This window comes from Silene latifolia, chromosome Y (assembly GCF_048544455.1).
Source record: "Silene latifolia isolate original U9 population chromosome Y, ASM4854445v1, whole genome shotgun sequence".
In the NCBI taxonomy this organism is placed as follows: Eukaryota; Viridiplantae; Streptophyta; class Magnoliopsida; order Caryophyllales; family Caryophyllaceae; genus Silene; species Silene latifolia.
This window is the reverse complement of record NC_133538.1, coordinates 479220875-479292963: the sequence shown is the minus strand read 5'-3', so window position 1 is coordinate 479292963 and position 72089 is coordinate 479220875. Positions and strand designations below refer to the sequence as shown.

The window sequence follows — 72089 nt, the reverse complement described above, 5'->3', positions numbered from 1 at the left end:
GTCCTTGAGGTGTTTGCGGACAAAGGTTTGCCAGCCAAGACAAGGAAATGCACCTAAGGCATCTTCGGGATCTGTCCTTGAAAGGTTGCGGACAAAGGCTCGGCAGCCAATGGTAAGGAAATGTACCCGAGGCATCTTCGGGATCTGTCCTTGGAAGGGTTGCGGACAAAGGCTCGCCAGCCAAGACAAGGAAATGTACCCGAGGTGTCTTCGGGATCTGTCCTTGGAAGGTTGCGGACAAAGGCTCGCCAGCCAATGGTAAGGAAATGTACCCGAGGCATCTTCGGGATCTGTCCTTGAGGTGTTTGCGGACAAAGGCTCGCCAGCCAAGACAAGGAAATGTACCCGAGGGGTCTTTGGGATCTGTCCTTGGAAGGTTGCGGACAAAGGCTCGCCAGCCACGGTACAATCGATTAATGGATCAAGGGAATAGCCGCACCAAATGGGCTCGTTTGAACGTAGCAAACTCGTGATGCCGCCGTGAATTTGAATGAGAATAGCCGCGTCAAAAGGGCTTGTCTTGAAAGTAGCGAACTCATGATGCCGCCGTGGAAACGATGAATTTGGATTTTCACTATCACTGTTTTTGGAATGAGCGGGTTCCGCGAGGAAGCCCTCTTTGGTAGTGAATTTGGAATTTTCACTATTTAACCAAGTGACGGTTTATGTCTTTGCCATTGACTTTTGATGGAAATAGTGAATTTGGAATCTTCACTATTGATTGAAGTGACGGTTTATATCTGGCCGTTGACTTTTGATGGAAATAGTGAATTTGGAATCTTCACTCTTGATTGAAGTGACGATTTATGTGCCGCCGTTGACATTTGATGGAAATAGTGAATTTGGAATCTTCACTATTGATGTAAGTGACGGTTTATGTGCCGCCGTTGACATGCGTGGTGAGAATAGTGGAATTCAATTTCCAACTATTATTTTGAGCATGACGGTTTTAATTGCCGTCGCTTAAAATTTGAAGAAATAGCGGTTTTTGAATCTTCGCTATTATTTCTGAAATTGAAGGAAAATGGTGAATTTGATTTCACTATTATTTTTGAAATTGGCGGTTTTGATCGCCGTTTGCTTGAAATTTTTGAAAATAGCGAATTTAAATTTTCACTATTTGCTTTGTCTTGGAGGAAATGACGATTTTCAATATCGTCAATGAAAATCCGAATTTTGTCATGTGGAAATTGGGCTAAAGCCTAAAATTACTGAAAAAAGCAAGTGGACACCTGATTGAGGCGCGAACCATCTTGCGAATCAAAGGGGCTTCCCTTTTTTTCTGTAAAAGATGCGAGTTCAGGCTGCATACCATTCCCATTTTGTCGTCTTCATTTTTCGACACAAACAAACCAAAATCGCCATTGTTGGACCTTCTAGCTTGCTCGAAATCGTGCCATCATCAACAATGTCATCTCAAGGTGTGTATTTCCTCTTGAATCCGTTTAAATTTGTTGATCTTTAGCTTGATTGAATTAGGGCGAATTTTACCCTAAAAAATCGAATTGGGCGTTTTTGATTGAGCCCATTTCGAGTGAAATTGATGCTTACATTAGGTTAGAAACCTGTTTAGGAGTATAGGGGTGCTTTTAGTTTGCATTTTGGTCCCCATTCCCGCTCCCTATGCTCGAAAAACGCGAGTGAGGTGAGATACCGTCTCATTTCGCAATGCCAAGTTTATTTGCTTGGGTAGTGGGTCCCACTAGGTTGCATTGTAGTTGGGAAAGCCCGTATTCCCCATTTATGGACCTTCGTTAGATATTGTGGGCAAAATTGGATTTTTGCCTTTTGTGACGGTCTTATGTTTGACAAAATAAGCGTCTGTTTGGGCTTGAATTGAGTCAGTTTGCCTTGAAATGGACCTTATCGGTAATTTAGGTCACCTTGAGGGGTGATAAAATCACGTTTGCCTTTTTGCGGTCGTTTTTGAATTGTTGTCCGGTTTGGGCTCAAATTAGCGTATAAATTGCCTTTTTGAGCCGTAGAAAAATACCCCATTGTGTCGGGAATGTATTTTGGTTTGTTGGCGGACCTTGTATGGGTCTTGAAATGCCGTTTTTCGTGGTTTTGACTCGTCTTTTGCTTGAAAAGATGGGCGAGTCGTTTTTATTTGTTTGTTGTGAATGGTTTTGTTTGGTTGGATTTTGGGCGGGATTGCCCTTATTTTGCATTGCAGGTTGTTGTTGTTTTTGTTTGGATTTGTCCATTTCATGCCGTCGTAATTCCGAAATTTCGGCTGACGTTTTTTGTTTGTTGTGTTTTTTTATTGCAGGGAATCGTTTGGGACCTATGGGGTCTGTTGTAGAGCCACTGGAGGAGGATGACGATTATGGAGGGGAAGAGACGACCGAAGAGGCTGCCGGATTTGAGGCGGTGGTGGAGGATACTTCCGTAGAGGAGGAGAGGCGGCTGACGTGGCCGGTTTGTCCTTTTCGTTGTGGCTGATAGACATGATGGCTGATGATTGAGGGTCAGCACCGGAGTGGTGCATCGCATCATGGTTCTTGGCCTTCTCATCATCCGAAGTCTGCAAGACACTGTCTTCTTTTTTGTCGTGGAGCAGGAACGAGGTATTACCATAATGGTAATCACCTCTACTTCCGTTGTTGCTCCTTTGTTTCTTGTGTTGCTCTCTTTCTTTTCTGTTTGAGAGGATAGAGAGTGCTTAGTTAGGTAGGTGGCAGATAGCCCCCAGTTCGTTGTCTTAGGCCAGTGTCTATATGATAGACAGTTATTTTAGGCCAGCGTCTGTATGATAGACGGTTGTTTTAGGCCAGTGTCTGTATGATAGACGGTTGTTTTAGGCCAGTGTCTGTATGATAGATGTCTGTACTGAACCCTGTTTGTACGGTCAGTTGTTCGTATCGAACGCGTGTTGATGTATTTTGCGTGAGGCGGTTTGTATATATGTGTTTTTGGATTGTGGTTCATTTTTGTGAATTTTGGCTTTTTGTGTTTCGGAGGAGCGCTGCCGGCTGTTGATTCTCCTTTTGCTCTGCACTAGTTCCTGCATCGTTAGTGTACAAAACAAGCAATAGATAGCACATACGCATAAATGTAAACACGTAAAAGTATTTGATTGAAAACCAAAATTATCCAAGATGACTTGAAGTTAAAATTGAAATTTTGAAAAGAATTTTAAAATTTCCGTGACAAATCGTCACGTTCGGAATTCAAAAGGAATTGATTTGAAAATTTGAGCAATTAACTCGTGTCGTGAATTAAATTGCGCCGAAATTATTGAAATTGACTCAAAAAATTCAAACTCAAACCGTCAGGAAAGAAATTTTAGAAAAGGAGTTTTACGAGTATATTTGATTTATGACTTTTGAGGTCAAGACTCGAATTTGTGAGTTCTTGAATTTTGGAGGAAAATTGACGTCGTGTTATCAATTCTCGATTTTGATTTTTGCCGGAAAATTGCGCAAAGGCGTCAAAATTTTCGGAATTTCGACTGACATGGAAACGATCCATCGCGGATCGGGGCGACTAGCCCTTCCCCCCTTAAAAAAAGAAAGAAAAAGCCGTATGTTTAAAGCTGCGTCATAAAAACCGTGTCGGATTTCGTAAAACGCGAAAACAAGGAAGTGTGAGTGTGAGGAATGGTCGTGATCCCTCGTGGGGTTTAGTTTTCAGTACTTGTCGTTAGGAGCACCTAGACCAAAACACAATTTATAACTTCACAAACAACTCTACAATTAGTAAAGAGGCAAGGAAAGGTCGGATCCCAAGGGGAATTGAGATGAGATTTCTATTGCAACTAGTGGTGTCTAAGGGTGTCACAATTGGGGTTTGAAGTAGAAGATCACTAAACTAAATAACAATGAAAGTAAACAAGCAAGATGGATTAAAAGGGATGTAAACAATTGATAAAAGGCACTAGGGTGTCATGGGGTCATAGGGGATTCATGGGAATTGATCATACAAACATGTTCTCAAATTATAAGCAAGCAATTATTGTGATGGATCGAGTTGGTTTATATCTTACAATCCTAGGAAAGTTTGGGTCCGAATCGATTAGATTGTACAACATCTACAAGTCGACTTAATCTTCCCTACTCAACAATATGCATGGTCTAATGAGACTCGAGTTGGTTTATGTGTTACAAGTCTCATTGAAAAGATAGGTGATGGGTAAAAAATGCAAGGATTCATAGGCTCGCATTTCATCAAATATAACAAGTGCATAAGTTGAGATCACAACAAGCAAGCAAATAAACTATGAAAGCATATTAATTTAAGAATGAATCATTCCCCATGTTGGTTTCCCCTAATTACCCATTAACCCTAGCTAAGGAAACTACTCACTCATTATCATGTTGAACATGCTAGCAAGGTTGTCAATCATACCAACAAAGTGAAATATGATGAATAAATGAAAGTAATTAACAATAATTAAAAAGGGATTAAGAGAACTATACCTACTAATGATTCCAATAATAAAGCAAAGAATAAAAGAAGTATTTGATGCTTGATTGGAAGGTTGTCAATCTCCCAATAATAACCCAAATAATCTTCAATTACCCAAAATAAAGGATGAACAAGAGAGACATTAAGGAAATAAAACTTGTATTAAAACTTGATTAAATGTTGATTACAAGATTAAAGAGAGATTTGAATGATATTAACTACACTAAAGATTGCTAAGAAGAACATGTTCTTCTAAATAGACTAATGAGGTATTTATAGTGGGGATTAGGTACATAAATTAGGGTTTACTAAGGGCTTAAATGACGATTAAGTCCTTGAGGAATCGCCGGTATCTAGGGAGACTCCGGTCTCTTTTTCGCCGGTCTTAGAAAAAGATGTGCATCCTTCCTTGAAGCTTGTTGAAGACGAAATGGAACTGTCTGGGAATCCAGGCGTCTTTAGCACGGGATGGGCGTATTTGGAAGCGTCTGGACGGGCGTCCAGAGGGTGAAGACGGGCGTCTTTGGGTGGTTTTGCCCGGGCGTCTTGCTGCGGACGACGCTCGGATTGTGGGTGAGGGACGGGCGTCTTCAGGGCTATCCGCACGGATTGTCAGGCAGTTTCATTCCTTCTTCTTTTCTTCCTTTTTCTTCATAAAATCCTTGAAGATTTCCTCGAGGATTCAAGGATCTTTTCTCATCATTGCCCATCTACTATAGTATGTACAAAGGCCTTCTAATCTTGTCTCTCCTTGATGCTTGGTCATTGAATTCAATCAATTTAGCCTCATTTTTCCATGAAAATGCAAGGTTTGCACTCCTTTCCTACCAAGGACACAAAACCTCAAAGAATATACAAAACAAAGAACTAAAGACAATAAATAACCCAAATATGCACTAAAAAGCAAGGGAACAAGGCTAATTCGGGGACTAAATATGCTTTAATTATGGTCACATCAAATATCCCCAAACCGAAACTTTGCTCGTCCCGAGTAAAGAGGTGACAAAGACTAGGACCATTATTTAAACTAACCTAATAACATAGCCGATATGAGACAATTAGCGGGTCTCACTCCGCCCCTTCAACTCACAACAAGACAACCATGAGGTAGGATGCCTTCTTGCAAGGCAAGGTCGGTCTTGCCAAAATGGCGACACATCCAAACATTAAGCACACAAAATCAAGTGATGGATGCATCTACAAAAGAATAGCCACTTTCCTCATCTAAGTGGCGGAAATTATCTACAAGGGAAGTAATTAAAGGGTACACACTCCTTCATAGATGCAATTTCTTCAAACTACTAAGCCTAGAAGGATACCAATAAATCACCTCCAAGTTGTGTCAAGCTAGGGTACCTTTGTCCTCAATCGTTAAATGATTTTGTCAAGAATAGACTCCCTATGGTGTTAGAAACACTGGAGGATCGCGGAATTCTCCCTCTTGCCTATACAAGAAGAAGGGTCGTCCCCTCTCTACCATGCACAAAAATGGATACGATGGATAAAGGGATCAATAGATATTTGAGCTTCATTTTGGGAGTTTGCTTTTGTTTTTGTTTTTCCCCCCAATTTCTTGTGGCATTTGACATTTGAGAACACTTTCTTTTGCCATTTCTTTTGATTTTTGGCTTTTCAATACCTGACAACTTTTCAACTTTTTGCATTTCTTTTTGAACATTTTCAAAGTCACCCCATATGTAGTGAGGGTGCCTTATATTTGAAGCATTAGTAGTCTATTTTTGCTCCTCTTTTCATTTGATGCATTTTGCAAACTTTCTTTCACTTTTCATTTCATTGAACTCAAATCAATTTCTTTTTGCGCCCATTCCCTTTGATGATAAAAATGTGGTAGAACATGGATGATGGATGCATGGTTTCAAGGGTCACCTTGGAATAAACGGTAGCCAAGGAGTTACCACACCACAAGGTACTCTTGACTAGGCCTTAATCCATGGGTCAAAGGATACTAGCATGACACATCCTAGGGTGTTTTACAAGCATTCTAATAAGCAAAGTTTTAAGAAGAAAAAGAATCTACTAGGGCCTATATACACTTGTCAATCTTCCCAAGTAGACGGTTTCGCAAAATTTTTCTAACATGCAACTACATGCCATGATGCTTATGCCTGTAAACATCCTAATGCATATGCTTCAACCAACTAGTATGACATATAAACTAAATGCAACTAGCATATAAACATCCTAATGCATATGCTTCTACCAACTAGTATGACATATAAACTAAATGCAAGTCCTAAGTTCACATTGTTATACCGCGTCAATCAAAATAAAGCCACATAGTCATTAACATAAAGAGGAAAAAGGAGATTGGAAAGATCATACCATGCGGTCTTCATGATCCTCATGTCTCGGATGTGGCGTAGTCAATCAATGTGAACAAGGATAAAACAAACACAATATATACAACAATATATACATGACTTCACTACAAAGTAAATGAACTTGTTTTTGGTTTTTTTTCAGATTTTTTCAATTTTTATGGTTTTTCGAAATTTTTTGATTTTTTTTTGGATTTTTGAATAAAAGTTAAGTTAGAATTCTCCATCCCCACACTAATATGGTGTAGATACCCAGTATCTGCTGAGATTCCAACAAACACCCGATGATTATCGGACTACAACATGTTTTGGAATCGCGGCGTTTGATCGACAGTTTGTGTACAACTTTACGTCGGAAAACTTAAAACGATTTCGAAAATAAACATTTCAAAACATTTCAAAAATACCTGGAGTGTTTAATGCACGACGACGGGGTCGCAATGACACTAACTAGAGTCAAAACCGACACCGGACTAAAAACCGACTCAAAAATTCAAATCCCGACTCCAACAACGAGTCAAACCGAGTCAACCACAAAAAACAAACATTTCAAACCTTCTACCTTAAGTTTTCCCAGATTCATGTTGGTCAAGTACCAAACATGTGACTACAAAACCTAGGATAGAACAAATCATGATTGCGTTTGTTGTGAAAGTGACAACACAGCTCGAAGACCCGCAACGTGGCTTGCGCCTCTTTGAGCAGCCTAGGTGGCCACGTCGCTCAAAACTCACACAACCACTCATTCTCCTATAAATACCCCTCAAATGCCAACCATTTTAGAGTTACACGAGTGTCCGCCCCCTCTTTTCTCCCTTAAAATTCTCGACTCGACTTACTAAGTCACAACCCGACGCGTATTTACGACCTACCGATCGTAAACACGAGCCTTACACATTGTTTGGTACCGTCATCGTGTATTAAACCACTTGACCGGCCATTTCGACCACTACACCATCACTAAACTTTTAAAACACTCTTTTACTTACCAAAATGGTTTTAAACCGAGTTTTTTCCGATCAAACGAGTTGTTACACTTACGTCGGTCACTCGCCATAACCAAACATGTAAGTATGAGGTGTAAAAATCCTCTTTTATTATATTTTCATTTTCTTCATGACTCTAACATGCTAAAACATGCATAACATGAACCAAAACATGGGATAAACCAGCCAAAACTGATTTTTGGTCTGAGGCAGAAGCTTCTTAGGTCGCCAACTAGCTCGCGCCTAAATGGGGTATTCAGACCAGAAATCAACCGTGTTTGTTCTCGTCATTTACCTTAATCCATTTTTCATATTTGTAATCGGTGTTCACCATTTCAAGTATTTTCGAACCATTGTTATCTTATTTCACATGTTTTAACCATAAAACATTTTTCACCCTTGGTTCCTCATACCATGACGGTTAAATCCGTGTTTCGGTGATAATATTTGGTTAACGACATTTAGAAGGTATTTTAAAGCCTTTTATTTCATTTCTTTACATTTTCAAACCGACATATTAGTCACCAACACAAAGTCATCCTTGGTTCTACATACCATGCCGAATTTTAACCCGGGTACGATGATGAGTACCGACTAATTACATTCAAATGGACTTAAAACAATTAGTTCATCATCATTTTCAAAACTATTCATGTCAAGTTTGTCAAATCGAACCCGACGCCGAATATTATCAAATAATGATGATTATTCGAGTCTAGTTCTTCAAATCAACAAATGCGGTCTAAACAACCCCTTCAAATCAAACCGGGTTCGAATACCCATTTTCAACACGTTTTATAACGTTTTCTAAAAGGTCCTAACCCGCGCCTAAACAGGCTCTCCATTTCTCATTTTCAAAACTAGAGGGAAGCCCTTTGTATCGCCAGCTGGCTCGCGCCTCATGTAGATGTCTGATACAGGGCCTGATCCCTTCCAGCATTAGTCTAGGACGATCCTGACTCCAGTTAACCCGGATATAGGACGGATCAGATGACTGTTCAAACCATATTTGCCAAATGCCTTACTAAGACAAACGGATCATGTTATGCACCCTAAACCTATTACGGTAAATGGATGTTTAATTTCCGTCTTGCATGCAAATCAACCTTTAATCCGACTCGACATCTTATACTTGATACTTGGATTAAATCAACCGACTTAGAAAGCTCTCACATGTTAGGTTTAAATCATTGGATGCGCATTCATGCATTTAAACCGTTTTATCAATTTTTGCATTCAACCAACCAAGATCGATCAGTAGAGGCCGCTAAACGCGGGCGGGATTGGGTGTCTGATTAAAGGGCTTCCCAGTACGTACCTTCACCTCTTACTCAGAAACTTTGGATAGTGGACGACCTTATCCAGGGCGTACGAGAGTCATTCTAGAGATAGGATGCTTAAGAGGGACGATTTCCTTATCTTTAGTACCTATGTCAAACGCTGCTTTGTGCTTCGATTTGACCGAGGTATAAAGTGGAATTCGATCGGGTTCCAGGCATCCCACAAATGCTTGGTGGCGACTCTAAACATCTCTAATAGTTTCGAGACCCTTACCGAGACGAAACCGACCGATCTAAAACGATCCGGTCGAAAGCATTTTTACGCCGCCGAGCGTGGCCTTAAAAAAAACCGCTGTATGTCCACAGACCGAAGTGGGCTTGCAGGTGGGCCATGTCCACAGATTGGCGACTCCGCTGGGGAAATCTAGGACACTTACGTCTTTGTGATCCCTAGATGGTGAGACGCGAACGAGGTCTTGGTTGGAATGCATTAATTGATATTACGGTCACGGTCGGGTTTCCTTGTCCGGGCCCACAACCTAACCCTTTTCGACCAATTGGCTCGTTTCGTCAGCGTGAGTTTTCTCATCCCCGCGCTTCGAATCCCGATTGAGTCAAGCATACCGTTGACGTCACATATTTCTGTTTCCTCAAAGAGCTTTCATCACTTTCGAGCAAGGCCGTCATAATGACGATTTTCAAACTCAGTTTTTGTATAACCATTTCAAATCACCTTTTTACGCCGTTATAATCGCCGCGTCTAGACTCGGATTTTAACCCGTTTCGCGTCGACAATGACTCTTTCAAAACCCGAGAAAGGCACACACCCTTTTCTCGAAACACTTTCGGGATCCCGAGGACCATGCACCGTCCCCGAGACCTCTTCAAACATTTCAAACTCGATTTTCAAAACATACAATTTTGAATTTCAAAACCGTCTTGGGAAACAACACACTGTTTTCCGAGCCGACTCAAACTCAAACCGTCTTTTGCAAATAAACTTAAGACAAACCCTTTTCAACTGATCCACTTGCGGAGATTTCTATCTTCGGAAGCCGCCCATTTACAAGCGACAAATGAATCTTTTTGAAAATTTCTATTTTCGAAAACTTCAGTCCACCATTCCAATTCCGCCTCGTGTCTATCGAGTCAAAGCAAACGTACTTATGGGTCTTTACTTATGAGTCGTCTCACCACGAGACCCGTCGAATGGCGTCGCGCCGTCATGATTGGACTCGTGTCAAAGGTTCGGTCAAACACCGTCACGTCATAATTCGAGTCAGCACCGAGGGACCACACAGGGTCGCCCCGTCTTGTTGAGTTTGTCTTTGTCTCGTCCACTGTGTTGTCTGCGTTCAGTCTTGGAACCGTGTCGGATTGAGTTGTAATGTGAGCCATTTTTCTGCCTCAGAGCCATGGCCCCGTCTTCAGCTTCATCCAACAACAACAATGATAACAACAGAGATGTCACAACTGATCTGCTAGCCAGCCTGCTTACCGCTCTTAAGGTCACCCTGGATCGCGTCCAGACCCGTATCGACGCCCTGGAAAACAAGGAAACTGGGGAACACAATACCCCACCTCTGACTGAAACTGAGAAGAGGCTGAAACTCTTGGAGGAACAGCTCCTAGCCTGGGGTAACAAAATCCATCTTGAGAACAAGTGAAGGTTCGATCCTGTCGGGGACCAGTTACCCGACAACTTTACCCTGACTGATGTACCTAAGTTCAAGGGAGTGGAGGACCCACTCAACCATATCCGTGCTTTCAAGGACTACATGGCCATTAAGTGGGTCAAACAGGAGCTCTTTACCCGGATCTTCCCATCCTCTTTGGAGCCGATTCCTCGCCAATGGTACTACTCTTTGGACCTGAAAAATCTTACTACTTGGGATGAGATCGCAGTTGAGTTTGCCAAGCAGTATGCCGACAACGTCGAAATCCAGGCCAACACCCGCACTCTCGAGGTGTTAACCCAAAACGACAAGGAGGGGTTCACTGAGTTCCTAACCCGTTGGAGGAGGGTGAGTACTTAATTGGTCAGTAAGCCGAGTGAATCAACTCTGGTGGAAAATTTTCAACAATCTCTGCCCGGTTTATGCCAACCTACTGAGGTATCAGAATATCAATACTTTTCAAGATCTGCAGATTCTGGGGACGCGTATTGAGGACGACCTCCGAAAGGGTGTCTTAGCCAAGACTACTGGCAGGGGTTACCAGGATCCACCTCAACCGGATCTCGCCCTTACGGTCAGACAAACAAGATTGATGAGGTTAACCTCGTCGAACCATCAGCTAAGAAAACTGAGCGCCCCCAAAGAGTGTTCACCAACATAGGGTCGACTTATGCAAGTGCCCCAAAAACGCTCATGGACCAAGGGAAGCTACAACCGATCGGACCCACCCCGGATCCGACCGACGCCAAGAAGTCCCGATTCTGGAACCCCAATGCCTACTGTCAGTATCATCGAGGGAAAGGGCATGATACCGAAAATTGCTTCAAACTCAAGCACCTCATTCAAGACATGATTGAGAAGGGAGATTTGCCTATACCCCCACCAACTAAGCCGAACAACAAGACGAATCCTTTGGGAATTCACGCCATTTCTGATGATGAGCCGACCCTAGACTCCTCTCACCTCATCTTGCCGATTGACGACGAGGTGAAGGTTTAGGAAAAGGATCCTTCAGACGGAGTGTTTATGTTTAGTGCTGCCGCTATGCTCACTATGTTTCAACAAGTTGAAGAGGCCATAATCAGCCTCTCTGAAAGAATCACCCGACTCGACGACGCTTACCGTCGACTCATCTTCAATCCCCCAACACCGCGCCCAAGGGAGAATTCCCCAAGCATTCAGAACTACCTACCCCAGGATGGATTTCTCCCACGACCATTCTGGCATAGACCTCATGAAAATCACCTTCAAAATAACTACCCTCAAAATAACTACCCCCATAATAATCACCCTCACAAAAACCATCCTCACAAAAATATCCCTCACAAGAACTACCCACCGAGGAATACCCCTCCAAGGTATCCTCGAGACTCTGAAATTAACGGCATATGGAGGGATGATGTTGAGGATGTTTATATCCTCCCAGGGAAGGAGAAGCGGACGAAAGAAATCGGACATCTCACCCGGTCCGGACGTCCCTATCAAAATCCGAACAATTCAACGGTCGTTCCAACAACGAATGACCAAATCGTCCCAGAGGTGGACACTCAACCAAAGGCCCCCGAGAACTCAATCCTGAAACAGCTCCAGAAAGCAAAAGCCGAAATCTCAATTTGGCAACTGATCGCAACGTCTTTTGAGGACCGACAGGCCTTGGGAAAATTGACCGTGCCCTCCACCTCTTCCCCAGAAGAAATAGTGGCACACATGACGAGAGACGCCCCTGATCTGAGTAACCCGGTCGTCTTCTCCGACGAGGACATCCCTCCGTTCGGAGCCAACCATAACCTAGCCTTGTACATTACCGTACAATGCCTCCAGAAAAATATACCAATGGTCCTCGTGGATGACGGTTCTGCCGTGAATGTCATTCCTCTCAAAACGGCCCAGAGGCTGGGTATCAAGGAATCTGATTTGATCCCAACGAATCAAGGAGTACGCGCCTACGACGGCACTCGTCGCAAGGTCGCTGGGTTAGTCACTTTGATCGTCGCAACTGGACCCTTAGAAAGACAAACCAGTTTTCAAGTGGTCGACATCGACGCGTCCTTCAACATGCTCCTGGGACGTCTCTGGATTCACGCCGTCAAGGCGGTCACATCAACGCTCCACCAGAAGATGAGGGTCCCCTTCAATGGGAAAACAATCACGATTCCTGCTTCCCCAATCAAAGCAGTTATGAGAAGGGGGATAGCCTCCCAAGCCATTGAAGAGGACGACAATGAAATGTGGGGTTTCCAAGACGTAAACGCCATAACTGATGAATCGGCGACCTCTGAGTGTGACCTATTCACCAACCTCACGGTCAACCGTATTATGATGCGTCAGGGTTACTTCCCAGGTTTGCCGCTCAATCCACTAAAGGACCCGTTGCCTCCCTTGAAACAGACTAAGGTCCCCAACATTCCCTTTGGGCTGGGGTACGAACCTACTGACAAAGATATCCGGGGGATGAACATCCTAATCCGAAAACGCAAGAAGCACGGAGTTATGCTCCGTCCCTACCATCTGACTCTCAACGGATACTTTGTCCCCGAGGGAGAGTCCGAGCTCTACCATGGCTTTCCGGAGCCAATCTATGACTCTGTGGTGAAGGCTAGGTACCCGGGAGTGGAAGTCTTCCAGGACTGCTACTTTACCCCCGACAACATCGAAGCTGCATCAACTGAGTCCAAGCCATCACCATGCTTTGACGGACAAGCTGTAACACTCCTCTTTGGGGAAGATAACGTCAAGCACCTTGACTATGAGGACATCATCAACATTGCCCTGAAAGACAATCAATTTGATCCAACCGCCTTGATCTCCGATACTGACCCGGAGTAAGCTACCCAAGGCTGGAGGAAGACCGTCAAGTGGACCGATCGCCAGGGCCGCATTCTCAAGATAACAACTGGAGAAGGCCCTATGTTCAAGGAGGGAAGTGAAGAAGGATCTGAGTCTGAGTCCGAGTCGGAATTAGAGTCTGTCATAGCTCCTAACGCTCCTGATGTCCCGGTCAAGGTCCCCTTCCCGCTGCTTTATCACAAAGTCGTGGCTGATTCAGAGGCTGAGTCTACTAGGGTCACCCCCACTCCCATGAAAGGTGACAACCTGGAGCCTGTTCCGGGGGCCACTTCCTCTGTTGTGTCGCCTCTGACTGACCACGAGATGTCTGTCCTTTCTGAGCTTTTCGCTCGTGTCAACATAATGAACGCTAAGTTTGCTTATGACTCGTCTCAATTTAACTGCAATGCAATTCTGAATGACTATGAGGAATTTGACTTGAGTGACTAACCACCTCACATAGCAAAAGAACTTGACAAACGGGAAACCAGAACCCCCATCATTGAGGAAACCGAACCTATTAACGTAGGAACCGACAATACACCTCAAGAACTTAGGATAGGGACAACCCTGGACCCCTCGGAAAGACAGCATTTCATTGACCTCCTCCACGAATACAAGGACGTGTTCGCCTGGTCTTACAAAGACATGCCTGGGATTGATCGGGAAATTGCAGAGCACCGGATACCCATTAAACCTGGGGCTAAACCTGTGAAACAGAAGCTACGACGGATGCGTCCTGAGTGGGCCCTAAAAATCAAAGAAGAAGTGGACAAGCAGTTCAAGGCTGGGTTCATCAAAGTGTCCGAATACTCGGATTGGGTGGCCAACATTGTTCCTGTACCGAAGAAAGACGGGAGGATTTGGGTTTTTGTCGACTTCAGGGATCTGAACAAGGCAAGTCCTAAAGACGACTCCCCTTTGCCACATGTTGACATTCTGGTGGACAACACCGCCGAGCATGCTCTCCTATCATTCATGGACGGGTATGCCGGGTACAACCAGATTAAAATGGCTGAGGAAGACATGCACAAGACTGCGTTCACTACACAATGGGGTACATACTGCTACATGGTCATGCCTTTCGGCCTCATCAACGCCGGGGCAACCTATCAGAGGACCGCTACCACTCTCCTACATGATATGATGCACAAGGAGGTAGAGGTATATGTCGATGACATAATCGTCAAATAGAAAGAACGGGACGACCACATCAGTGCCCTCCGGAAATTCTTCGCTCGTCTGCGGAAATATAACATGAGACTAAATCCTCAGAAGTGTGCATTCGGGGTCACCTCCGGAAAACTCTTGGGACATGTCGTCAGCAAAAGAGGCATTGAGATTGATCCAACCAAAATCAAAGCCCTTCAACAAATGCCTCGGCCTAGGAACGAGAAGGAGATTCGGGGATTTCTCGGTCAAGTCCAATACATCAGCCGGTTCATTGCCAATCTTACTAGGATTTGTGAACCGATATTCAAGAAGCTTCGTCCCTCCGATCACACCGATTGGGATGACGACTATCAGAAGGCCTTCGACAGGATAAAGGAAATCCTATCCAAACCTCCTGTCCTCATGCCACCTAGACCGGGGATTCCTCTATCCATATACCTAACTGTTACCAACACAGCCATGGGAGCAATTCTAGCACAAACAGTTGGCAACGAAGAGCGAGCCATCTACTACATCATTAAAAAGTTCATTGAGTACGAGACGAAGTATACCCAACTGGAAAAGACATGCCTTGCCCTAGTACGGTCAACAAAGAAGCTGCGGCACTACATGCTCAGCTATACGGTCCACATCTACTCCAAGATGGACCCGGTTAAGTACATCTTCGAAAAAACCGTACTAAACGGAAGGCTGTCTAGATGGACACTGATGCTATCCGAGTTTGATCTCAAGTTCGTACCCCTCAAGGTTATCAAAGGAAGAGCAGTTGCTGATTTCCTGGCAGAAAATCCCGTCAACGAGGATCCAACGACCGACATATGGTCACTTCCTGACGTAGACATCCTTTGTGCCGACTCCGACGCATGAGACCTATACTTCGATGGTGCATCTAATCTGAGAGGCTTCGGGGTAGGAATCCTTCTAATATAACCAGAGGGAGAACATGTTCCGATCTCGGTCAAGCTAGACTTTGCCGTCACCAACAATGCCGCTGAATATGAAGCATGTCTCATCGGCCTACAAGCAGCCATCACACTTGGCATAAAGAGATTGAGGGTCCATGGCAATTCCTCACTCATCATCAACCAGATATCCGGATCATGGAAAACCCAATCTGACAGCTTAGCTCCCTAGTGAGCGAAGATCAGTCAAGAGGCCGAATTCTTCGACCAAGTCGACTACTTCCACCTGCCACGAGAGGAAAATCAATTCGCTGATGCCCTGGTAAAACTTGTCGCGCTCGTCAACATACCTGACGACATGACATCAATGCCCCTATGTGTCGAGAGAAGGAGCGAGCCAGCTCACATTTGTGCTATTATCGACGACGAGGAAAGCCATGATGAATCTTGGTACCAAGCCATCCTCAATTACAAAACCAAAAACGAATTCCCTCCCAACTCTGACCAAAGAGGACAAAGAGCCACCCGTTTACTTGCATCACAATTCGTGATAAACCAAAATCAACTCTACAAAAGAACACCCCAAGGAATTCTTCTCCTTTGCATTGACCATCACAAAGCCAAAAAAGTCATGGGAGAGGTTCACGACGGAGAATGTGGCCCTCACATGAGTGCAATGATGCTTACACGGAAAATCATGCGTCTAGGTTACTACTGGACCACCATGGAAGCCGATTGCCGTAACTACGTCAAACATTGCCACAATTGCCAAATCTTCGCCAACATACAACACATACCACCATCCCTTTTATACACCATGACATCACCCTGGCCATTCTCGACCTGGGGCATCGACATCATCGGGAAAGTCAACCCGATAGGCACCAACGGGCATTGCTTCGTCCTCGTCGCCATCGACTACTTTACCAAATGGGTAGAAGCACAGTCATATGCAGTCTTGACCGCCAAACAAGTGGCCAAGTTCATTCAAATAACATCATCTGCCGATATGGGGTACCCCATGAAATCATCAGCGATCAAGGCTCTCATTTCCGGGCGGAAACTCAAGCTTTGCTGGACAAATACAAGATCAAACGACATCGATCATCCCCCTACGGTCCCCAAACTAACGGAGCGTTGGAGGCAGCGAACAAAACTCTTGTCACCATCATCAAGAAAATGCAAGACAACTACCGCGATTGGCCGAACAAACTCCCATTCGCAATCTGGGGATACCGAACCTCCATTCGAACACAGATAGGCGCCACACCCTTCTACCTAGCATACGGTAGGGAGGCGGTTCAACCGGTAGAATTAGAGGTCCCATCTCTGCGCATGCTACTAGAGAGTCAAGTCCCTGAGGTGGAATGGACCCGTCGAAGGTACAAACAACTCAGTCTTCTAGACGAACGGCGACTCAACGCCTTGCACAACGTCCAGCTATACCAACAACGTATACAACGGGCATTCAACAAGAAGGTTAAACCCAGAAACATCCAGGAGGGCGACTTGGTCCTCAAGTCAGTTCGAGCACCATTACCCGTCGATCCGAGGGGAAAATTCAAACCCAACTGAGCCGGGCCATACCTCGTCAAGAAAATACTTTCGGGGGGCGCAATGAGACTGAGTGACCTAGATGGGGAGGACTTTACAAACCCGACCAACCTAGACCAACTCAAGAAATACTACCCTTGAACCATAGCAACCAACGGCCTAACCTAGTTTTACAGCTAGCAACGACCTCAACCCTTTTCAAGTCAAGTTCCTCAAACGTGTTCTGATTTGAAATTGCATGTTTTATCGAGTCTAAGCTACGGCACCTTGCCCGCTTCAAATGTCCTTTGATCTGTCAAAGGCAATGTCCATTTGCACTAAAACAAAACAACCCCCTGGACTACGAGCATGGTTTGATTTCACCTCTTCAGGTGGATACGTAGGCAGTCCCTCTTATGCATAAGGGATACAACCACAAAACCCAATTCAAATTCACAAAACATTTTGAACTACGATCATGGTTTGATTTCACCTCTTCAGGTGAATACGTAGGCAGTCCTTTATTACACAAGAAGGATACAACCATTCCCACAATCAAATACAATCATTCCCATACAAAAATCCCCACATACAAAAAAACATCCCAAAAAAAGGAGAAAAGGGAAAACCATTCCCTCTCCAACAAAAATACAAAATGAGCCTTTCTCCCTTTCCATAAAATACCACTTTCCCAAGTGCAATTGTTTAGGACGATTCAAATTGAATTGCCTTCACCAAATGGATGGAAGAAAAAAGCGTTCACAATTTTCGACACGAGCAATCCTCTTATTTAACTAATAATGGGAGGGATTACAATTCCAACAACAAATAAAGCTCGACGAGTCTACAACTTGTCAAAGCTACGGTGTCAACTAACACACCTCACATAATAAAACTAGCACAAAACACACAACAACTAGCTAGTACAACATAATAAAAACTCACCACAATAATACAACATAATAATAAAGTGGGTAATGGAGGTCTTCACTCTTCCATTCTACCCTTGCCTTTTCCCTCGGGGTACATCTTCCCCTTGTTCTTCTTGTTGGCCCGCCTAGCATGGACTTCTTCCTCGGAACGGATCCTAAACGGATCTAAGACGGTGACGGCCTCCGGTCTAGCACAAGACCCCATGTTCGACTCAAAAAGAGCCAATGCACGGCCCACCATATTCTTGGGGCCGGAACTCCTCCTCTTCAGTGGTCTCATCACATTGGGGGTAGCTCCATCAACATACTCCTCAAAGAAGGCGCGGTTGGCCTTGCCAACCTCTCGGTACTTCAAGTCATAGTGAGGTGACGGAAGGAGTAAGAAGAAGGATTAACCGGAGGCTCTACATACCTTAGCCTCTCCAATAGCCACACTTGGAGGATCCTTGGGGATTTGAAAGAGGGAGCTTCTCCACAAGAGCCTTCCTTGTCCAAAGCTTGGATAATCTCCCCAAGCACCAACCACGATGGATCTCTACCATGCTCCATTTGCTCAATCACATGGATAAGGGTCATGCTACCATGGCATCTCGGCCCCTCCTTCTTCAAGACATCAACAAAGAGCTACATATGGAGAAGGCAAAATGCAAGAGCCCTTCTCCTAGCCACCTCCGAGACATTAGCATCTAATCGGTTTGAAAAGATGTTGATAAGAGCCAACATATCCACACCATGTGGAGCAAGAAGAAAGTTGATTTGGATTGTTGACAAGCCCAACATGGAACGGAATTTCTCCTTGTAGCACAACCGAATCGGAGGAAGTACCGGAGCGCAACCCGGCCACCCACCAATGGCTCCAACTTCTTCGGCAAGAGGACAAAGCTCGCCTTTCGGGAAAACAAAAACATGGTGTTTCGAATCCTAAAACCGTGAACATGCTTCAAGAAACGAAGGTTGCACCTTGACTTGATGAAGTACCAACAATTGACCAACTCCTATGCAAGCGAGTTGATGCTTTTCGGGAGGAGACAAATCCCGACACCATTGTCGCAATGCGTTCTCAAAAGCATCCATGAAGTATTTTTGTGGAAGAAGGAGAGGTTTTGTAGAGATGTTTTTGTGTTTCGGATGATGAAACAATGAAGCGCAAACATCCCTATTTATACAAAATGATCAGCGCATTTTTCAGAAAAAGAGGAGAGCCGGCTTCCATCGCCAAGCTGCTCGCGCCTCTTTGAGGTTCCCCAGGATTCCCGCTGTTGACTTGTCTGTTTCAACATGTGCTTTCTCCTGACACCTCAAACCTCCCGCCAAGAAGATCGCGCCTCTTCAGGATGATCCAAGACATTTTGTGTTTCCTCACACTCACATTTCCTTGTTTTCGCGTTTTACGAAATCCGACACGGTTTCCATGACGCAGCTTTAAACATACGGATTGTTCTTTCTTTTTTTTAAGGAGGGAAGGTCTAGTCGCCCCGATCCGCGATGGATCGTTTCCATGTCAGTCGAAATTCCGAAATTTTTTCGCTTTTTCGCAATTTTCCATCAAAAATCAAAACCGAAAATTGATAACACGACGTCAATTTTCCTCAAAATTCAAGCACTCACAAATTCGAGTCTTGACCTCAAAAATCAAACATAAAATATACTCGCAAAAATCCTTTTCTAAAATTCATTCTTGACGGTTTGAGTTTGAATTTTTTCGAGTCAATTTCAATAATTTCGATGAAATTTAATTCACGACACGAGTTAATTGCTCAAATTTTCAAATCATTTCCTTTGAATTCCAAACGTGGCGACTTGTCACGGAATTTTCAAAATTCATTTCAAAATTTCAAAATTTAACTTCAAGTCATCTTGGTTAATTTTTGTTTTTTTCAATCAAATGCTTTTACGTGTTTGCATTTATGCGTATGCTATTTGTTGCCTGTTTTTCTACAGTAACGATGCAGGAACTGGTGCAAAGCAAAAGGAGAATCGACAACCGACAGTGCTCCTCCAAAACACAACACACAAAAAAAAGCCAAAATCACAAAATAAACCATAATCCAAAATCACATATATACAAACCGCCTTACGCAAAATACATCGACAAACGTCTATCATACAGACACTGGCCTAAAACAAACGTCTATCATACAGACACTGGCCTAAAACAAACGTCTATCAAACAGACACCGGCCTAAAACAAACGTTTATCATACAGACACTGGCCTAAAACAAACGTTTATCATACAGACACTGGCCTAAGACAACGAACTGGGGGCTATCCGCCACCTACCGAACTAAGCACTCCCTACCCTTCCGATCAGAAAAGAAAGGGAGCCACATGGGGAACAGAGGAGCAACAACGAAAGTAGAGGAGGTTACCATGACGATAACCCCCCGCTCCTGCTCCACGACAAAAAAGAAGACAGTGTCTTGCAGACTTCGGATGATGAGGAGGCCCAGAACCATGATGCGATGCACCACTCCGATACTGAACCCCACTCATCAGCCACCCTGTCTATGAGCCACAACGAAAAGGACAAGCTGGCCATATCAGCCGCCTCTCCTCCTCTACGCAAGCATCCTCCACCACCGCCTCGAATACGGCAGCCTCCTCGGCTGCTACAGCCCCTCCAGGATCGACTTCCTCCTCCAAAGCCTCAACGACTGACCCCATAGGTCCCAGACGATACCCTGCGATAAAAAAAACGCAACAACAAACAAAAAATGTCAGCCGGAATTTCGGCATTACAACGGCATGAAATGGATAAATCCAAAAAAAAAAAAAAAAACAACCTGCAATGCAAAACAAGGGCAATCCCGCCCAAAATCCAACCAAACAAAACGGTTCACAAAAAAAAAAAACGACTCGCCCCTCTTTTCAAGCAAAAGACGAGTCAAAATCACAAAAACGGCATTTCAAAACCCGTACAAGGTCCGCCAACAACCCAAAATACATTCCCGACACAATGGGTATTTTTCTACGGCTAAAAAAGGCAATCCATATGCTAATTTGAGCCCAAACCGGTCAAAATTTCAAAACGACCGCGAAAAGGCAAACGTGATTTTATCACACCTCAAGGTGACCTAAATTACCAATAAGGTCCAATTCAAGGCAAACTGACTCAATTCAAGCCCAAACAGGCGCTTATTTTGTCAGACGTAAGACCGTCGCAAAAGGCAAAAATCCAATTTTGCCCAAAAGCATCCAACGAAGGTCCTTAAATGGCAAATACGGGTTTTCCCAACTACAATGCAACCTAGTGGGACACACTACCCAAGCAAATAAACTTGGTATTGTGAAATGAGACGGTTTCTCGCCTCACTCACGTTTTTCGAGCATATGGAGCGGGAACGGGAACCAAAATGCAAACTAAAAGCACCCCTATACTCCTAAACAGGTTTTTAACCTAATGCAAACATCAATTTCACTCAAAATGGGCTCAATCAAAAACGGCCAATTCGATTTTTAGGGCAAAATTCGGCCTAATTCAATCAAGCTATCGATCAACAAATTTAAATGGATTCAAGAGGAAATACTTACCTTGAGATGACATTGTTGATGAAGGCAAGAACTCGAACAAGCAAGAAGGTCCTTCAATGGCGATTTTCGCAGGTTTTATGTCGAAAATGAAGAAGGCGGGATGATGAATGAGATGCGGCCTGAACTTGCGTCTTTTACAGAAAATAGGGAAGCCCCTTTGGTTCGCCAGGTGGCTCGCGCCTAAAGCAGGCCTCCCCTTGCTCTTTCAGTGGATTTTGGGCTTTAGCCCAATTTCCCGTGACAAATTTCAAATTTTCATTTGACGATATTAAAGGTCGTCATTTTTTCTCAAAAACAAATAGTGAAAATTCAAATTCACTATTTTCGAAAGCTTTAAACGACGGCACATAAACCGTCCCTCCGATCAAATAGTGAAAATTTAAATTCACTATTTTCGAAAATTTTCAAGCAAACGGCGATCAAAACCGCCAATTTCAAAAATAATAGTGAAATCAAAATTCACCATTGCCCTTCAACCATTTCAAAAAAATATGTAATAGCGAAGATTCAAAAACCGCTATTTCTTCAAATTTTAAGCAACGACAATTAAAACCGTCATGCTCAAAATAATAGTTGGAAATTGAATTCCAATATTTTCTTTCAAATGTCAACGACGGCACATAAACCGCCACTTCAATCAATAGTGAAGATTCCAAATTCACTATTACTTTCAAATGTCAACGACGGCACATAAACCGTCACTTCAATCAATAGTGAAGATTCCAAATTCACTATTTCTTTCAAATGTCAACGACGGCACATAAACCGTCACTTCAATCAATAGTGAAGATTCCAAATTCACTATTTCTGTCAAATGTCAACGGCGGCACATAAACCGTCACTTCAATCAATAGTGAAGATTCCAAATTCACTATTTCTTTCAAATGTCAACGACGGCACATAAACCGTCACTTCAATCAATAGTGAAGATTCCAAATTCACTTTTTCTTTCAAATGTCAACAGCGGCACATAAACCGTCACTTCAATTAATAGTGAAGATTCCAAATTCACTATTTCTTTCAAATGTCAACGATGGCACATAAACCGTCACTTCAATTAATAGTGAAGATTTCAAATTCCTTATTTCCATCCAATGTCAACGGCGGCATATAAACCGTCACTTCAAAACGCAATAGCAGATTTAAAATTTGTTATTTTCCTTCAAAATTCAAACAAACGGCGATCGAAACCGCCACTTCAAGTTCAAAGAGGAACGACGAATGGTGAAGGTGCCAAATTCACTATTCTTTCAAATACCAGCAGGGGGCTTCCTCGCGGAACCCGCTCATTCTAAAAACAGTATAGCGAAAATCCATACTCACTATTTCCCCAGCGACATCACGAGTTCGCTACTTTCAAAACAAGCCCATTCGACGCGGCTACTCCCATGGTCCATTAACCGACCGTACCCTTTGGCTGGCGAGCCTTTGTCCGCAACCTTCCAAGGATAGATCCCGAAGATGCCTCGGGTACATTTCCTTACCAATGGCTGGCGAGCCTTTGTCCGCAACCCTTCAAGGACACATCCAGAAGATGCCTCGGGTACATTTCCTTACGTTTAGCTGGCGAGCCTTTGTCCGCAACCTTCGAAGGATAGATCCCGAAGATGCCTCGGGTACATTTCCTTACCATGGCTGGCGAGCCTTTGTCCGCAACCTTTCGAGGACACATCCCGAAGATGCCTCGAGTACATTTCCTTATCATGGCTGGCGAGCCTTTGTCCGCAAGCGTGCAAGGACATATCCGAAGATGCCTCAGGTATGACTCTTTCTTATGGCTGGCGAGCCTTTGTACATAGTCTAACGGACTTTAAATGACCCGCACGGACAGTCGACAGACTCTAAACTGTTCTCGATGACAGGTCCTTGACTCGTACCCTCGAGTCGCCATGGCGTCGCCCTTCCCGACGGCAGGTCCTTGGCCCGAATCTTTTCGAGCCGCCTCGACATCGCTTGGGTCTCCAGGTTGTAATCTTCGATTGACCTGGGGGCTCTACTTTGACTTTTGCCCCGTCCAAGCCTCGGTCAAAGTGGGGGCTCAGAGATACCCAAGATGTCGCCGAGACTCCAACAAACACCCGATGATTATCGGACTACAACATGTTTTGGAATCGCGGCGTTTGATCGACAGTTTGTGTACAACTTTACGTCGGAAAACTTAAAACGATTTTAAAAATAAAACATTTCAAAAATACTTGGAGTGTTTAATGCACGACGACGGGGTCGCAATGACACTAACTTGAGTCAAAACCAACACCGGACCAAAAACCGACTCAAAAATTCAAATCCCGACTCCAACAACGAGTCAAACCGAGTCAACCACAAAAAACAAACATTTCAAACCTTCTACCTTAAGTTTTCCCGGATTCATGTTGGTCAAGTACCAAACATGTGACTACAAAACCTAGGATAGAAAAAATTATGATTGCGTTTGTTGTGAAAGTGACAACACAGCTCGAAGACCGGCGATGTGGCTCGCGCCTCTTTGAGCAGCCCAGGTGGCCACGTCGCTCAAAACTCACACAACCACTCATTCTCCTATAAATACCCCTCAAATGCCACCCATTTGAGAGTTACGCGAGTGTCCGCCCCCTCTTTTCTCTCTTAAAATTCTCGACTCGACTTCTTAAGTCACAACCCGACGCGTATTTACGACCTACCGATCGTAAACACGAGCCTTACACATTGTTTGGTACCATCATCGTGCATTAAACCACTTGACCGACCATTTCGACCACTACACCATCACTAAACTTTTAAAACACTCTTTTACTTACCAAAACGGTTTTAAATCGAGTTTTTTCCGATCAAACGAGTTGTTACACTTACGTCGGTCACTCGCCATAACCAAACATGTAAGTATGAGGGTGTAAAAATCTTCTTTTATTATAATTTCATTTGCTTCATGACTCTAACATGCTAAAACATGCATAACATGAACCAAAACATCGGATAAACGAGCCAAAACTGATTTTTGGTCTGAGGCAGAAGCTCCTTAGGTCCCCAACTAGCTCGCACCTAAATGAGGTATTCAGACCAGAAATCAACCGTGTTTGTTCTCGTCATTTCCCTTAATCCATTTTTCATATTTGTAATCGGTTTTCACCATTTCAAGTATTTTCGAACCATTGTTATCTTATTTCACATGTTTTAACCATAATACATTTTTCACCCTTGGTTCCTCATACCATGACGGTTAAATCCGTGTTTCGGTGATAATATTTGGTTAACGACATTTAGAAGGTATTTTAAAGCCTTTTATTTCATTTCATTACATTTTCAAACCGACATATTAGTCACCAACACAAAGTCATCCTTGGTTCTACATACCATGCTGGATTTTAACCCGGATACGATGATGAGAACCGACTAATTACATTCAAATGGACTTAAAACAATTAGTCCATCATCACTTTCAAAACTATTCATGTCAAGTTTCTCAAATCGAACCCGACGCCGAATATTATCAAAAAATGATGATTATTCGAGTCTAGTTCTTCAAATCAACAAATGCGGTCTAAACGACCCCTTCAAATCAAATCGGGTTCGAATACCCATTTTCAACACGTTTTATAACGTTTTCTAAAAGGTCAGAACACGGCACATAAACCGTGGGCTAACCCGCGCCTAAACAGGCTCTCCATTTCTCATTTTCAAAACCAGAGGGAAGCCCTTTGTTTCGCCAGCTGGCTCGCGCCTCATGTAGCTATCTGATACAGGGCCTGATCTCTTCCAGCATTAGTCTAGGACGATCCCGACTCCGGTTAACCCGGATATAGGACGGATCAGATGACTGTTCAAACCATATTTGCCAAATGTCTTACTAAGACAAATGGATCATGTTATGCACCCTAAACCTAATACGGTAAATGGATGTTTAATTTCCATCTTGCATACAAATCAACCTTTAATCCGACTCGACATCTTATACTTGATACTTGGATTAAATCAACCGACTTAGAAAGCTCTCACATGTTAGGTTTAAATCATTGGATGCGCATTCATGCATTTAAACCGTTTTATCAATTTTTGCATTCAACCAACCAAGATCGATCAGTAGAGGCCGCTAAACGCGGGCGGGATTGGGTGTCTGATTAAAGGGCTTCCCAGTACGTACCTTCACCTCTTACTCATAAACTTTGGATAGTGGACGACCTTATCCAGGGCGTACGAGAGTCATTCTAGAGATAGGATGCTAAAGAGGGACGATTTCCTTATCTTTAGTACCTATGTCAAACGCTGCTTTGTGCTTCGATTTGACCGAGGTATAAAGTGGAATTCGAGCGGGTTCCAGGCATCTCACAAATGCTCGGTGGCGACTCCGAACATCTCTAATCGTTTCGAGACCCTTACCGAGACGAAACCGACCGATCTAAAACGATCCGGTCGAAAGCATTTTTACGCAGCCGAGCGTGGCTTTCAAAAAAGATCGTTGTATGTCCACAGATCGAAGTGGGCTTGCAGGTGGGCCATGTCCACATATGGGCATTGTCCTCAATGGCCAAAATGATGGGAAATTATGAAAACATGATGCATGAATTCTACACTAAATGCAAGCTATACTAATCTACACTACATGATGCATGGGTTTTTTGTTTATGACGGAGAGCGTAATTTAGATTACCTCCTGTTGCGTATGCATGTACTTCCCCAAACTGAGATAGACATTATTTCTAATGTCCTAAAGTTGGGGGTAGTTCATGCACACAAGATGCAATGCATGAAACTAAATATGTCAATTTGGATTTTCAAAAGTGGGAACAATGAAATAAGAACACCTCAATGAGGCCGAGGTGTTAGTCCTCTATGTTTCTAGGACTCTCCAACCATGATCAAGATAAAATAAAACAAACAAAGAAAGAAGTAGACAACCCTCAAGAGGGTAGGAGCCTCCAAAGCTTGCTAGTCTTCCACCATATCATCATTGTCATCATCTTCCTCAATAGAAGTGGACTCATCACCACTTCCTTCTTCACTTCCTTGCTCACTTCCTTCATCATCCTCTTCTTCTTCATTAGCCTCTTCCTCTTCATCAATGCTTTCATCAACAACCTCATCACCGACAACCTCATCGTCACCCGGTCTCTCACCCCTAGATGCACTTGGAAAGAAGACTTCCCTATCCGCCCAACTAGGCAAAGGACTTGAAGGATCAAGTAGTCCTTGCCTAGCTAAATGAAGGAGGGGTGGATATTGGGCTAAGTATGCATCTTCCCGATCCTTAAAAGCTTGTTTGTGCATCTCTTGCATAAGTAGAGTCATGTAGTCTTAGCTTGCTCTAACACCTTCGGGTTTGAACTCTTGATACTTGAATGGATAGGGTGGTGTGACAATGGAGGAGGAGGCATTTCAATTTCACCCCTTTGTTGACGGATGATGTATTCGGCTTCTTTTGAGAGGGAAAGAAGGTAGTTGGTCCGATGGACACTCAAACGGCATATCTTGGAAGGCAAAGTAAAAGATCTAGCTTCATTGGTGAGCCACCCATATTTGGTGTCAAGAGGGTTATGAGTGACCCACTTGTACTTGTTAATCATGGCATCCATGTCAATGAGATGACCCCCCTTTTTCGCCACCTACTTGCTATCCTTGTTGAAATTCGGATTAAAGTACTTAGCCAAAAGAGTGACTAGACCTCCATTTACAATAAAAGTGGCGCCTTGCTTTCCACAATCAACATTTAGCCATCTTTCCACCAAAAGCCTTAGAGAATTGTAAGGCTTGGTGAATTCCCTTCCAATATTTAAGGCCGACTCAAGTAGAACACAATTGACCTTGGTAAAGTGGTTAGTGTCTTTTCTTACAACGATAGTATTCCCGATGACCTTGTGTCATACTCTAATGCCCGGATGGTGGACTAATAGAGCGCGACTAGCATGATAGTTTTCAAATTTCCTCCCGGAAATCGCCTCCCAAAGAGGAGCGGGGTCATATTTTTTCGGGATTCTTGTAATAACTAAGTGAATCACTAAGACCCAATGCTTTACCCAATTCATCAAAGGTGATGCGCCTACTCACATTGGTAAGGCGGAACTCGATGTTTTCTCTAGTCTCTACCTTAGTCACTTTCAAAGAACTCAAGAATTCTAAGGTAAGGAAGCGGTATGTCAATTCTCTTGTAGCAAACAATTTTCCCAACCCCATGGCTTCAAAGAAGGCTTTTGTTTGTTCAAGGACACCCAATTCGTTCAAGGCATCTTCACATATGAATTTGGTGGGTAGAAAGGATTTTCTAGCATACTTGGCAAATGTATCCCTATGGGAGTTAGAAATGAAAATTACCTCCGGATAGTTTGATTATTGAGCAATTTTCGGAGTTGTTGATGTTGTTGCTTCCAAGGGAGAATTTTGTTGTTGAACTTCCAAGTTTGAACTAGCTACCACCATAGCCAATGAGGCTTTCTTTTCTTGAAGACATTTTTGTCTTGTTAAGAGTGCCTTTGCCTTAGGTGCCTTTGTTCATCCTTTTGTCCTTGCCATTGATGATTATACCAAGAAAAGAGTGAAAATCTTCAATTTCCAAGTATACCCAAATCGATTTTAAGATGAAAGGCTTTGCCTTTGTAATTTAAAAATCGACTCAAAGGTTGAAGATTTTGGTGCTTGGTTTGATTTTTGTTGGAAGAGGAGTGATTAATTGTTGTTAAAAGGAAGTTTGGATTTGATTTTGTTGAATTTGGTTGAGGAAATCTTGTTTTGGTGATGGAGAGGATGAGGGTTTTGAGTTTTGGGGTTTATGGGTAGTGTTTTGAATGAATGAATGGAGAAATGAAGGGGGGATGGGGTATTTGAAATACCCAAAAAATTTTAAACTGCAGGGGAAAACGGGCGTCTTTCCTTCGGGACGCTCGGATTCTGCCTATTTTGGGTTCAGAATTCTCGCCTAAAGACGGGCGTCTTTCAACAAAGACGCTCGGATTCTTTGATTGCAGGATGAGCGTCTTCTGCTTAAGACGGACGGATTCATAGACAGTAGGCTTTCTTGTTTTTCACAGGCAAAAAGACGGGCGTCTTCCTGCAAAGACGGGCGGATTTCTAAAGACGAGCGTCTTCTCTACCAGGACGCTCGGATTGTCAGACAGTCCCAAAATTTCAAATTCTCAGTTAAAATGGACGGGCGGATTCTGGCAAAGACGCTCGGGTTTACTGAAGACGAGCGGATTCCCATGAAGACGCTCGGATTCTCCCTATTTTACCCGGATTCAGTTCCATCCGTGCACTTGCATATCCCTTGTCATTTTTCATTCTTCAAATCCCGTGTTCTTCATTGTAGGGGCACTACTAAGGCATCAATAGCCTTGTTAGAAATCTAGATCTCTTTACTCAACATATTCATATATGTTTTATCTTTAATTTAGTCATAAAATTAAAAGGTGATCTTATGCATGCAAACAATAAGTAAAATAAGGAAGAAATCTTCATTCTTAAATTGATTTTCGGATCAAAGGGCACAAGAGAGTTCTCCTACTCTCTTGTTCTTGAGCTTTACTTAGTGGATGAACAAAGATTCAAGTAGAGAATCCCTCTCAAGGTTTTATACCCAAGATAACAACTTAATAAAATTAATACTATTATTACTAGAACAATATTAATTTTGTATAAAAATGACCCAAAATATTATTTGGTCTCTCTATGTTTTTCGGTTAAGAGAGAGGGAGGAGGAAGAATTTATCTTTCTAAAAACCTAATTTTAGATGAATGAATGAATGATAATACACTAGTGTTGTAATGTAGTGTATAAGATTAATTATAGAGCAAAACCCCTTGGCTTTGCTCCATGAAAAACCGGGTAAGGGGGGAAGAGAAGGGACCAATGCATGCACTAGGAGGTCTTCAAAAAAGCAAGTAGTGTTGCATGGCTATGTTTAGTAGGAAATGATTATGTTTACCACTAACATAATCAACACAATATATGCCTAATCCTCCCTTTAATTTCGGTACATATAGATAAAATGGACACCATTTTATTTTGTCAATTTGTCAATTTATCACATGTCACATAAAATTGTTATGTATTTTTAACATATTAAAAATCAACGTATTAATAAAAATACGTCATATACAAAAATCGACTTAGTAATTCATAATTACTTGTACCAAAATATTTTATCAATTATAAATCACAACATCTTGTATTTATAATAATTTATTCATTCAAATGCAATTGTTTCCTTAAACAATAATTTCATCTAAGTAATAAAACAATTCGATTACTTAGACCGTATCTTATTTAATCAAATTTCAATAAGACACATAAATATTACTTCCAAAATCGTCCGTCAATTTTAAGTAATTTAATTGACCCGTATCGTCATACGATCAATTAAATGATCAATTAAGAGTGTTACCCTATAGGTATGACCTAAGGGGATCAACTGGTCACCACCGTCTCACGACAGTAATGTCAAACTCTAGTCAGCCAATCATTACCGATATGTGTGGACCAGTTGACAGTAAAAATACTTCCCAATTGTATTCTTTAAAATGAGACATAAACATGTGATCATCATGATCAACAGTTGTGATCGCATTATTGTCGGAGGACACATATTCCAACAATCTGCCACTTGCCCTCAACAAGTGTGCGTCACCAATTCTCTTGTCCTATTACTATCTCCCACTCAATGCAAGGTGTCTTTCAGGTCGTACTTGAAAGTGATCATATCGAGAGTGGTTTCCTCGATCTGGAGAAATACCTGATCGACCGGATTTATCCACCATGGATACATTCCGAGCGTGGCCACGCATTTCCAATTCATTACTCCTCGAGTGGCCCTGAGATATTGTTATAACCCTGACTAGGGGTGGACAATTCCTATCGCACTCATCCCCTTCGACTAGCCACAACCATCATAACCCAAAATATGCCCATTTGACCCCATTTACGAAGGTCGTAGTAACACAAATCAAAGTTAATCTGAAACTGTGCCATCTTAGGCGAATAGTCTTTAGTCAAAAGGATCGACTCATTTGAATACTATAGTAGCTCTCGGCACGACCAGGCTATATAAATTTGCCAGAACTCTATAAGCGGTCATAAGGCTCGACAAAGTGTTCCTAACAGTCTGCCTATGTCATCGACTAGTCATTCTCATATGACTCTATGACACTTGAACTTGCCATCAATCGCATCACATTGTAGTCACTTCGAGACGTCACCTCATGTAAGTAACTATGGGCGAATACAATGCTAATCCGTGTTCACTTTAACGGGGTTCAACTGTCTCTACAACCCGTTTGGATATAACAAGGTATAAGGTGAGTTAATAATAACTCAAATGACAAATGTCAACATCACATTCAGGTGGTCAATACGTATTACAACCTTGTGATGCATATCGTAAGTGTATTAACACTAGTTGATTGCAATAGAAGTTTAACATACCATGTGTCCATGTGTTCAAAACTTCTTAATCGCATTTTCCTTTATATTCATGTTATCTCTCATAGCATGAACCTTACCAAGTACACATCTAGGTTCCCAACCTCGGTTTTGGTTCTTTATCTTGAAAGAACTTCCTTGTCGATTATCACATAACAAACGAATTTGTAGTGAATGATATAACTTGTACTGTTCAAGTACTCCACCCACACACAATGCACTAGGTATATGTTTTGTAGAGTCTTGCAACAATTTGTCAAGATGATTAGCCTAGCACTTCTCACAAGTCCTAGCATATTAGGGAATATTAGTTTTGAGTAACTTCTTACTTCAACTAAGTACTATTCCAAAATTCTTATTTCTCCTTTTAGCTGAAAAGCTTAGGATTTTCATAAATCCTTACGTGTTGTTTGAATTTTAATATGTGCAATCTCTTGACACATAACAGAGTATTCTGTCAAACACTGAAATCGCTCATCAGATTCACCTCGAGAATTCATGACGTTTCTTGTATGGCTTGCCAATGAATCATCATGCTCTTATGCACATGATTCATTATTGGACATGTGCATGATTATTCTAATGGCGGAAACATTAGTAACTAATAATCATGAGATCAACCATTCTTAGGTTCAAGGAATGACCATGACTGTTAATGGCAATTCCATTTTCATTTTCATGAATAACCTACGTTTCTCGTTGATTCGATGTGCATGTTTTAATACTTATCCAACATCTCATGATGCGATTGGATTCATCATAGTCCATTTTCATCCAGAATTGAAAACTCAAATACTTCTTTGTGGAAGAATAGTATTAGCTCGTCATTTCCAATGAGTAATGAGTTATAAACTTTTACAAGATGATTGCTCCTACTAAATTCCATGTCTTTACATGATAATTTCCAAAACTCCCACTTAATTCCACATGCTTCACAATTGACTACTCAATCGAAACATTTCAAGAATTTGAAATATATTTTTGTTTTGCCAAGTTATTAAGATAAAACCATATATGTTCCCATCATATCCTTTCAAAATACCTATTTTGAAGAGGTCTCATCTTAACCTTATGGAAAGAGATTTTAATCTCTAACTCATTCATGTCATAATGATGCGTAGCAATGTCATTGTTTAAATATGAATAATATCTAATACACGTCCTTCAAAATGCCCTTTTCAGAAGGAGGTTTAACCAATTCATTTTCATAATGCGGTGAAGTAATGACTTTTGCGTGGTTAATACTTAACTTAGCAATTGAGGATATCGGTATATCAATCCTTGCAACCTCTAGTCATAAATCTCGTTTATTTTCTAGGATGTTACTTTGATTCATTTAGGCTCTTAAGTAAATATCAATATTGAAACTATTGGTCAAAATTTATCATAAACTAGTCAAAAACTCTTGTTAAGACTTTATATTAGTCATTCTTATTCCAAAACTTTCTTTTGGTCTCCTCGTGTAGTAATCTTGAGAACATATTCTTTTGATTACTTCACTTGGTCTCTTTTGTCATGTAGATCTATTCGAGACCATAGATCTCATCTATTCGTGTATACCATATAAATAGGTATATCTTCATTCAAATCATTCTCCCTTGCGTAGATCTCATTTACACAAGTACACAAATTTACCTTGGTGTTCCTTGTGTCCTCATTTTTCTCCCACTCTATCTTTAGAATGAAAACATTAGAGATTCAAAGATAGCTTATGAGACACAAATAATGGTTTTTGAAGTATAAGGAGGACTATCTCATAGGTTGACTAATTGTTTTAGATTTTTGTAAGTGTACTTGGTGATTGACATTCCTTTAAGGGAGTTCATAAACTCAATATCACTTTATAAATGATTATACACAAGCCTTAAGCATGTGGACATATAATGAATCCCATCATTATAGTTGCCTATTAGATCACTTTAAGTGAATAATCATATGTTTCTACGAGCAAGCATGTAAAGACGAATTTTAGAACAAGGATAAAAACGATAAAACGGGTGACTTGGGTTGCAAACCAAGCCACCATTATCCAAAATACAACCATTATCCAAAATTCATTTCCATGTCGAACACGGAAATCAAAAGGTTCTAAAATCCGAAACATAATTAAAATAAGACAATAAAAAGCGAAGCTTCATGAAAGCTATTCTTAGCTTCTTGATGGTTTCTCAAGCTTGCTTTTCTTTTCCCTTGTCTTTGCTTGGTGGAGGCCCTATTTACAATAAAAAGGGGATACATTATCACAACTTTGTATCACAATACCATAGTTGAATTAGAAACATAAAGGAAAGGATAGTCATTTACCTACTGGAGTGATCTTTCTAGCCTTAATATCACCAAGGTATTTGGAACAATTTCTTTTCCAATGTCCAACACCATTACAATAATGGCATTTATCAAGAGGACCCTTCTTGATTTTGGAAGTGCTAGCTTCATAAGACTTAGCTTTGGTGAAAGTGGGAGCTTGCTTCTTACTCTTCTTCCCATTCCTTTTGAACTTTCCCTTGCTTTTGGTGCTTATGTTAAGCACATCCTTAGGTGGGTTGACATTTAACCCCATGTCTCTCTCGGCTTGCACAAGTAGCTTGTGCAATTCTTCAAGAGACACGTCCTTGTCTTGCATGTTAAAATTCACCCGGAATTGAACATACGCCTTGACCTTGGATAAGGAGTGTAGAATCCTATCTACAACAAGTTCTTTGGGGATTTCAACTTTTTGAATCTTCAAGGTCTCGACTAGCTCCATTAATTTGAGCACATGAGGGCTAACCTTTTGGCCCTCTTTGAAGTCGAGATCAAAGAATGCCGCGGCCGCCTCATATTGGACGATCCGCGGAGTTTGTGAAAACATTGTCACAAGCATGGAGTAGATTTCATTAGCGGTGCCCATTTTAAAGGCTCTCCTTTGGAGATCCGCCTCCATCGCAAATATTAACACATTTTTCATTGCGGCGGACTCCTTATGGTAAGCCTCATATGCTTCCCTAGTGGCGGCAGTCGACCTAGTATTAGGTTCGGGTGGAGAGGCCTCGGTGAGGTAACGAAGCTTGTCGTCACCTTGGGCGGCTAATTTGAGTTGGGCATCCCAATCAGAGAAATTTGACCCATTCTTTTCAAGTTTACATCGATCCATGAAGGATCGGAGCCATGAAGTATTAGTGAGAGGCGTGGCGATGGTGTTTGGATTTGTCATTTGTTATGAGAAATAAGAGCGGTCTACAAAACAAAAATAGAAGGAATAAAACATATGTCGTTTTCAAAATAATACTCGTAAAAATAATTTAAAAAAGTTTATTGCATTTATCTAGTGACCTCTACCCAACTTAGATAAATGATTCCAAGACCCAAATTCATATCAACTTGGTCACGGTGTGGCCGATGAAACCCTTATCAATATAACTCGGTGGATTAACTCTTTAATCGATTCTACTTTTAGAATTCTTGGTCGATAAAATTACATTAATATTTTATTTTTAGCCCAAAACACATCCAACAAGGGCACGGTGTGGCCGATAAAACCCTTATCGAAAAACTTTTGTTGAGTTCAATCCAAATTTCGAATAAATGTGTCCATGATCCAAACCCATATTAATTTGGGCACGGTGTGGCCGATGAAACCTTCATCAACATGAATTCGGTGGATAGAAATTTATCACCCACTTCTCCTACGTAATAAGGTTTGTACCCCGGTGTGGCCGAGTGCACTCCCTCACGAAATAGGTTTTCATGGTTTCTACTCTTTGGTAAGGCTATGTCTCAATTGTTTATTTTAGCGAGAGGTCATGTCAATTTATTATCTATCACGTTTTAAGTGAACTAAAGCGCTGAACTACGATAATTTTAATTGACACGGTCGATAAACTCGATTAATGATGATGCATATTCGGAAACCAACTCCATTGGTCCCTTGAACTTAACAAATTACATAAAATAAAATGCAAATCATAAAATAAATCCTAGTATGGCCTTCCTAAAATAGAAAAACTATTTAACTATTACATATTCGGAAACCAACTCCATTGGTCCCTTGAACTTTGGTTATGGCACGCATCTCGAGGTAACACCGTCTTTATGTATCGCTTTCTTGAATGACACCGTCTTCAAGAAACTCCGGAATAAATAAATTACATAACAAATTACATAATTTCCTATTATACATTTGTAATTAAAATAAAATAAATCTATTAAATTACAAAACTGTGATACGAGATCACAATAAATTACAACCGAATCGATATTCCCATACATTTCGGGTAATATCAATTAAAAACTAAGTCCATACTAGATAAAATTACATAATTCAAAAATTACATAAAATAAAATTATGACAATCATAAATAAAATGCAGCATTATAATATGTATGAACATGCCCAATTTTATGCTAAATCGCCTTTAAGTAACAAATATCGTATATTTAACGATTTTTACGGATTTGCGTGATTCAACCTTTTATAATCAAAATAAAATATAAAAATTCATATTTATGCACAAGTTAATTACCCTAACCTCTTAGGACTCAAAATTAGTCTCCACTAACTATTTGACCATAATTAACTCATATTTCTAAAATTGTTCATTAATGGACCTAAAATTACAAAAAAAAATGCTATAAACTTCAAATAAATCACAAAAATTCCAAATAAATTTGAAATTTGAAATTTAAACTTATGAACATTCTGGAAAAATACAATGACACTCATAATATTCAAAAACTTAGGTTAAAATTTCGTAAAATTATCGGAAAAACTATGTTGCGATTTATCGGATTTATCAATAATAATCATAAAAACATGAGAAAAATTATATTCATCAACTTTTTAGTTTTAGATCTGAAAAAGATAAAAAAATGCAACATGTGACGTTTTTCCTTAGTCATGGAGTATGTTTTAGCAATTATTCACTAATTAAGTCACTATTTATGCTATTTTTCATCAAAAATTCATAAATCATGCATGAAGACTTCAATATAGCCTATTATTTTACACACATCTTGTAAAATTGCATGTGACAACATACTAAACTTTTATGACCAGATTCGAAATTTATCTCATATTAACCTATTTTTCTTTTAAATCCGATTTTAAATATGAAAAATCCATATTTGGAGCATAATAACGCCAAAAATTCTGAAAATTTACAGGTCATCTAAAAATAACACATGTGACAACATATCCAAAAATCACTGGAAAATTCGAAGTTTAGCTAATTATAGTCCGAAAATGACATTTTAATCATAAAATCACATTTTTAATGTCATTATATTATAAGATGAACAATAAAAATCCATAAATTAACCAAAATATCCTAAAAACATTTTAGGACCAGAAACTTTAACATGCATAAATTTATTTCGTGATAAATCATAATAACACAACTTTACAAGTTTTATATGTTAATCGTATAACTCGGAAAAACTATAACCGATTTGCATGCAAACAACCAAGGCTCTTGATACCGCTTGTTAGAAATCTAGATCTCTTTATCAACATATTCATATATGTTTTATCTTTAATTTAGTCATAAAATTAAAAGGTGATCTTATGCATGCAAACAATAAGTAAAATGAGGAAGAAATCTTCATTCTTACATTGATTTTCGGATCAAAGGGCACAAGAGAGTTCTCCTACTCTCTTGTTCTTGAGCTTTCCTTAGTGGATGAACAAGGATTCAAGTAGAGAATCCCTCCCAAGGTTTTATACCCAAGATAACAACTTAATAAAATTAATACTATTATTACTAGAACAATATTAATTTTGTATAAAAATGACCCAAAATATTATTTGGTCTCTCTATGTTTTTCGGTTAAGAGAGAGGGAGGAGGAGGAAGATTTTATCTTTCTAAAAACCTAATTTTAGATGAATGAATGAATGATAATACACTAGTGTTTTAATGTAGTGTATAAGATTAATTATAGAGCAAAAACCCTTGGCTTTGCTCCATGAAAAACCGGGTAAGGGGGGAAGAGAAGGGACCAATGCATGCGCTAGGAGGTCTTCACAAAAGCAAGTAGTGTTGAATGACTATGTTTAGTAGGAAATGATTATGTTTACCACTAACATAATCAACACAATATATGCCTAATCCTCCCCTTAATATCGGTACATATAGATAAAATGGACTCCATTTTATTTTGTCAATTTGTCAATTTGTCACATGTCACATGTCACATAAAATTGTTATGTATTTTTAACATATTAAAAATTATCGTATTAATAAAAATACGTCATATACAAAAATCGACTTAGTAATTCATAATTACTTGTACCAAAATATTTTATCAATTATAAATCACAACATCTTGTATTTATAATAATTTATTCATTCAAATGCAATTGTTTCCTTAAACAATAATTTCATCTAAGTAATAAAACAATTCGATTACTTAGACCGTATCTTATTTAATCAAATTTCAATAAGACACGTAAATATTACTTCCAAAATCGCCCGTCAATTTTAAGTAATTTAATTGACCCGTATCGTCATACGATCAATTAAATGATCAATTAAGAGTGTTACCCTATAGGTATGACCTAAGGGGATCAACTGGTCACCACTGTCTCACGACAGTAATGTTAAACTCTAGTCAGCCAATCATTACCGATATGTGTGGACCAGTTGACAGTAAAAATACTTCCCAATTGTATTCTTTAAAATGAGACTTAAACATGTGATCATCATGATCAACAGTTGTGATCGTAATATTGTCGGAGGACACATATTCCAACAAGCCTAGGCAATTGCTATCCTCACACTAAGCTTAAAGCACTACATATCAATAAAATCATTAGTCCCTCCCTCACTTCTCTCAAAAATGATAATTATCTTGATCAAAGCATAAAAATCCAAAAATGACAAAAATGCAATGTAAGAATTAAAATGCAAGTTAGGGAGTTAGAAATATTTACAAATGGTGGTTTAGGGAGGACTCCACCAAACTCTCATCCTTAGTGATATGTCATGTCCAAGGTGTTGTTGATGTTGCTCAACACCTTGAAAAAGTAGTCAAAAGCTTGTTCATTATCATGATAAAGATCTTCAATAGACCTTTGCCCTTGTTGTCCTTCATGTCGGTCTTTATCGACAGCGTTACCAATATAGGGATTGAAAATCCCTTCAAACTCATCGTCCAAAAGACCACAAACTTCATCTACTTGATCACTAAAGATCTCTTGAGTTGATAAAGACAACTCTCCCACTTTCTTGTCTTGGCCAAAGAGGCCATTCTCTTCATTGCTTGACTTTGGTGAGCTTTTCAAGCTCTCTTTGTTACAATTCACTTGCTCTTTGAATGAAGCATCATCAATTTTCTTCTTCCATTGGAATTCCGACTTCTTCCTATCATCCTTCCGGCTATAATGATCAATCATAAAACATGGTTCATTCAAACGGGGAGCTCTCATGGTCTTGTCAAGATTGAAAGTTATGCTCTCATCTCCCACTTCTAGAGTGAGCTCTTCATGCTTCACATCAATCACCGCACCCGCGGTGTGTAAGAAAGGTCTTCCTAGAATGATTGGAATGTTAGAGTCTTCTTCCATGTCAACAATGACAAAGTCCATCGGGATGAAAAATTTCCCAACTCTTACGGGAACATCTTACCATATCCCTAATGGTAGCTTCGTCGATCTATCGGCCATTTGGAGTGTGATATTGGTGCATTTAAGCTCTCCCATCCCTAACCTTTTACTCACCGAGTACGGCATAGCACTCACACTAGCCCCTAGATCACATAAGGCTTTGTTGATCGTGGTGTCGCCAATGGTACACGGTATTGAGAAGCTTCCCGGATCTTTGAGTTTTGGAGGTGAACTCCCTTGAAGGATTGCACTACTCACCTTAGTGAAGGCGATAGTCTCAAGCTTCCGGATCGACTTCTTCTTTGTGAGGATGTCTTTCATGTATTTTGCATAGGCCGACACGTGATTGATTAATTCCGTGAAAGGAATCGAGACTTCCAAATTTTTCACAATTTCCATAAATTTTCCAAGTTGGTCATCAAATTTGGGCTTGGCTTGACGACTTGGAAAAGGAAGTCTAATCACAATGGGTTCCTTTTCCTTGACCTTGTCTTCATTTTTGTTTGAAATTTCTTCTTTTGATGGTTCTCCATCCTTGGAGTTTTGCACAATTTCTTCTTTGTCACTAGCTTCCACAACTTCATCCTCAACTTGCTTATTCGGTGCTTCATACCTTGTACCACTCCTCAAGTGAATGGCACTAACCGTGTCATGTCATGGAGGATTACTTTGAGGTGGTAATTGCCCCTTTTGTCTTTGTAAGCTTGAAGATGCTAGTTGAGTCAATTGGGTTTCTAACATTTTGGTGTGAGCTAGGATGTTGTTGATGGTGATTTCCTTTGCTTGACTATCTTTTTGCATTTGAGTGAAAAACTCTTGTTGATTCTTTTGCATTTGGAGGACCGCTTTTTGAACATCAAAACCTTGGTCATTTTGTTGATTGTATGGAGTTTGATTTTGGTAACCTTGGTTTTGGTTGTAAAAGGGTCTTTGATTTTGGTTTCTCATGGGAGGTGGGGTGTATGTTGGTTGAGGGTTTTGAACATTTTGGCTTTTGTATGAGAGATTTGGATGGAATTTGGTGTTTTCATTGTAATAGTTTGAATAAGGGGTACCACTCTTGTATGCTTGGAAAGCATTCACTTGTTCATTTGTTCCCCTACATTCACTTTGGTCATGTCCCAAAGTTCCACAATTCTCACATATCCCACTTGGGATCGATGAAGATGCCGTCATGGCATTAACATGATGCTTTGGTGATTTTGAGGCTTCTTCAAGTCTAGCCATAGCTTTTTCGAACTTCAAATTGATGGTATCAAAGTGAGCACTAAGTTGAACACCCAATTGAGTAATGGAGTCCACTTCATGCTTTCCTCCTCTAGTAGCCTTGCGAGGTATACTATATTGTGAGTTATGGACCGCCATTTCCTCAATTTTGTTCCAAGTTTGATTGTCATCAACTTCGGTGAACATTCCATTTGATCCCATGTTGAGAATGTTCCTTGAATCTTCATAAAGACCGTTCCAAAATTGTTGTACCAAGAACAACTCGCTAAGTCCATGATGAGGACATGAGCGACAAATTCCCTTGAATCGCTACCAAGCTTCATACAAAGATTCTTCATCTCTTTGCTTAAAGCCCGTAATTTGAGCTCTTAGTATGTTAGTCTTTTCTGGTGGATAGAACTTTTTGTAGAAAGTTAGAGATAACTTTTTCCAAGAATCAATTCCAAGAGTACCCTTATTAAGGCCTTTCAACCATTGTTTCGCGGTGCCAATTAGAGAAAAAGGAAATAAGACCCATCGAATTTGGTCTTGAGTTACACCGGTTTGAGAAATCGCATCACAATAGTCACAAAAGGTCTCCATATGAGAATGAGGGTCTTCACTTGGCATCCCCCCAAATTGGCTTCTTTCGACTAATTGGATAAATGGGGATTTGGCAATAAAATTTCCGGTTAGATGTTGTGGTGTGGGAGTACCATTGGGTATGTTCTCCTCGGTGGGTACGGAATGTGATTAAAACATAGGCATTGTGGGTTGATTTTGTGTTGGATTTTGTGTTGGGTTCTCCTCACCTTCTCTTGCAAAAGGGTTAATGAACTCAATAGTATTTGGTTGAATATCTACAACCTCACCAATACCTCTCAAAGTTCTCCTAGCAAGTCTTCTATTGGTTGTCAAAGTCCTTTCAATTTCGTGATCAAAGGGTAACAAGTTACCTTGTGATCTTCTAGACATGCAAAATATCAAACAACTCAAAAATAATTAGAACAAACCTTGAGGAGTTTTACTTCCCCAAGGCAAAGAAAGACACAACTAATAACAATATAAGAAAATCTATATCAAGTTAACACCGTCCCCGGCAACGGCGCCATTTTTTTGGTCGTGACCCCTCGTGGGGTTTAGTTTTCAGTACTTGTCGTTAGGAGCACCTAAACCAAAACACAATTTATAACTTCACAAACAACTCTACAATTAGTAACGAGGCAAGTAAAGGTCGAATCCCAAGGGACGGGAATTGAGATGAGATTTCTATTGCAACTAGTGGTATCTAAGGGTGTCACAATTGAGGTTTGAAGTAGAAGATCACTAAACTAAATAGCAATGAAAGTAAACAAGCAAGATGGATTAAAAGGGATGTAAACAATTGATAAAAGGCACTAGGGTGTCATGGGGTCATAGGGGATTCATGGGAATTGATCATACAAACATGTTCTCAAATTATAAGCAAGCAATTATTGTTGTGATGGATCGAGTTGGTTTATATCTTACAATCCTAGGAAAGTTTGGGTCCCGGAGCCAAATCGATTAGATTGTACAACACCTACAAGTCGACTTACTCTTCCCTACTCAACAATATGCATGGTCTAATGAGACTCGAGTTGGTTTATGTCTTACAAGTCTCATTGAAAAGATAGGTGATGGGTAAAAAATGCAAGGATTCATAGGCTCGCATTTCATCAAACATAACATGTGCATAAGTTGAGATCACAACAAGCAAGTAAATAAACTATGAAAGCATATTAATTTAAGCATGAATCATTCTCCATGTTGGTTTCCCCTAATTACCCATTAACCCTAGCTAAGGAAACTACTCAATCATTATCATGTTGAACATGCTAGCAAGGTTGTCAATCATACCAACAAAGTGAAACATGATGAATAAATGAAAGTAATTAACAATAATTAAAAAGGGATTAAGAGAATTATACCTACTAATGATTCCAATAATAAAGCAAAGAATAAAAGAAGTACTTGATGCTTAATTGGAAGGTTGTCAATCTCCCAATAATAACCCAAATAATCTTCAATTACCCAAAATAAAGTATGAACAAGAGAGAGATTAAGGAAATAAAACTTGTATTAAAACTTGATTAAATGTTGATTACAAGATCAAAGAGAGATTTGATTGATATTAACTACACTAAAGATTGCTAAGAAGAATATGCTCTTCTAAATAGACTAATGGGGTATTTATAGTGGGGATTAGGTACATAAATTAGGGTTTACCAAGGGCTTAAATGACGATTAAGTCCTTGAGGAATCGCCGGTCTCTAGGGAGACTCCGGTCTCTTTTTCGCCGGTCTTAGAAAAAGATGTGCATCCTTCCTTGAAGCTTGTAGAAGACGAAATGGAACTGTCTGGGAATCCGGGCGTCTTTAGCACGGGACGGGCCGATTTGGGAGCTTCTGGACGGGCATCCAGAGGGTGAAGACGGGCGTCTTTGGGTGGTTTTGCCCGGGCGTCTTGCTGAGGAAGACGCTCGGATTGTGGGTGAGGGACGGGCGTCTTCAGGGCAATCCGCACGGATTGTCAGGCAGTTTCATTTCTTCTTCTTTTATTCCTTTTTCTTCATAAAATCCTTGAGGATTTCCTCGGGGATGCAAGGATCTTTTCTCATCATTGCCCATCTACTATAGTATGTACAAAGGCCTTCTAATCTTGTCTCTCCTTGATGCTTGGTCATTGAATTCAATCAATTTAGCCTCATTTTGCCATGAAAATGTAAGGCTTGCACTCCTTTCCTACCAAGGACACAAAACCTCAAAGAATATGCAAAACAAAGAACTAAAGACAATAATTGACCCAAATATGCACTAAAAATCAAGGGAACAAGGCTAATTCGGGGACTAAATATGCTCTAATTATTGTCACATCAAGGAAACACAAAATATCCTGAATCATCCCGAAGAGGCGCGAGCTTCCTGGCGGGAGGTTTGAGGTGTCTGGAGAAAACACAAGTTGAAAGAGACAAGTCAACAGTGGGAATCCTGGAGAAGCCTCAAAGAGGCGCGAGCAGCCTGGCGATGGAAGCCGACTCTCCCCTTTTTCTGAAAAATGCGCTGATCGTTTTGTATAAATAGGGATGTTTGCGCTTCATTGTTTCATCATCCGAAACACAAAATCATCTCTACAAATCGTCTTCTTCTTCTTGCACAAAAATATTTCATGGATGCTTTTGAGAACGCATTGCGACAATGGTGCTGGGATTTGTCGCCTCCCGAAAAGTATCAACTCGTTTGCATGGGAGTTGGTCAATTGTTGGTGCTTCGTCAAGTCAAGGTGCAACCTTCGTTTCTTGAAGCATGTTCTCGGTTTTGGGATTCGAAACATCATGTTTTCGTTTTCCCGAAAGGTGAGCTTTGTCCTCTTGCCGAAGAAGTTGGAGCCATTGGTGGGTGGCCGGGTTGTGTTCCGGTGCTTCCTTCGACTCGGTTGTGCTACAAGGAGAAATTCCGTTCTATGTTGGGCTTATCAACAAGCCAAATCAACTTTCTTCTTGATCCACATGGTGTGGATATGTTTGCTCTTATCAACATCTTTTCAAACCGATTAGATGTTAATGTCTCGGAGGTGGCTAGGATAAGGGCTCTTGCATTTTGCCTTGTCCATGTGTACCTCTTTGTTGATGTCTTCAAGAAGGAGGGGCGAAGATGCCATGGTAGCATGACCCTTATTCATGTGATTGAGCAAATGGAGCATGGTAGAGATCCATCATGGTTGGTGCTTGGAGAGATTATCCATGCTTTGGACAAGGAAGGCTCTTGTAGAGAAGCTCCCCCTTTCGGATCCCCAAGGATCCTACAAGTGTGGCTATTGGAGAGGCTAAGGTATGTAGAGCCTCCGGTTGTTTTTTATTGTTATTCGTTCCGTCACCTTACCATGAGGAAGAAGTTGTACCCGGATAGTTTCGCTTCCACCGAGGCATATTGGGCCGCAAGATTGGCGGAGGAGGGTGGTCCTCATATCCGTTGGGTTGTGTCGTGGTGGCACTTGAGGTCCTTCACGGGGTTGCCCACTTCGGGTGCTAGTCCTCGTTCTTTGATGGTGGTGGGTTTGAAGGTTGTTTCGTTCATTTATCCCGAAAGGCTCATGAGGCAAATGGGGCGTCAACAAAAGGTGCAAGCCCAAGATACCCTTGTCCAAGAGAATATTTTCCGGAACTCCGAGCTTGTGGAGTTCTTCGAAAGGTGGTGGGCCACTCGGCCGCTTTGGGAGGTGCAAAACCCCGCTGCCACGACATGGGTGACTCCCGCTTATGTCAAGTGGTCACGTGCTCCATCCTTGGAAGAGAGGTCCAAATTCCGTAAGGACGACGTTGTCGACTTGAAGTACCGAGAGGTGGGCAAGGCCAACCGTGCCTTCTTTGAGGAGTATGTTGATGGAGCTACCCCCGATGTGATGAGACCACCAAAGAGGAGGAGTTTCGGCCCCAAGAATATGGTGGGCCGTGCCTTGGCTCGTCTCGGGTCGAACATGGGATCTTGCGCTAGACCGGAGGCCGTCGCCGACTTAGATCCGTTGAGGATCCGTTCCGAGGAGGAAATCCATGCTAGGCGGGCCAACAAGAAGAACAATGGGAAGATGTACCCCCAGGGAAAAGGCAAGGGTAGAATGGAAGAGTGAAGACCTCCATTACCCGCTTTATTATTATGTTGTATTATTGTTGTGAGTTTTTATTATGTTGTACTAGCTAGTTATTGTGCGTTTTATGCTAGTTTTATTATGTGAGGTGTTTTAGTCGACACCTTAGCTTTGACAAGTTGTAGACTCGTCGAGCTTTATTTGTTGAAATTGTAATCCCTCACATTATTAATTAAATAAGAGGATTGCTAGTGTCGAATATTGTGAACGCTTGTTTCTTCCATCCATTTGGTGAAGGCAATTCAATTTGAATCATCCTAAACAATTACACTTGGGAAAGTGGAGTTTTTTGGGAAGGGAAAAACGCTCATTTTTTGTATTTTTGTGGGAAAGGGAATGGTTTTCCCTTTTCTCTTTTTTTTTTTATAGGGATTTTTTGTACGTGGGGATGGTTGTATCCTTCTTTTCTAAGAAAGGACTGCGTACGTATTCACCTGGGGAGGTGAAATCAAACCATGATCGTAGTTCGAAATGTCTTGTAAATTTGATTGGGCTTTGTGGTTGTATCCCTCATGCATAAGAGGGACTGCCTACGTATTCACCTGAAGAGGTGAAATCAAACCATGCTCGTAGTTCAGGGGGTTGTTTTGTTTTAGTGCAAATGAACGTTGCCTTTGACAAATCAAAGGACATTCAAAACGGGCAAGGTGCCGTAGCTTAGACTCGATAAAACATGCAATTTCAAATCAGAACACGTTGAGGAACTTGACTTGAAAAGGGTTGAGGTCGTTGCTAGTTGTAAAACTAGGCTAGGTCGTTGGTTGATACGGTGCAAGGGTAGTATTTCTTGAGTTGGTCTAGGTTGGCCAGGTTTGTAAAGTCCTCCCCATCTAGGTCACTCAGTCTCACTGTGCCCCCCGAAAGTATTTTCTTGACCAGGTATGGCCCGGCCCAGTTAGGTTTGAATTTTCCCCTCGGATCGACGGGTAGCGGTGCTCGAACTGACTTGAGGACCAAATCGCCCTCCTCGATGTTTCTGGGTTTGACCTTCTTGTTGAATGCCCATTGTATACGTCGTTGGTATAGCTGGACGTTGTGCAAGGTGTTGAGTCGCCGTTCGACTAGAAGATTGAGTTGTTCGTACCTTCGACGGGTCCATTCCGCTTCAGGGACTTGACTCTCCAGTAGGATGCGTAGAGATGGGACCTCTAACTCTACCGGTTCAACCGCCTCCATACCGTATGCTAGGTAGAAGGGTGTGGCGCCTGTCGGTGTTCGAATGGAGGTTCGGTATCCCCAGAGTGCGAATGGGAGTTTGCTCGGCCAATCGCGGTAGTTGTCTTGCATTTTCTTGATAATGGTGACAATATTTTTGTTCGCTGCCTCCACCGCTCCGTTGTTTTGGGGACGGTAGGGGGATGATCGATGTCGTTGATTTTGTACTTGTCCAGCAATGCTTGACTTTCCGTCCGGAAGTGAGAGCCTTGATCGCTCATGATTTCATGGGATACCCCATATCGGCAGATGATGTTGTTTTGAATGAACTTGGCCACTTGTTTAGCGGTCAAGAATGCATATGACTGCGCTTCCACCCATTTGGTGAAGTATTCGATGGCGACAAGGACGAAGCAATGCCCCTTGGTGCCTATCGGGTTGACTTTCCCGATGATGCCAATGCCCCAGGTTGAGAAAGGCCAGGGTGATGTCATGGTGTATAAAAGGGATGGTGGTATGTGTTGTATGTTGGCGAAGATTTGGCAATTGTGGCAATGTTTGACGTAGTTATGACAATCGGCTTCCATGGTGGTCCAGTAGTAACCTAGCCGCATGATTTTCCGTGTAAGCATCATTGCACTCATGTGAGGGCCACATTTTCCGTCGTGAACCTCTCCCATGACTTTTTTGGCTTTGTGATGGTCAATGCAAAAGAGGAGAATTCCTTGGGGCGTTCTTTTGTAGAGTTGATTCTGGTTTATCACAAATTGTGATGCAAGTAAACGGATGGCTCTTTGTTCTCTTTGATCAGAGTTGGGAGGGAATTCTTTTTTGGTTTTGTAATTGAGGATGGCTTGGTACCAAGGTTCGTCATAGCTTTCCTCGTCGTCGATGATAGCACAAATGTGGGCTGGCTTGCTCCTTCTCTCGAGACATAGGGGCATTGATGTCATGCTGTCAGGTATGTTGACGAGCGCGGCAAGTTTTGCCAGGGCATCAGCAAATTGATTTTTCTCTCGTGGCAGATGGAAGTAGTCGACTTGGTCGAATAATTCGGCCTCTTGACTGATCTTTGCTTGGTAGGGAGCTAAGCTGTCAGATCGGATTTTCCATGATCCGGACACTTGATTGATGATGAGCGAGGAATTGCCGTGGACCCTCAGCCTCTTGATGCCAAGTGTGAAGGCTGCTTGTAGGCCGTTGAGACATGCTTCATATTCATCAGCATTGTTGGTGACGGCGAAGTCTAGCTTGACCGAGATCGGAACATGTTCTCCCTCTGGTGATATTAGAAGGATTCCTACCCCGAAACCTCTCAGATTAGATGTACCATAGAAGTATATGTCCCATGCGTCGGAGTCGGCACAAAGGATGTCCTCGTCAGGAAGTGACCATGTGTCGGTCGTAGGATCCTCGTTGACGGGATTTTCTGCTAGGAAATCGGCAACTGCTCTTCCCTTGATAACCTTGAGGGGTACAAAATTGAGGTCAAATTCGGACAGCATGAGTGTCCATCTAGACAGCCTTCCGTTTAGCACGGGTTTTTCGAAGATGTATTTAAACGGGTCCATCTTGGAGTAGATGTGGACCGTGTAGCTGAGCATGTAATGCCGCAGCTTCTTTGTTGACCATACTAGGGCAAGGGTTGTCTTTTCCAGTTGGGTATACCTCGTCTCGTACTCAATGAACTTTTTGCTGATGTAGTAGATGGCTCGTTCTTCGTTGCCAACTGTTTGTGCTAACATTGCTCCCATGGCTGTGTTGGTAACAGTCAGGTATAGGGATAGAGGAATCCCCGGTTGAGGTGGCATGAGGACAGGAGGTTTGGATAGGATTTCCTTTATCCTGTCGAAGGCCTTCTGACAGTCGTCGTCCCAATCGGTGTGATGGGAGGCACGAAGCGTTTTGAATATTGGTTCACAAATCATAGTGAGCTTGGCAATGAAGCGGCTGATGTATTGAACCTGACCGAGAAATCCCCGAATCTCCTTCTCGTTCCTAGGCCGAGGCATTTGTTGAAGGGCTTTGATTTTGGTTGGATCAATCTCAATGCCTCTTTTGCTGACGACATGTACCAAGAATTTCCGGAGGTGACCCTGAATGCACACTTCTGAGGATTTAGTATCATGTTATATTTCCGCAGATGAGAGAAGAATTTCCGGAGGGCAATGATGTGGCCGTCCCGTTCTTTTGATTTGACAATCATGTCATCGACATATACCTCTACCTCCTTGTGCATCATGTCATGTAGGAGAGTAGTAGCGGTTCTTTGATAGGTTGCCCCGGCGTTGATGAGGCCGAAAGGCATGACCGTGTAGTAATATGTACCCCACTGTGTAGTGAATGCTGTCTTGTGCATGTCTTCCTCAGCCATCTTAATCTGGTTGTACCCAGCATACCCGTCCATCAATGATAGGAGAGCATGCTCGGCAGCGTTGTCCACCAGAATGTCAATATGTGGCAAAGGGAAGTCGTCCTTTGGACTCGCCTTGTTCAGATCCTGAAGTCAACGCAAACCCGAATTCTTCCGTCTTTCTTTGGTACGGGCACAATGTTGGCCACCCGATCCGAGTATTCGGACACCTTGATAAAACCAGCCTTGAACTGTTTATCCACCTCGTCCTTGATTATTAGGGCCCACTCAGGACGCATCCGGCGTAGCTTCTGCTTCAAAGGTTTAGCCCCGGGTTTAATGGGTATCCGGTGCTCTGCAATTTCTCTGTCAATCCTAGGCATGTCTCTGTATGACCAGGCGAACACGTCCTTGTATTCGTGGAGGAGGTTAATGAACTGTTGTCTTTCCGAGGGGTCCAGGGCTGTCCCTATCCTAAGTTCTTGAGGTGTATTGTCAGTTCCTACGTTAATAGGATCGGTCTCCTCAATGATGGGGGTTCTGGTTTCCCTTTTGTCAAGTTCTTTGGCTAGGTGAGGCGGGTAGTCACTCAAGTCAAATTCCTCGTAGTCATTCAGAATTGCATTGTAGTTAAAATGAGACTAGTCATAAGAAAACTTAGCGTTCATTAAGTTGACATGAGCGAAAAGCTCGGAAAGGACAGACATCTCGTGGTCAGTCAGAGGTGACGCAACAGAGGAAGTGGCCCCTGGAACAGGCTCCAGGTTGTCACCTTTCATGGGAGTGGAGGTGATCCTAGTAGACTCGGCCTCTGAATCAACCATAACTTTGTGATAAAACAGTGGGAAGGGGACCTTGACTGGGACATCGGGGGCGTTAGGAGCTATGACAGACTCTGACTCCGACTCACACTCTGACTCTTCCTCACTTCCCTCCTTGAACATAGGGCCTTCTCCAGTTGTTATCTTGAGAATGCGGCCTTGACGATCGGTCCACTTGACAGTCTTCCTCCAGCCTTGGGTAGCTTTCTCCGGGTCATTATCGGAGATCAAGGCGGTTGGATCAAATTGATTGTCCTTTAGGGCGATTTTGATGATGTCCTCATAGTCGAGGTGTTTGACGTTATCTTCCCTAAAGAGGAGTGTGGCAGCTTGTCCGTCAAGGCATGGTGATGGCTTGGACTCAGTTGATGCGGCTTCGATGTTGTCGGGGATAAAGTAGCAGTCCTGGAAGACTTCCACTCCCGGGTATCTAGCCCTAGCCACAGAGTCATAGACTGGCTCAGGAAAGCCCTGGTACAGCTCAGACTCTCCCTCGGGGATAAAGTACCCGTTGAGAGTTAGATGGTAGGGACGGAGGATAACCCCGTGCTTCTTGCGTTTCCGGACTAGGAGGTTCATCTCCTGGACATCTTCGTCGGTAGGTTCGTATCCCAGCCTAAAGGGAATGTTGGGGACCTTAGCCTGTTTCAAGGGAGGCAATGGATCTTTTAGTGGATTGAGCGGCAAACCCGGGAAATAACCATGACGCTCATGATACGGTTGACCGTGAGGTTGGTGAACGGGTCACCATCAGAGGGTGTCAATTCATCAGTTATGGCGTTCACGGCTTGGAAACCCCACATTTCGTTGTCGTCCTCCTCAATGGCTTGGGAGGCTACTCCCCTTCTCATGAAAGCTTTGATCGGGGAGGCGGGAACTGTGATCGTTTTCCCGTTGAAGGGGAAACTGATATTTTGATGGAGAGTTTAAGTGACCGCCTTGACGGCGTGAATCCAGGGACGTCCCAGGAGCTTGTTGAAGGAAGCGTCGATGTCGACCACTTGAAAACTGGTTTGTCTTTCCAGTGCTCCGGTTGCGACGGTCAAAGTGATAAGCCCGGCGACCTTGCGACGAGTGTCGTCGTAGGCGCATACTCCTTGATTCGTTGGGACCAAGTCAGCTTCCTTGATACCCAGCTTGTGGGCAGTCTTGAGAGGAATGACATTTATCGCGGAACCGTCATCCACGAGGACCATGGGTATATTTTTCTGGGGGCATTGTACGGTGATATATAGGGCCAGGTTATGATTGGCTCCGAACGGAGGGATATCCTCGTCGGAGAAGACGACCGGGTTGTTTAGATCAGGGGTGTCCCTTGTCATGTGCGCCACTATTTCTTCTGGGGAAGAGGTGGAGGGCACGGTTAATTATCTCAAGGCCTGCAGCAAGGCCTGCCGATGCTCAAAAGTAGTTGCGAGCAGTTGCCAAATTGAGATTTCAGCATTCGCCTTCCGAAGCTGTTTCAGGATTGAGTTCTCAGGAGCCCTTGGTTGAGTGTCCACCTCCGGGACGACTTGGTCATACGTTGTTGGAACGACTGTTGATTGTTCGGATTCTGATAGGGACGTCCGGACCGGGTGAGATGCCCGATTTCTTTCGCCCGTTTCTCCTTCCCTGGGATGATATAGACATCCTCAACATCATCTCTCCATATGCCGTTAATTTCGGAGTCTCGAGGATACCTTGGAGGGGTATTCCTCGGTGGGTAGTTCTTGTGAGGGATATTTTTGTGAGGATGGTTTTTGTGAGGGTGATTTTTATGGGGGTAGTTATTTTGAGGGTAGTTATTTTGAGGGTGATTTTCGTGAGGTCTATGCCAGAATGGTCGCGGGAGAAATCCATCCTGGGGTGGGTAGTTTTGAATGCTTGGGGAATTCTCCCTTGGGCGCGGTGCTGGAGGATTGAAGATGAGTCGACGGTAGGGGTTGTCGAGTCGGGTGATTCTCTCAGAGAGGCTGGCTATGGCCTCTTCAACTTGTTGAAACATAGTGCGCATAGTGGCAGCACTAAACACAAACACTCCGTCCGAAGAATCTTTTCCCAAAGTATTCACCTCGTTGTCAATCGGCAGGATGAGGTGAGAGGAGTCTAGGGTCGGCTCATCGTCAGAGATGGCGTGGATTCCCAGAGGATTCGTCTTGTTGTTCGGCTTAGTTGGTGGGGGTATAGGCAAATCTCCTTTCTCAATCATGTCTTGAATGAGGTGCTTGAGTTTGAAGCAGGTTTCGGTATCGTGCCCTTTCCCTCGATAATACTGACAGTAGGCGTTGGGGTTCCAGAACCGGGACTTCTTGGCATCGGTCGGATCCAGGGTGGGTCCGATCGGTTGTAACTTCCCCTGGTCCATGAGCCTTTTCAGGGACTTGCGTAAGTCGACCCTATGTTGGTAAACACTCTCTAGGGGCGCTCAGTTTTCTTAGCAGATGGTTCAACGAGGTTGACCTCATCAATCTTGTTCGTCTGGCCGTAAGGGCGAGATCTGGTTGTGGTGGATCCCTAGTAACCTCTGCCAGTGGTCTTGGCTAAGACACCGTTTCGGAGGTCGTCCTCAATGCGCGTCCCAAGAATCTGCAGATCTTGGAAGGTATTGATGTTCTGATATTTCAGTAGGTTGGCATAAACTGGGCGGAGATTGTTAACAAACTTTTCCACCAAAGTCGATTCACTTGGCTTACTGACCAGTTGAGTACTAACCCTCCTCCAACGGGTTAAGAACTCAGTGAACCCTTCCTTGTCGTTCTGGGTTAGCACTTCGAGAGTATGGGTATTGGCCTGGATCTCGACATTGTCGGCATACTTTTTGGCGAACTCAACTGCGATCTCATCCCAAGTAGTAAGGTTTCTCGGATCAAGGGAGTAGTACCATTGGCGAGGGACCGGTTCCAAAGAGGATGGGAAGATCCGGGTAAAACGTTCCTGTTTGACCCCTTTAATGGCCATGTAGTCCTTGAAAGCACGGATATGGTTGAGTGGGTCCTCCACTCCCTTGAACTTTGGCACATCGGTCAGGGTGAAGTTGTCAGTTAAATGATCCCCAACAGGTTCGAACCTTCGGTTGTTCTCAAGATGGATATTGTTACCCCGGGCTAGGAGCTGTTCTTCCAAGAGTTTCAGCCTCTTCTCAGTTTCAGTCAGAGGTGGGGTATTGTGTTCCCCAGTTTCCTTGTTCTCCAGGGCGTCGATACGGGTCTCGACGCGATCCAGAGTGACCTTAAAAGCGGTAAGCAGGCTGGCTAGTTGATCAGTTGTGACATCTCTGTTGTTGTCATTGTTGTTATTGGATGAAGCTGAAGACGGGGCCATGGATCTGAGGTAGAAAAACGGCTCACATTACAACTCAATACGACACGGTTCGAAGACTGAACGCAGAAACGCAAAGGACAAGACAAAGATCAGACTCAACAAGACGGGGCGACCGTGTGTGGTCCCTCGGTGCTGACTCGACTTATGACGTGACGTTGTTGACCAAACTTTGGACACGAGTCTAACATGACGGCGTGACGCCGTTGGACGGGTCTCGTGGTGAGACGACTCATAAGTAAAGACCCATAAGTACGTTTGCTTTGACTCGATAGACACAAGGCGGAATTGGAATGGTGGACTGAAGTTTTCGAAAATAGAAATTTTCAAAAAGATTCATTTGTCGCTTAAATAGACGGCTTCCGAAGATTGAAATCTCCGCAAGTCGATTAGTTGAAAGGGTCATCTTAAGTTTATTTGCAAAACACGGTTTGAGTTTGAGTCGGCTCGGAAAACAGTGTACCGTTTCCCAAGACGGTTTTGAAATTCAAAATCGTATGTTTTGAAAATCGGGTTTGAAATGTTTGACGAGGTCTCGGGGACGGTGTATGGTCCTCGGGATCTCGAAAGTGTCTCGAAAAAAGGGTGTGTGCTTTTCTCGGGTTTTGAAAGAGCCATTATCGGCGCCAAACGGGTTAAAATTCATGTCTAGACGCGACGATTATAACGGCGTAAAAAGGTGATTTGAAATGGTTGTAAAAAACCGGGTTTGAAAATCGTCATTACGACGGCCTAGAAAGGCGTGTTGAAATGGTTATACAAAATCGGGTTTGAAAATCGTCATTATGACGGCCTAGAAAGGCGTGTTGAAATGGTTATACAAAACCGGGTTTGAAAATCGTCGTTACGACGGCCTAGAAAGGCGTGTTGAAATGGTTATACAAAACCGGGTTTGAAAAATCGTCGTTACGACGGCCTAGAAAAGCGTGTTGAAATGGTTATACAAAACCGGGTTTGAAAATTGTCATTACGACGGCCTAGAAAGGCGTGTTGCGGTCGGCTAAAGACCGAGTTTTGAAATGGCCATTGTAACGGCGCAAAAAGGGTGATTTTGAAAGTTTGAAAATGACACGGAAGGACTTATGATCAAGTAGCACCTAAGCACTCGCAGTTCATTATATTATGCCTTATGCTGACACGGGTTTTGGCTTAAAAGGGTGGGTTACACACCAACCAATCAAACCTCGATTTGCGAGAGGGATACCAATCCAAACAAAACGTGTAAGGAGGGTGCCCTAGCCTCGTGCTCGAAAGTGATGAAAGCTCTTTGAAGAAACAGAAATGTGTAACGTCAACGGTATGCTTGACTCAATCGGGATGAGAAAACTCACGCCGACGAGACGTGCCAATTGGTCGAAAAGGGTTAGGTTGTGGACCCGGACAAGGAACCCGACCGTGACCGTAATATCAATTAATGAATTCCAACCAAGACCTCGTTCGAGTCTCACCATCTAGGGATCACAAAGACGTAAGTGTCCTAGTTTTCCCCAGAGGAGTCGCCAATCTGTGGACATGGCCCACCTGCAGGCCCAGCCGATCTGTGGACATACATCGGTCTTTTGAAAGCCACGCTCGACGGCGTAAAAATGCTTTCGACCGAATCGTTTTAGATCGGTCGGTTTCGTGTCGCTAAGAGTCTCGAAACGATTAGAGATGTTCGGAGTCGCCACCAAGCATTTGTGGGATGCCTAGAACCCGTTCGAAATCCACTTTATACCTCGGTCAAATCGAAGCACAAAGCAACGTTTGACATAGGTACTAAAGATAAGGAAATCGTCCCTCTTTAGCATCATATCTCTAGAATGACTCTCGTACGCCCTGGATAAGGTCGTCCACAATCCAAAGTTTCTGAGTAAGAGGTGAAGGTACGTATTGGGAAGCCCTTTAATCAGACACCCAATCCCGCCCGCGTTAGCGGCCTCTACTGATCGATCTTGGTTGGTTGAATGCAAAAGTTGATAAAACGGTTTAAATGCATGAATGCGCATCCAATAATTTAAACCTAACATGTGAGAGCTTTCTAAGTCGGTTGATTTAATCCAAGTATCAAGCATAAGATGTCGAGTTGGATTAATGATTGATTTGCACGCAAGACGGAAATAAAACATCCATTTACCGTATTAGGTTTAAGGTGCATAACATGATCCATTTGTCTTAGTAAGGCATTTTGCAAATATGGTTTTGGATAATCAAATAGTCATCTGATCCGTCCTATATCCGGGTTAACCGGAGTCGGGATCGTCCTAGAATGCTAGAAGGGAACATGCCCTGCACCAGACGGCTCTATGAGGCGCGAGCCAGCCGGCGGTGTAAGGGGCCTCCCTCTGGTTTTGAAAATGAGAAATGGAGAGCCCGTTTAGGCGCGGGTCAGCCCACGGTTTATGTGCCGTGTTCTGATCTTTTAGAAAACGTTATAAAACGTATTGAAAATGGGTGTTTGAACCCGGTTTGACTTGAAAGGGTCGTTTAGGCCGCATTTTTTATTTGAAGAACTAGACTCGAATAATCATCATTATTTTGATAATATTCGGTGTCGGGTTCTATTTGGCAAACTTGACATGAATAGTTTTGAAAATAATTATGGACTAATTGTTTAAAGTCCATTTGAATGTCATTAGTCGATGTTCATCATCGTACCCGGGTTAAACTCCGGCATGGTATGTAGAACCAAGGATGACTTTGTGTTGGTGACTAATATGTTTGTTTGAAAATGCAAAGAAATGAAATAAAAGGCTTTAAAATACCTTTTAAATGTCATTAACCAAATATTATCACCGAAACACGGATTTGACCGTCATGGTATGAGGAACCAAGGGTGAAAAATGTTTTATGGTTAAAACAAATGAAATAAAAAAGGGTTTGAAAATATTTGGAATGGTAAAAACCGATAACAAATACCAAAATGGATTAGACGGAAATGACGAGAACAAACACGGTTGATCTCTGGTCTGAACACCCCATTTAGGCGCGGGTAAACTGGCGACCTAGGGGTTTCTGCTTCAGACCAAAAATCAGTTTTGGCTCGTTTATTCCATGTTTCGGTTCATGTTATGCACGTTTTAGCATGTTATAGTCATGAAACAAATGAAAACATGATGAAAGAGGATTTTTACACCCTCATACTTACATGTTTGGTTATGGCGAGTGACCGACATAAGTATAACAACTTGTTTGATCGGAAAAAACTCGGTTTAAAACCATTTTGGTTAGTAAAAAGAGTGTTTTTAATGTTTAGTGATGGTGTAGTGGTCGAAGTGGTTGGTCAAGTGATTTAATGCACGATGACGGTACCAAACAATGTGTAAGGCTCATGTTTACGATCAGTAGGTCGCAAATACGCGTCGGGTTGTGACTTAAGAAGTCGAGTCGGGAATTTTAACGGAGGAAAGAGGGGGCGGACACTCACGTAAGTCTCAAATGGGTGGCATTTGAGGAGTATTTATAGGAGAATGAGTGGTTGTGTGAGTTTTGAGCGACATGGCCACTTGGGCTGCTCAAAGAGGCGCGAGCCACGTCGCGGTTCTTCGAGGTGAGTTGTCGCTTTCACAACAAACGCAATCATGATTTGTTCTATCCTAGGTTTTGGAGTCACATGTTTGGTACTTGACCAACATGAATCCGGGAAAACTTAAGGTAGAAGGTTTGAAATGTTTTGTTTTTGGTGGTTGACTCGGTTTGACTCGTTGTTGGAGTCAGGATTTGAATTTTTGAGTCAGTTTTTTGGTCCTATGTCGGTTTTGACTCTAGTTAGTGTCACTGCGACACCGTCGTCGTGCATTAAACACTCCAGATATATTTGAAATGTTTTATTTTCGAAATCGTTTTAAGTTTTCCGACGTAAAGTTGTACACAAGCTGTCGATCAAACGACGCGATCCCAAAACATGTTGTAGTCGGATAATCATCGGGTGTTTGTTGGAGTCTCAGCAGATACCGGGTATCTACACCATTAAGCATAACCGTAACCAACACAATCCTAACCATCCCCCTCCATAAATCCTCACACATCCCAATTTACAACTGCTCACTATAACACCCCCTCATACCAAGGTACCTTACCAAGGACTACCCTAGCATGAAAGACAGTTACCATCTCGGTTTCCCGAGGTTAGTATATCAAAGTTTCCAATTCCAAACAACCTTTATTAAAGTATAAAGAGTTAGTGATTACATGATTCCAAAACCAAACCAAAGTATAATTGTGAAGGGTCTAACAACTACAAAGAATGCAAGCTAAGTCTTTTGACGGCGGAAGCTAGAATCAAGTGATGACTCCCCATAACTGTCCCATAGCTAAACATCTGCATTACCTATCATAATCTGCTCACCATCCTCGAATGGATCACCGCAGGTTTTACAAAATAACAACACGGGGTCAGTTACTGCATAATCAAAGTAAGACAGGTACAAGAAGCAATCAGCTGATCATCCTCCATCCCAGGTCTCCTGATCTCACACAGTAACCGACTACACACCGAAGTGTGTAGCCCTGCCAGATTACCCATCGCAACAGGTAATCCTCGCCGCCAGTGGGGGACCGCAGCCAATCCCCACCTATATCCCGCTCATCAACGAGCGATAACCCTGTCCCTTAATGTGCATATCCCCTCCCGTGTCAGGTTCCACGGAGGGCGAACTAAGCCGTGAAACAACTCCCGCAAGTGACTTCACCACAACCATCACAACACAATCACAATCATCACCGCACCACAACATCACATCCACCATCACAACACCGACACTCCAATGATTAGCAGATAACAACAATTACAATGCAACCACATCTTAAATCAACAAACAGAGACTGAGTAGGGAAACCCTACCTTTCGCAATCCGCTTATGCTGAATCTACCATACAAATGCATAACAAACACCACATCGTCACCTACAACAATAATCACATAATTCCAATTACCACATGCCAAAACCCCTTTTTCCCCAAATCACAAATTTGGGCAAAACCCTAAAAGACAAATTAATGGAACTTACGAAATTAGAGGCTTACCGACAAATAATTAAAGGATTGAAAGTGATTGTTATGATTTCCACACACACAGAGAGGAGACCGGAGTGATTAGAGCGTCGCACGATTATTTGGGTTTTGTAATTTGTGTTTAGAAACTGTTTAACAAAATATATAATGCTCTAATTACTTCCGAATTAAACCGCTATCGTACATTTCCGTAACCATTAACTCACACCCTCTAATGAGGCTATCGTACATTTCCGTAATTTCCTACTTACTTCAATCCCTCTTTCCCCTTTTTCACGCAGTAATACCAAGTAATAATTCATCTCCTTCCTCTTTCTACCTAACTCTTTAGTAATTTGTTTATTTTCTCGTAGCTCCACAACCCTAATTCCATTAATTCATATCAATATATTATCATTCTTACTTATCATTTATCCTCTCTCATCTTGCTTCTCTCTCACCCTTGTCACCATCAAGTCTACACACTAATGGTTACCCTTCAATTAGTCGTATCTCCCTTTCGTATCTCTAGAAAACCAAAAAATTTACCTCATACCGATAATTTCCCAAGGAATTACATACTATGCTCACCTCTAGATATTCCAAATTCCCAAACTCGGCCACTATCTACCCATCGCGGCATAACTCGATCTCACTATACACCATTCGTTTCCATCTCTCTATAGCGACCTTTTATTACATACATCCTTAGCCAACTCAATCCTAACTGTCTCTCTCCATAAATCCTTATACATACCACTATGTCACTATTCATATCCCTCATCTCAATCTTTCATTCTCATGTTTTCTTTACACTTCCATCACCCTTGCCCATATATACTTACTTTTATATTACTCAACACACGACTATATCACTCACCATATCTCACAAAACATGCTCTTTACCTCGATTAGCTCATCAGTCTTCCCTTTCCTTTTTCCACTATCTCTCACAACCACATTAACACATGTCTTCCTTATCCAACACATATCCCTCATAAGCCGGAATTCTCCCTATCGTAGCATTCGGTAACTTATGTATCAAGACCGTCACATATATATAAAAGAATGCGTTAAGACTCAAAACATACGTGTGCACATACCCCACGACTCAAAACAAATGTTAGAACATAGCCACCGACTTAAAATTAAGGTGAAAATATAGCCACCGACTCAAAATGGTCGCCCACTGAGTTACTCGGTCGAGTACGTGGCATACTAGGCCGATTACAGGGTACTCGTGTTGGAATAAGTGTCCTCCGACAAAAATGCGATCACAACTGTCGATCACGATGATCACATGTTTAAATCTCATATTTAAGAATACATGTGGGAAGTAATATTTTACAATCAACTGGCCCACACATATTGGCAATGATTGGCTGACTAGAGTTTGACATTACTGTCGTACGACGGTGGTGACCATTTGATCCCCTTAGGTCATACCTAAAGGGTAACACTCTTAATTGATTATTTAATTGATCGTATGTTGATACGGGTTAATTAAATTGCTTAAAATTGACGGACGATTTTGTGAGTATAATAGACGTGTCTTATTGTAATTCGATTAAATAAGATACGGACTAAGTAATTAAATTGTTTCATTACTTAGATGAAATTATTGTTTACGGAAACAATTGAAACGGAATGAATAAATTATTATAAATACAGAATGTTGTAATTTATGATTTGGAAACCCATTACGGTACAAGTAATTATGAATTACTAGGTTAATTTTATAAGTGACATATTTTATTAATATGTTGATTTTTAATTGTTAAAAATACATTTTATACACATAATGTCATGGAACATGTTACATGTGACAAATTGACAAATAAATTGTAAAATGGACTTTCCATTTTACAACATATGTACCGAAATTATATGGGGAGGGTTAGGGTTTGTATTATGTTTTATGTTATATAAGAAGCATAATCATTAAACCTAATTCATAGCCATGCACACCTAGTTGCTTTTGTGAAGAGTATCTTGGCCATGCATTGGCCCTTGCCACCCCCCATACCCGGTTTTCCCTAGAGAAAAGGCCAAGGGTTTCTACAATTTATATTGATACATACACTAAGATATTCACTAGTGTATGATTCATTCTTTTACACAACCAAAACTTAGAGAAGTTTAGAGAGAAAAATACTCATATATTTCCTTCCTCTTGGCCGAATAGACAAGAGACAAAAATAATATTTTGGGTCATTTTCAAGCTATATTATTAATATTACTAGATCATATTATTACTAATCTTTAAGAGTAACACCTTGGGTATAAATCTTTGGGAGGGATTCTAAGCTTGAATCCTTGTTCATCCATTATTAGGAAGCTCAAGAACAAGTGAGTATGAGAACTCACTTGTGCCCAAAAACCGAAACACCCATAGTAAGAAAGACGATTTCTTCTCTATTTTTCTAGTTTGCATGCATAAGATCTAGTTTTAATTTTATGACTAAATTATAATGTCACATATATTAATATGTAAATTAATTAGATTAATATTTCTAACAAGCGGTATCATGAGCCTTAGGTTGTTTGCATGGAAATCGGTTTATTGTTTTTCCGAGTTATATGATTAACATACAAAACTAATCAATTTGGTTTTATGAAGATAAACCTAAAAATAACCTTGCATGTTAAAAGTTTATGGTCCTAAGTGATTTTTAGGATATTTTGGTTTATTTATGGATTTTATTGTTCATTTTATATAATATTGGCATTAAAATGTGATTTTTATGGTAAAAATGTCATTTTTGGACGAAAAATAGCTAATCTTCGATTTTTTCAGTGGTTTTTGGATATGTTTTCACATATATTATCTAATTATGGCCTGTAAAGTTTCATAATAAAATGAGTTGTATTGCTCGAAATATGGATTTTTCAAGTTAAAATCATATTTAAATGGCTAAATAGGTTAATGTGAGTAATATTTCGAATCTGGTCATGGAAATTTAGTATGTTGTCACATGAAATTTTACAAAATGTGTGTAAAATATTTGGCTATAATTAAGTCTTTATGCATGATTTATGATTTTTTTATGAAAAATCACATAAATAGTGACTTTAATTAGGAAAAATACTAAAACATACTTCATGACTAAGGAAAAACGTCACATGTTGCATTTTATCATATATTTCAGATCTAAAAGTCAAAAGTTGATGTATATTATTTTTCTCATATTTTTAGGATCATAATTGTTAAATCCGATAAACCGCAACATTGTTTTTCTCGATAAATTTTTGAAATTTTTAACCTAAGTTTTGAACATTATGAGTGTCATGGTATTTTTTCAGAATGTTCATGAGTTTAAATTTCAAATTTTGAAATTATTTGAAATTTTTATGATTTAATTTGAAGTTTATGACATAATTTTGTTTTTAGGTCCATTTATGAACAATATTAAGAAATCTAGGTTAATTATTGTCAAATGTTAGTGGAGACTAATTTTAAGTCCTAAGTTGGTTAGGTTAATTTACTTGTACATAAATATGAATTTATGTAATTTTTAAAATGTTAAATCACGCAAATCCGTAAAAACCGATTAATATACGATATTGGCTCCTTAAAGGCGATTTAGCATAAAATTGGGCATGTTCATACATATTATAATGTTGCATTTTATTTATAATTGTTATATTTTAATTTTATGTAATTTTTGAATTATGTAAGTTTACTTAGTATGGCCTTAGTTTTAATTGATATTACCCGAAATGTATGGGAATATCGATTTGGTTGTAATTTATTGTGATCTCATATCACCGTTTTGTAACTTAATAGATTTATTTTATTTTAATTACAAATGTATAATAGGAAATTATGTTATTCATTTTGTAATTTATTCATTCTGGAGTTCCTTGAAGACGGTGCCACTCGAGAAGGCGATCCATCAAAGAAAGTGTTGCCTTGAAGTGCGTGCCAAGACCGAAGTTCAAGGGACCATAGGAGTTGGTTTCCAAATTTGTAACAGTTTATTAGATTTACTATTTTGGGAAGGCCATACTAGGATTTTATTTATGCTTTGCATTTTATTTATATGTTGCATGCATCGCTAAATCGCCATAACTAAAACATGCATTATCATTTTATCGAGTTTATCGACCGTGTCAATTACAATTATCAGAGTTCACCGCTTTAGTTCACTTAAAACGTGATAGATAATAAATTGACATGACCTCTCGCTTAAATAAACAATTGAGACTTAGCCTTACCAAAAAGTAGAAACCATGAAAACCTATTTCGTGAGGGAGTGCGCTCGGCCCTACCAGGGTACATACCTTGTTACGTAGGGGAAGTGGATGATAAATGTCTATCCACCGAATTCATGTTGATAAGGAATGAATCGGCCCTACCGTGCCCAAGTTGATGTGGATTTGGATCATGGACACATTTATTCAAAATTTGGATTGAGTTCAACGGAAGCATTCGTGACCGTAGTCGCATGTGTTCCGGGCTAAAGATAAATATTAATGTAATTTTATCGACCAAGAGTTCTAAAAGTAGAATAGATTAAAGCGCTAATCCACCGAGTTATATTGATAAGGGATGAATCGGCCCTACCGTGCCCAAGTTAATATGAATTTGGATCTTGGAATTATTTATCAAGTTGGGTAGAGGTCACTAGATAAATGCTATAAAACTTGTTTAAATTTAAATTTATGAGTATTATTATTATTTTGAAAACGACAAATGTTTTATTCCTTCTATTTTTGTTTTGTAGACCACTTTTATTTCTCATAACAAATGGCCGCACCAAACACCAACGCCGCACCTCTCACTAATGTTTCATGGCTCCGATCCTTCATGGATCGTTGTAAACTTGAAAAGAATGGGTCAAATTTCTCCGATTAGGATGCCCAACTCAAATTAGCCACCCAAGGTGACGACAAGCTTCGTTACCTCACCGACGCCTCTCCACCCGAACCTAATGCTAGGTCGAGTGCCGCCACTAGGGAAGCATAAGAGGCTTACCACAAAGAGTCCGCCGCTATGAAAAATGTGTTGATTTTTGCTATGGAGGCGGATCTCCAAAGGAGAGCCTTTAAAATGGGCACCGCTAATGAAATCTATTCCAAACTTGTGACAATGTTTTCACAAACACCGAGGATCGTCCAATATGAGGCGGCCTCGGCATTCTTTGATCTCGATTTCAAGGAGGGATAAAAGGTTAGCCCTCACGTTCTCAAATTGTTGGAGCTAGTCGAGACTTTGAAGACTTAAAAAGTTGAAATCTCCAAAGAGCTCATTGTAGATAGGATTCTACACTCCTTATCCAAAGTCAAAGCGTATGTTCAATTCCGGGTGAATTTTAACATGCAAGACAAGGACGTGTCTCTTGAAGAGTTGCACAAGTTACTTGTGCAAGCCGAAGGAGACATGGGGTTAAATGTTAACCCCCTAAGGACGTGCTTAATATAAGCACTAAGAGCAAAGGGAAGTTAAAAAAGAATGGGAAAAAGGGTAAGAGGCAAGCTCCCATGTCCACCAAGGCTAAGACTTTTGAAGCTAGCACTTCCAAAACCAAGAAGGGTCCTCTTGACAAATGCCATTATTGTAATGGTGTTGGACATTGAAAGAGGAATTGTTCCAAGTACCTTGGTGACATCAAAGCTGGAAAGATCACTCCAGTAGGTAAATGACTATCCTTTATTTTATGTTTCTAATTCAACTATGGTATTTTGTTACAAGGTTGTGATAATGTATCCCCTTTTTATTGTAAATAGGGCCTCCTCCAAGCAAAGACAAAGGAAAGGAAAAGCAAGCTTGAGAAATCATCAAGGAGCTAGGAGTAGCTACCAATAAAGCTTGGCTTTTATTATTGTCTTATTTTAAGTTGTGTTTCAGATTTTAGAACTATTTTGATTTCCGTGTTCGACATGGAAATTGTTGATCCTTTGTAAACAATGGTTGTATTTTAGATTATGGTGGCTTGGTTTGCAACCCAAGTCACCCCTTTTATCATATTTGTTTGTTCTAAAAAATTCGTCTTTATATGCTTGCACATAGAAACATATGATCATCTACTTAAAGTGATCCAATAGACAACTATAATGATGGGATTCATTATATGTCCACAAGCTTAAGGCTTGTGTATGATCAATTATAAAGTGATGTTGACTTGATGAACTCTCCTAAAGGAATGTCAATTACCAAGTACACTCATCAAATCTAAAATCTATTAGTCAATCTATGTGATAGTCCTCTCTCTACTTCAAGATCATTAACGGTGTCTCATAAACTATCTTTGAATATCTAGTGTCTATATTCTAAAGATAGAGTGGGAGAAAAATGAAGACACAAAGAATAATTGTATACTTGAGTAAATGAGATCTACGAAAGAAAGAATGATTTGTGTACCTAAATAGATAGTATACACGAATAGATGAGATCTATGGTCTCGAATAGATGAGATCTACATGACAAAAGAGACCAAGTAAAGTAATCAAAAGAATATGTTCTTAAGATAACTACACGAGGAGACCAAAAGAAAGTTTTGAAAGAAAGTTTTCAAAGAGAATGACTAAAGAAAAGTGTCAACAAGAGATTTTGCTAGCTTATGATCTAGATATAAATAGAGTTTCAATATTGATATTTACTTAAGAGCCTAAATGAAACAAAGTTGCATCCTTGAAAATAAATGAGATTTATGACTAAAAGTTGCAAAGAAAGATATGCCGATATCTACAAGAGCTAACTTAATTGTTAACCACGCTAGTGTCATTACTTAACCTCATTATGAAAATGAAATGGTTAAACCTCCTTTCGAAATAAGGGGTATTTTGAGAAGGACGTATATTAAATGGAATTTCACATTTAAATAATGACATTGCTACGCATCATTATAAAAATGAATGAGTTAGAGATTAAAATCTCTTTCCATAAGTTTAAGATTGAAATCTCTTCAAAATAGATATTTTGAAAGGATATGTTGGGACCATATATGCTTTTAATCTTAATAACTTGGCAAAGCAAAATGTATTTCAATTCTTGAAATGTTTCGATTGAGTAGTCAATTACGAAACATGTGGAATTGAGTGGGAGTTCGAAATTATCATGTGAAGACATGAAATTTAGTGGGAGCAATCATCTTGTAAAATTTATAACTCATTACTCATTGAGAATGACGAGCTAGTACTATCTTCACAAAGAAGTATTTGAGTTTTCAATTCTGGATGAAAATGGACTGTGATGAATCCAATCAAATCATGGGATGTTGGATAAGTATTGAGGTATACACATCAAATCAACGAGAAACGTAGGTTATTCAAATCGATGAAAATGGAATTACCATAAGCAGTCATGGTCATTCATTGAACCTAAGAATGGTTGATCACATGATTAAAAATTACTAATGTTTCCGCCATTAGAATAATCATGCACATGTCCTATAATGAATCATATGCTTAAGAGTATGATGACTCATTGGTAAGCCATATAAGAATTGTCATGAATTCTCAAGAAGAACTAATGAGCTATTCTAGTGTTTGACAGAACACTCTGTTATGTGACAAGAAGTTGCACATATTGAAATTCGAAAACACGTAAGGATTTATGAAAATCCTAAGCTATTCAAGCTAAAAGGAGAAATAAGAAGTTTGAAAAGATACTTGTTATAGTAACAAGTTACTCAAAACTAGTATTTTCTAATATGCTAGGACTTATGAGAAGTGCTAGGCTAATCATCTTGACAATTGTTGCAAGACCCTACAAAACGTATACCTAGTGCATTGTGAGTTGGTAGAACACTTGACCAATGCAAGTTATATCATCCACTATAATTCGTTGGTTATGTGACAAACAACAAGAAAGTTCTTTCAAGACAAAGAACCTAAACCTAGGTTGGGAACCTATATGTGTACTTGATAAGGTTCATGCTATGAGAGATAACATGAATATAAAGGAAAGTGCAATATGAAAAGTATGAACACATGGACACATGGTATGTTAAACTTTTATTGCAATCAACAAGTGTTTTCACACTTGTATACATCACAAGGTAGTAATATGGTATTGACTACCCGAATATGATGTCCACATTTGTCGCTTGAATTATTATTAACTCACCTTATACTTTGTTACATCCAAACAGGTTGTAGAGACAATTGAACCCCATTAAAGTGAACATGGATTAGCATTGTATTCGCCCATAGTCACTTACATGAGGTGATGTCTCGAAGTGACTAGAGTGTGATGCAATTGATGGAAAGTTCAAGTGCCATGGAGTCATGTGAGATGACTAGTCGATCACATAGGCAGACTGTTAGGAACACTTTGTCGGGCTAATGACCGCTTATAGAGTTCTGGCAAATTTATATAGCCTGGTCGTGGCGAGAGCTACTATAGTATTCTAATGAGTCGATTCTTTTGACTAAAGACTGTTCGCCTAAGGTGGCACAGTTTCAGATTAACTTTGATTTATGTTACTACGACCTTCGTAAATGGGGTCAAATGGGCATATTTTGGGTTATGATGGATGTGGCTAGTCGAAAGGAGTATGTGCGATAGGAATTGTCCACCCCTTGTCAGGGTTATAACAATATCTCAAGGCAACTTGAGGAGTAATGAACTGGAAATGATGGCCACGCTCGGAAGGTATCTATGGTAGATAAATCCGGTCAATCAGTTATTCCCCAGATCGAGGAAACCACTCTCGATATGATCACTTGCAAGACGACCCGAAAGACACCTTGCATTGAGTGGGAGATAGTAATAGGACAAGAGAATTGGTGACGCACACTTGTCGAGGACAAGTGGGAGATTGTTGGAATAAGTGTCCTCCGACAAAAATGCGATCACAACTGTCGATCACGATGATCACATGTTTAAATCTCATATTTAAGAATACATGTGGGAAGTAATATTTTACAATCAACTGGTCCACACATATTGGCAATGATTGGCTGACTAGAGTTTGACATTACTGTCGTATGACGGTGGTGACCATTTGATCCCCTTAGGTAATACCTAAAGGGTGACACTCTTAATTGATTATTTAATTGATCGTATGTTGATACGGGTTAATTAAATTGCTTAAAATTGACGGACGATTTTGTGAGTATAATTGACGTGTCTTATTGTAATTCGATTAAATAAGATACGGACTAAGTAATTAAATTGTTTCATTACTTAGATGAAATTATTGTTTACGGAAACAATGGAAACGGAATGAATAAATTATTATAAATACAGAATGTTGTAATTTATGAGTCGGAAACCCATTACGGTACAAGTAATTATGAATTACTAGGTTAATTTTATAAGTGACATATTTTATTAATATGTTGATTTTTAATTGTTAAAAATACATTTTATACACATAATGTAATGGAACATGTTACATGTGACAAATTGACAAATAAATTGTAAAATGGACTTTCCATTTTACAACATATGTACCGAAATTATATGGGGAGGGTTGGGGTTTGTATTATGTTTTATGTTATATAAGAAGCATAATCATTAAACCTAATTCATAGCCATGCACACCTAGTTGCTTTTGTGAAGAGTATCTTGGCCATGCATTGGCCCTTGCCACCCCCCATACCCGGTTTTCCCTAGAGAAAAGGCCAAGGGTTTCTACAATTTATATTGATACATACACTAAGATATTCACTAGTGTATGATTCATTCTTTTACACAACCAAAACTTGGAGAAGTTTAGAGAGAAAAATACTCATATATTTCATTCCTCTTGGCCGAATAGACAAGAGACAAAAATAATATTTTGGGTCATTTTCAAGCTAGATTATTAATATTACTAGATCATATTATTACTAATCTTTAAGAGTAACACCTTGGGTATAAATCTTTGGGAGGGATTCTAAGCTTGAATCCTTGTTCATCCATTATTAGGAAGCTCAAGAACAAGTGAGTAGGAGAACTCACTTGTGCCCAAAAACCGAAACTCCCATAGTAAGAAAGACGATTTCTTCTCTATTTTTCTAGTTTGCATGCATAAGATCTAGTTTTAATTTTATGACTAAATTATAATGTCACTTATATGAATATGTAAATTAATGAGATTAATATTTCTAACAACTAGGTCGAGTAATGAGACTACTCGGCCGAGTTAACGACTCCAAAAGCTAAACAGAATTATCACAGAGAGATTACTCGGCCGAATATGGAATACTCGGCCGAGTATAAAACATACTCGGCCGAGTAGGGACTACTCGGTCGAGTATCGGCGCAGTTCTTAGCACCATCCAATTTTCGTAAAACAGTCACATCTCACTCGTTACTTGGTCAATCTGGGCGTATGGCCTATCGTTAACAATCGTAAGAAGACAAGCTATCATATCCAATTGTAATTACAGCAATATCATTTCTAGAACTCCACTTATGACAGTTTTAAGACAACCCTTCTGTAATCGATCTTCATACAAATCAAATTTTCTAAACAAAACAACTTGAACATGAATAAAGCAAACATTAACAACTCGATACTTCTAAAAACCAGTACATAAGTGAACTTTATGATACCCACATGAAAATTAAACACGACATTCATATATATAGACGCATGCCCTTAATCACATGCTACTTCCAACAAACCAAACATTAACATCATCATGATCATATACACATGAACCACTACTATTTTGAAAGCCATGTACTAAACAAGTAACATGCTCGACATATATCATGCTCAAGATCTATCGTATACAAATTCACAATTCATCCTTCATATATTACCACGTTCCAACACTTTCACCATTCTTCCAACAACTTCACAAGATTCACGTTATAGGTATCAAACATACATGACTCAAACATACAACAGTTTCCCCCCATGTGACCGGCTTGAGATCGTAAGGGCATTAATGCGACTTCGGGACGTCTCCCACGTCTTTGCGGTAGCTCCAAACAACTCTCCCCAGGTTCCTTTTATTTAGACTCGCTAAGTTCATTGGATTGATTAGTTTCAGGTGCCAGAATCTTCGTCTCTGATACCACTTTGTAACACCCCCTCATACCAAGGTACCTTACCAAGGACTACCCTAGCATGAAAGACTGTTACCATCTCGGTTTCTCGAGGTTAGTATATCAAAGTTTCCAATTCCAAACAACCTTTTTTAAAGTATAAAGAGTTAGTGATTACATGATTCCAAAACCAAACCAAAGTATAACTGTGAAGGGTCTAATAACTAAAAAGAATACAAGCTAAATCTTTTGACGGCGGAAGCTAGACTCGAGTGATGACACCCCATGACCGTCCCATAGGTAAACATCTGCATTACCTGTCATAATCTGCTCACCATCCCCGAATGGATCACCGCAGGTTTTACAAAACAACAACACGGGGTCAGTTACTGCATAATCAAAGTAAGACAGGTACAAGAAGCAACCAGCTGATCATCCTCCATCCCCGGTCTCCTGATCTCACACAGTAACCGACTACACACCGAAGTGTGTAGCCCTACCGAATTACCCATCACAACAGGTAATCCTCGCCGCCAGTGGGGGAGCGCAGCCAATCCCCACCTAAATCCCACTCATCAACGAGCGATAAACCTGTCCCTTAATGTGCACATCCCCTCCCGTGACAGGTTCCACGGAGGGCGAACTAGGGCGTGAAGCCACTCCCGCACGTGACTCCACCACAACCATCACAACACAATCGCAATCACAATCACAATCATCACCGCACCACAACATCACATCCACCATCACAACACCGACACTCCGATGATCAGCAGATAACAACAATTACAATGCAACCATATCTTAAATCAACAAACAGAGATTGAGTAGGGAAACCCCACCTTTCGCAATCCGCTTATGTTGCAATCAACCATACAAATGCATACCAAACACCACATCGTCACCTACAACAACAATCACATAATTCCAATTACCACATGCCAAAACCCTTTTTCCCCAAATCACAAATTAGGGCAAAACCCTAAAAGACAAATTAATGGAACTTACGAAATTAGAGGCTTACCGACAAAGAATTAAAGGATTGAAAGTGATTTCTATGATTGCCACACACACAGAGAGGATAGATCGGAGTGATTAGAGCGTCGCACGATTATTTGGGTTTTGTAATTTGTGTTTAGAAACTGTTTAACAAAATATATAATGCTCTAATTACTTCCGAATCAAACCGCTGAAATATTACTCGCCAGACCGGATACTCTGTCGAGTATAGAGTATACTCGGCCGAGTATCCTCTACTCGGTTGAGTATTCATTATACTCGGCCGAGTGTTCCTCGGCAGTATCCAAACAGACTAAACGAGACACACTACTCGACCGAGTAGGCCATACTCGGTCGAGTACCAGCCTATAAAATCCGTAGTATTACAGTCTTCCCCCCTTAAAACGAACTTCGTCCCCGAAGTTCCAACCCAACCTATAAATCCTGGACACCTAAAACTAAGTCCACCAACCACGCTTACTTCCACAAAACGGCTCACGGTAACACCTCAACTACAACATAGCCTCCTAATACTGACTCCATAATATTACCGAATAACCACAATATAATGTTGTTAACTCTGTCTCACTTCTATAACACTCACTAGCAACTCAATTACCAAGACAATCCCCGGACAAGATCAACCATCAAGACGGAATGTTACACTCACCACCCCCAAATGGATCACCACAGTTTTTGAAAATATTTAAACGAAGTCAGTACCGATTACACAAAACAAATAGCTGCAATAAAACAATACCACAACCAATTCAATTAACCCAAACTCCATCACATCTCTACACACCTGATTACACACTAAAGTGTGTAGCCTTGGCAGAATACTCATTGCAACAAGTATTCCACACCGCCAGTGGGGGACCGCAGCCGTTGCCACCTAAGCCCCACTCATCTCATCCAAGCGATAAACCCATGTTCATTAATGTGCACATCCCCTCTGTGGCGGGTTCCACAGAGGGCGAATCACGGGCGTGAAGCCACTCCCGCAAGTGACTTCACTCAGCCGAGGACGGACCTTGATAACTACAGACAAATAATCACAACCAATCACAATATACAATACTGATGTGACCATAATTAGAGCATATTTAGTCCCCGAATTAGCCTTGTTCCCATGTTTTTTAGTGCATATTTGGGTCATTTATTGTCTTTAGTCCTTTGTTTTGCATATTCTTTGAGATTTTGTTTCCTTGGTAGGAAAGGAGTGCAAACCTTGCATTTTCGTGGCAAAATAGAGCTAAATTTGATTGAATTCAATGACCAAGCATCAAAGAGAAGACAAGATTAGAAGGCCTTTGTACATACTATAGTGGATGCGTAATGATGAGAAAAGATCCTTGCATCTCCGAGGAAATCCTCAAGGATTTTATGAAGAAAAAGGAAGAAAAGAAGAAAGAAAGTAGCTGTAAGACAATCCGAGCGGATTGTCCACAAGACGCCCGTCCAAGAGGTGCAATCCGAGCGTCTTCCCCAGATGGACACCCGTCCAGAACCACCACAATCCGCCCGTCTTCCCTTGAATCCGCTCGTCCAATAAGCCCACAATCCGCCCGTCCCGTGCCCTGGACGCCCGGATTGTGTGTCAGCCATTTCGTCTTCTACACATTTCAAGGAAGGATGCGCATATTTTTCTAAGACCGGCAAAAAGGAGACCGGAGTCTCCCTTGAGACCGGCGATTCCTCAAGGACTTAATCGTCATTTAAGCCCTTAGTAAACTCTAATTTATGTAACTAATCCCAACTATAAATACCCTATTAGGCTAATTAGAAGATCATGTTCTTCTTAGCAATCTTTAGTGTAGTTAATATCAATCAAATCTCTCTTTAATCTTGTAATCAACATTTAATCAAGTTTTAATACAAATTTCATTTCCTTAATCTCTTTTAGTTCATCTTTCAATTTGGGTAATTGAAGATTATTTGGGTTATTATTGGGAGATTCACAACCTTCCAATCAATCATCAAGTACTTCTATTATTCTTTGCTTTATTATTGGAATCATTAGTAGGTATAATTCTCTTAATCCCTTTTTAATTATTGTTTATTATCCTCATTTATTCATCATGTTTCACTTTGTTGGTATGATTGACAACCTTGCTAGCATGTTCAACATGATAATGAGTGAGTAGTTTCCTTAGCTAGGGTTAATGGGTAATTAGGGGAAACCAATATGGGGGATGATTCATGCTTAAATTAATATGTTTTCATAGTTTATTTGCTTGCTTGTTGTGATCTCAAATTATGCACATGTTATGTTTGATGAAATGCGAGCCTATGAATCCTTGCACTTTTTACCCATCACCTATGTTTTCAATGAGACTTGTAAGACATAAACCAACTCGAGTCTCATTAGACCAGCCATGCATATAGTTGAGTAGGGAAGATAAAGTCGACTTGTAGGTGTTGTACAATCTAAACGATTCGGCTCCGGGACCCAAACTTTCCTAGGATTGTAAGATATAAACCAACTCGATCCATCACAACAATAATTGCTTGCTTATAATTTGAGAATATGTTTGTATGATCAATTCCCATGAATCCCCTATGACCCCATGACACCCTAGTAAATTTTATCAATTGTTTACATCTCTTTTTAATCATCTTGCTTGTTTACTTTTATTGCTATTTAGTTTAGTGATCTTCTACTTCAAACCTCAAATTGTGACACCCTTAGACACCACTAGTTGCAATTGAAAATCTCATCTCAATTCCCGTCCCTTGGGATCCGACCTTTACTTGCCTCTTTACTAATTGTAGAGTTGTTTGTGGAGTTATAAATTGTATTTTGGTCTAGGTGCTCCTAACGACAAGTACCGAAAACTAAACCTCCAAATGAGTCCGACCAAAAATGGCGCCGTTGCCGGGGACGGTTTTAACTTGATTTAGATTTTCTTATATTGTTATTAGTTGTGTCTTTCTTTGCCTTGGGGAAGTAAAACTCCTCAAGGTTTGTTCTAATTATTTTCAAATTGTTTGATATTTTGTATGTCTAGAAGATCACAAGGTAACTTGTTACCCTTTGATCACGAAATTGAAAGAACTATGACAACCAATAGAAGACTTGCTAGGAGAACTTTGAGAGGTATTGGCGAGGTTGTAGATATTCAACCAAACACTATTGAGT

General features: G+C 41.0%; 1 non-coding gene across 1 annotated transcript; it reads left to right on the top strand.

Annotated features, from left to right (window-relative positions):
* Positions 1-40045: 40045 nt before the first annotated feature.
* On the top strand, positions 40046-40152 carry LOC141637075 (small nucleolar RNA R71). The gene has a single exon (XR_012541637.1). It is a non-coding gene; the product is annotated as a small nucleolar RNA R71 (small nucleolar RNA).
* The last annotated feature ends 31937 nt before the right edge of the window (positions 40153-72089 follow it).